The sequence below is a fragment of the Ambystoma mexicanum genome, chromosome 3q (assembly GCF_040938575.1).
Source record: "Ambystoma mexicanum isolate Mex_15411 chromosome 3q, UKY_AmexF1_1, whole genome shotgun sequence".
Taxonomy (NCBI): Eukaryota; Metazoa; Chordata; class Amphibia; order Caudata; family Ambystomatidae; genus Ambystoma; species Ambystoma mexicanum.
The window spans coordinates 8,288,807-8,360,564 of record NC_090926.1 but is presented as its reverse complement, the minus strand read 5'-3'; positions in this window follow the sequence as shown (position 1 = coordinate 8,360,564).

The window sequence follows — 71,758 nt, the reverse complement described above, 5'->3', positions numbered from 1 at the left end:
AAAACCATGGTATTGGAGGCGGGGCTAGCCCAACCCATGGTATTGGAGGAGGGGCCAGCCCAAACCATGGTATTGAAGGTGGGGCCATGGTATTGGAGGCGGGGCCAGCCCAAACCATGGTATTGGAGGCGGGACCAGCCCAAACCATGGTATTGGAGGTGGGGCCAGCCAAAACCATGGTATTGGAGGCGGGGCCAGCCAAAACCATGGTATTGGAGGCGGGGCCAGCGAAAACCATGGTATTGGAGGCGGGGCCAGCCCAAAGCTTGGTATTGGAGGCGGGGCCAGCCCCACCCATGGTATTGGAGGCGGGGCCAGCCCCACCCATGGTATTGGAGGCGGGGCCAGCCCCACCCATGGTATTGGAGGCGGGGCCAGCCCAAACCATGGTATTGGAGGCGGGGCAAGCCAAAACCATGGCATTGGAGGCGGGGCCAGCCCAAACCATGGCATTGGAGGCGGGGCCAGCCCAAACCATGGCATTGTAGGCGGGCCCAGCCCAAACCATGGTATTGGAGGCGGGGCCAGTGAAAACCATGGTATTGGAGGCGGGGCCAGCCCAAACCATGGTATTGGTGGCGGGGCAAGCCCAAACCATGGTATTGGAGGCGTATTGGAGGCGGGGCCAGGCTTAACCATGGTATTGGAGGCGGGGCCAGCCCTAACCATGGCATTGGAGGCGGGGCCAGCCCAAGCCTTGGTATTGGAGGTGGGGCCAGCCCAAGCCATGGTATTGGAGGCGGGGCCAGTGAAAACCATGGTGTTGGAGGCGGGGCCAGTGAAAACCATGGTATTGGAGGTGGGGCCAGCCCAAACCATGGTATTGGAGGAGGGGCCAGCCCTAACCATGGTATTGGAGGCGGTGCCGGTGAAAACCATGGTATTGGAGGCGGGGCCATCGTATTGAAGGTGGGACCATGGTATTGGAGGCGGGGCATGGTATTGAAGGCGGGGCCAGCCCTAACCATGGTATTGGAGGCGGGGCCAGCCCAAACCATGGTATTGGAGGCGGTGCCGTTGAAAACCAACGTATTGGATGCGGGGCCATCGTATTGAAGGCGGGACCATGGTATTGGAGGCGGGGCATGGTATTGGAGGCGGGGCCAGCCCTAACCATGGTATTGGAGGCGGGGCAAGCCCAAACCATGGTATTGGAGGCGGGCCATGGAGGCAGGGCCAGCCCAAACCATGGTATTGGAGGCGGGGCAAGCCCAAACCATGGTATTGGAGGCGGTGCCGGTGAAAACCATGGTATTGGAGGCGGGGCCAGCCCAAACCATGGTATTAGGCGGGGGGCCAGCCCAAACCACGGTATTGGAAGCGGGCCAGCCCAAACCATGGTATTGGAGACGGGGCAAAAAAACCATGGTATTGGAGGCCGGGCCAGCCCAAACCATGGTATTGGAGGCGGGGGGCCAGCCCAAACCACGGTATTGGAGGCGGGGCAAGCCCTAACCATGGTATTGGAGGCGGGCCCAGCCCAAACCATGGTATTGGAGGCGGGCCATCGTATTGAAGGCGGGACCAGCCCAAACCATGGTATTGGAGGTGGGGTCAGCCCAAACCATGTTATTGGAGGCAGGGCTAGTGAAAACAATGGTATTGGAGGAGGAGCCAGCCCAAACCATGGTATTGGAGGCAGGGCCATGGTATTAGAGGCGGGGCCAGCCAAAACCATGGTATTGGAGGCGGGGCTAGCCCAACCCATGGTATTGGAGGAGGGGCCAGCCCAAACCATGGTATTGAAGGTGGGGCCATGGTATTGGAGGCGGGGCCAGCCCAAACCATGGTATTGGAGGCGGGACCAGCCCAAACCATGGTATTGGAGGTGGGGCCAGCCAAAACCATGGTATTGGAGGCGGGGCCAGCCAAAACCATGGTATTGGAGGCGGGGCCAGCCCAAACCATGGTATTGGAGGCGGGGCCAGTGAAAACCATGGTATTGGAGGCGAGGCCAGCCCAAAGCTTGGTATTGGAGGCGGGGCCAGCCCCACCCATGGTATTGGAGGCGGGGCCAGCCCCACCCATGGTATTGGAGGCGGGGCCAGCCCAAACCATGGTATTGGAGGCGGGGCAAGCCAAAACCATGGTATTGGAGGCGGGGCCAGCCCAAACCATGGCATTGGAGGCGGGGCCAGCCCAAACCATGGCATTGTAGGCGGGCCCAGCCCAAACCATGGTATTGGAGTCGGGGCCAGCCCAAACCATGGTATTGGAGTCGGGGCCATGGTATTGGAGGCGGGGCCATGGTATTGGAGGCGGGGCCAGACCAAACCATGGTATTAGAGGCGGGCACGTCAAAACCATGGTATTGGAGGCGGGGCCAGTGAAAACCATGGTATTGGAGGCAGGGCCAGCCCAAACCATGGTATTGGAGAGGCGGGGTCATGGTATTGGAGGCGGGGCCAGCCCAAACCATGGTATTGGAGGCGGGGCCAGCCCTAACCATGGTATTGGAGGCGGGGCCATGGTTTTGGAGGCGGGGCCATGGTTTTGGAGGCGGGGCCATGGTATTGGAGGCGGGCCAGCCAAAACCATGGTATTGGAGGCGGGGCCAGCCAAAACCATGGTATTGGAGGCAGGGCCAGCCAAAACCATGGTATTCGAGGCGTGGCCAGCCCAAACCATGGGATTGGATGCGGGGCCAGCCCAAACCATGGCATTGGAGGTGGGGCAAGCCCAAACCATGGTATTGGAGGAGGGGCCGGTGAAAACCATGGTATTGGCGGCGGGGCCATGGTATTGGAGGCGGGGCCGGCCCAAACCATGGCATTGGAGGCGGGGCCAGCCCAAACCATGGCATTGGAGGCGGGGCCAGCCCAAACCATGGCATTGGAGGTGGGGCCATGGCATTGGAGGCGGGGCCAGCCCAAACCATGGCATTGGAGGCGGGGCCAGCCCAAACCATGGCATTGGAGGTGGGGCAAGCCCAAACCATGGTATTGGCGGCGGGGCCATGGTATTGGCGGTGGGGCCATGGTATTGGAGGCGGGGCCGGCCCAAACCATGGCATTGGAGGCGGGGCCGGCCCAAACCATGGCATTGGAGGCGGGGCCAGCCCAAACCATGGCATTGGAGGTGGGGCCATGGCATTGGAGGCGGGGCCAGCCCAAACCATGGCATTGGAGGCAGGGCAGCCCAAACCATGGCATTGGAGGTGGGGCAAGCCCAAACCATGGTATTGGAGGCGGGGCCGGTGAAAACCATGGTATTGGAGGCGGAACCAGCCCAAACCATGGCATTGGAGGTGGGGCAAGCCCAAACCATGGTATTGGAGGCGGGGCCGGTGAAAACCATGGTATTGGCGGTGGGGCGATGGTATTGGAGGCGGGGCCGGTGAAAACCATGGTATTGGAGGCGGGGCCATGGTATTGGAGGCGGTGCCGGTGAAAACCATGGTATTGGAGGCGGGGCCAGTGAAAAGCATGGTATTGGAGGTGGGGCAAGCCCAAACCATGGTATTGGAGGCGGGGCCAGCCCAAGCCATGGTATTGGAGGTGGGGCCAGCCCAAGCCATGGTATTGGAGGCGGGGCCAGTGAATACCATGGTGTTGGAGGCAGGGCCAGCACAAACCATGGTATTGGAGGCGGGGCCATGGTATTGGAGGCGGGGCCAGTCCAAACCATGGTATTGGAAGCGGGGCCAGCCCAAACTATGGTATTGGAGGCGGGGCCAGCCCAAACCATGGTATTGGAGGCGGTGCTGGTGAAAACCACGGTATTGGAAGCGGGCCAGCCCAATCCATGGTATTGGAGGCGGGGCAAGCCCTAACCATGGTATTGGAGGCGGGCCCAGCCCAAACCATGGTATTGGAGGCGGGCCATCGTATTGAAGGCGGGACCATGGTATTGGAGGCGGGGCCAGCCCAAGCCATGGTATTGGAGGCGGGGCCAGCCCAAACCATGGTATTGGAGGCGGGGCCAGCCCTAACCATGGTATTGGAGGCGGGGCGGCCCAAACCATGGTATTGGAGGCGGGGCCAGCCCAAACCATGGTATGAGGCGGGGCCAGCCCAAACCATGGCATTGGAGGCGGGGCATGGTCATGGTGTTGGAGGCGGGGCCATGGTATTGAAGGCGGGATCATGGTATTGGAGTCGGGGCCAGCCCAAACCATGGTATTGGAGGCGCGGGGCCAGCCCAAACCATGGTATTGGAGGCGGGGACAGCCCTAACCATGGCATTGGAGGCGGGGCCAGCCCAAGCCTTGGTATTGGAGGTGGGGCCAGCCCAAACCATGGTATTGGAGGCGGGGCCAGTGAAAACCATGGTGTTGGAGGCGGGGCCAGCCAAACCATGGTATTGGAGGCGGGCCATGGTATTAGAGGCGGGGCCAGCCCAAACCATGGTATTGGAGGCGGGGCCAGCCCAAACTATGATATTGGAGGCGGGGCCAGCCCAAACCATGGTATTGGAGGCGGGGCCAGCCCAAACCATGGTATTGGAGGCGGGGCCAGCCCAAACCATGGTATTGGAGGCGGGGCAAGCCCAAACCATGGTATTGGAGGCGGGGCAAGCCCAAACCATGGTATTGGAGGTGGGGCAAGCCCAAACCATGGTATTGGAGGCGGGGCCGGTGAAAACCATGGTATTGGAAGCGGGACCAGCCCAAACCATGGCATTGGAGGTGGGGCAAGCCCAAACCATGGTATTGGAGGTGGGGCCGGTGAAAACCATGGTATTGGAGGCGGGGCCAGTGAAAACCATGGTATTGGAGGCGGGGCCAGCCCAAACCATGGTATTGGAGGAGGGGCCAGCCCTAACCATGGTATTGGAGGCGGTGCCGGTGAAAACCATGGTATTGGAGGCGGGGCCATCGTATTGAAGGTGGGACCATGGTATTGGAGGCGGGGCATGGTATTGAAGGCGGGGCCAGCCCTAACCATGGTATTGGAGGCGGGGCCAGCCCAAACCATGGTATTGGAGGCGGTGCCGTTGAAAACCAACGTATTGGATGCGGGTATTGAAGGCGGGACCATGGTATTGGAGGCGGGGACAGCCCTAACCATGGCATTGGAGGCGGGGCCAGCCCAAGCCTTGGTATTGGAGGTGGGGCCAGCCCAAGCCATGGTATTGGAGGCGGGGCCAGTGAAAACCATGGTGTTGGAGGCGGGGCCAGCCAAACCATGGTATTGGAGGCGGGCCATGGTATTAGAGGCGGGGCCAGCCCAAACCATGGTATTGGAGGCGGGGCCAGCCCAAACTATGATATTGGAGGCGGGGCCAGCCCAAACCATGGTATTGGAGGCGGGGCCAGCCCAAACCATGGTATTGGAGGCGGGGCCAGCCCAAACCATGGTATTGGAGGCGGGGCAAGCCCAAACCATGGTATTGGAGGCGGGGCAAGCCCAAACCATGGTATTGGAGGTGGGGCAAGCCCAAACCATGGTATTGGAGGCGGGGCCGGTGAAAACCATGGTATTGGAGGCGGGACCAGCCCAAACCATGGCATTGGAGGTGGGGCAAGCCCAAACCATGGTATTGGAGGTGGGGCCGGTGAAAACCATGGTATTGGAGGCGGGGCCAGTGAAAACCATGGTATTGGAGGCGGGGCCAGCCCAAACCATGGTATTGGAGGAGGGGCCAGCCCTAACCATGGTATTGGAGGCGGTGCCGGTGAAAACCATGGTATTGGAGGCGGGGCCATCGTATTGAAGGTGGGACCATGGTATTGGAGGCGGGGCATGGTATTGAAGGCGGGGCCAGCCCTAACCATGGTATTGGAGGCGGGGCCAGCCCAAACCATGGTATTGGAGGCGGTGCCGTTGAAAACCAACGTATTGGATGCGGGGCCATCGTATTGAAGGCGGGACCATGGTATTGGAGGCGGGGCATGGTATTGGAGGCGGGGCCAGCCCTAACCATGGTATTGGAGGCGGGCCCAGCCCAAACCATGGTATTGGAGGCAGGGCCATGGTATTAGAGGCGGGGCCAGCCAAAACCATGGTATTGGAGGCGGGGCTAGCCCAACCCATGGTATTGGAGGAGGGGCCAGCCCAAACCATGGTATTGGAGGCGGGACCAGCCCAAACCATGGTATTGGAGGTGGGGCCAGCCAAAACCATGGTATTGGAGGCGGGGCCAGCCAAAACCATGGTATTGGAGGCGGGGCCAGCCCAAACCATGGTATTGGAGGCGGGGCCAGTGAAAACCATGGTATTGGAGGCGGGGCCAGCCCAAAGCTTGGTATTGGAGGCGGGGCCAGCCCCACCCATGGTATTGGAGGCGGGGCCAGCCCCACCCATGGTATTGGAGGCGGGGCCAGCCCAAACCATGGTATTGGAGGCGGGGCAAGCCAAAACCATGGTATTGGAGGCGGGGCCAGCCCAAACCATGGCATTGGAGGCGGGGCCAGCCCAAACCATGGCATTGTAGGCGGGCCCAGCCCAAACCATGGTATTGGAGGCGGGGCCAGTGAAAACCATGGTATTGGAGGCGGGGCCAGCCCAAACCATGGTATTGGTGGCGGGGCAATGGTATTGGAGGCGGGGCCAGTGAAAACCATGGTATTGGAGGCGGGGCCAGTGAAAACCATGGTATTGGAGGCGGGGCCAGTGAAAACCATGGTATTGGAGGCGGGGCCAGCCCAAACTATGATATGGGAGGCGGGGCCAGCCCAAACCATGGTATTGGAGGCGGGGCCAGGCTTAACCATGGTATTGGAGGCGGGGCCAGCCCTAACCATGGCATTGGAGGCGGGGCCAGCCCAAGCCTTGGTATTGGAGGTGGGGCCAGCCCAAGCCATGGTATTGGAGGCGGGGCCAGTGAAAACCATGGTGTCGGAGGCGGGGCCAGTGAAAACCATGGTATTGGAGGCGGGGCCATGGTATTAGAGGTGGGGCCAGCCCAAACCATGGTATCGGAGGCGGGGCCAGTCCAAACCATGGTATTGGAGGCGGGGCCAGCCCAAACTATGATATGGGAGGCGGGGCCAGCCCAAACCATGGTATTGGAGGCGGGGCCAGCCCAAACCATGGTATTGGAAGCAGGGCCAGCCCAAACCATGGTATTGGAGGCGGGGCAAGCCCAAACCATGGCATTGTAGGCGGGCCCAGCCCAAACCATGGTATTGGAGGCGGGGCCAGTGAAAACCATGGTATTGGAGGCGGGGCCAGCCCAAACCATGGTATTGGTGGCGGGGCAATGGTATTGGAGGTGGGGCCAGCCCAAGCCATGGTATTGGAGGCGGGGCCAGTGAAAACCATGGTGTTGGAGGCGGGGCCAGTGAAAACCATGGTATTGGAGGCGGGGCCATGGTATTAGAGGCGGGGCCAGCCCAAACCATGGTATCGGAGGCGGGGCCAGTCCAAACCATGGTATTGGAGGCGGGGCCAGCCCAAACTATGATATGGGAGGCGGGGCCAGCCCAAACCATGGTATTGGAGGCGGGGCCAGCCCAAACCATGGTATTGGAAGCAGGGCAAGCCCAAACCATGGCATTGTAGGCGGGCCCAGCCCAAACCATGGTATTGGAGGCGGGGCCAGTGAAAACCATGGTATTGGAGGCGGGGCCAGCCCAAACCATGGTATTGGTGGCGGGGCAATGGTATTGGAGGCGGGGCCAGCCCAAACCATGGTATTGGAGGCGGGTCCAGTGAAAACCATGGTATTGGAGGCGGGGCCAGTGAAAACCATGGTATTGGAGGCGGGGCAAGCCCAAACCATGGTATTGGAGGCGTATTGGAGGCGGGGCCAGCCCAAAGCAGCCGAAAGCATGGTATTGGAGGCGGGGCCAGCCCAAACCATGGTATTGGAGGCAGGGCCAGTGAAAACCATGGTATTGGAGGTGGGGCCAGCCCAAACCATGGTATTGGAGGCGGGGCCAGCACAAACCATGGTATTGGAGGCGGGGCCAGGGTGGGGCCAGCCCAAACCATGGTATTGGAGGCGCGGGGCCAGCCCAAAAGCCCAAACCATGGTTTTGGAGGCGGGGCCAGCCCAAACCATGGTATTGGAGGTGGGGCCAGCCTTAACCATGGTATTGGAGGCGGGGCAGCCCAAACCATGGTATTGGAGGCAGGGCCAGCCCAAGCCATAGTGTTGGAGGCGGGGCCAGCCCAAGCCATGGTCTTGGAGGCGGGGCCAGCCCAAGCCATGGTATTGGAGGCGGGGCCAGCCCAAGCCATGGTATTGGAGGCGGGGCCAGCCCTAACCATGGTATTGGAGGCGGGGCCAGCCCTAACCATGGTATTGGAGGCGGGGCCAGCCCAAACCATGGTATTGGAGGAGGGGCCAGCCCTAACCATGGTATTGGAGGCGGTGCCGGTGAAAACCATGGTATTGGAGGCGGGGCCATCGTATTGAAGGTGGGACCATGGTATTGGAGGCGGGGCATGGTATTGAAGGCGGGGCCAGCCCTAACCATGGTATTGGAGGCGGGGCCAGCCCAAACCATGGTATTGGAGGCGGTGCCGTTGAAAACCAACGTATTGGATGCGGGGCCATCGTATTGAAGGCGGGACCATGGTATTGGAGGCGGGGCATGGTATTGGAGGCGGGGCCAGCCCTAACCATGGTATTGGAGGCGGGGCAAGCCCAAACCATGGTATTGGAGGCGGGCCATGGAGGCAGGGCCAGCCCAAACCATGGTATTGGAGGCGGGGCAAGCCCAAACCATGGTATTGGAGGCGGTGCCGGTGAAAACCATGGTATTGGAGGCGGGGCCAGCCCAAACCACGGTATTGGAAGCGGGCCAGCCCAAACCATGGTATTGGAGGCGGGGCAAAAAAACCATGGTATTGGAGGCCGGGCCAGCCCAAACCATGGTATTGGAGGCGGGGGGCCAGCCCAAACCACGGTATTGGAGGCGGGGCAAGCCCTAACCATGGTATTGGAGGCGGGCCCAGCCCAAACCATGGTATTGGAGGCGGGCCATCGTATTGAAGGCGGGACCAGCCCAAACCATGGTATTGGAGGTGGGGTCAGCCCAAACCATGTTATTGGAGGCAGGGCTAGTGAAAACAATGGTATTGGAGGAGGAGCCAGCCCAAACCATGGTATTGGAGGCAGGGCCATGGTATTAGAGGCGGGGCCAGCCAAAACCATGGTATTGGAGGCGGGGCCAGTGAAAACCATGGTATTGGAGGCGGGGCTAGCCCAACCCATGGTATTGGAGGAGGGGCCAGCCCAAACCATGGTATTGGAGGTGGGGTCAGCCCAAACCATGTTATTGGAGGCGGGGCCAGCCCAAACCATGTTATTGGAGGCAGGGCCATGGTATTGGAGGCGGGGCCAGCCAAAACCATGGTATTGGAGGCGGGGCCAGCCCAAACCATGGTTTTGGAGGCGGGGCCAGTGAAAACCATGGTATTGGAGGCGGGGCAAGCCCAAACCATGGTATTGGAGGCGGGGCCAGCCCAAAGCTTGGTATTGGAGGCGGGGCCAGCCCCACCCATGGTATTGGAGGCGGGGCCAGCCCCACCCATGGTATTGGAGGCGGGGCCAGCCCCACCCATGGTATTGGAGGCGGGGCCAGCCCAAACCATGGTATTGGAGGCGGGGCCAGCCCAAACCATGGCATTGGAGGCGGGGCCAGCCCAAACCATGGCATTGTAGGCGGGCCCAGCCCAAACCATGGTATTGGAGGCGGGGCCAGTGAAAACCATGGTATTGGAGGCGGGGCCAGCCCAAACCATGGTATTGGAGGCGGGGCCAGTGAAAACCATGGTATTGGAGGCGGGGCTAGTGAAAACCATGGTATTGGAGGCGGGGCAAGCCCAAACCATGGTATTGGAGGCGGGGCCAGCCCAAAGCAGCCGAAAGCATGGTATTGGAGGCGGGGCCAGCCCAAACCATGGTATTGGAGGCAGGGCCAGTGAAAACCATGGTATTGGAGGTGGGGCCAGTCCAAACCATGGTATTGGAGGCGGGGCCAGGGTGGGGCCAGCCCAAACCATGGTATTGGAGACGGGGCATGGTCATGGTATTGGAGGCGGGGCCATGGTATTGAAGGCGGGGCCATGGTATTGAAGGCGGGATCATGGTATTGGAGTCGGGGCCAGCCCAAACCATGGTATTGGAGGCGCGGGGCCAGCCCAAACCATGGTTTTGGAGGCGGGGCAAGCCCAAACCATGGTATTGGAGGTGGGGCCAGCCCTAACCATGGTATTGGAGGCGGGGCAGCCCAAACCATGGTATTGGAGGCGGGGCCAGCCCTAACCATGGTATTGGAGGCGGGGCCAGCCCTAACCATGGTATTGGAGGCGGGGCCAGTGAAAACCATGGTATTGGAGGCGGGGCCATGGTATTGGAGGCGGGGCCAGCCCAAACCATGGTATTGGAGGCGGGGCTAGCCCAAACCATGGTATTGGAGGAGGGGCCAACCCAAACCCAGGGCCAGCCCAAACCATGCTATTGGAGGCGGGGCATCCCAAATCATGGTATTGGAGGCGGGGCCAGCCCCAACCATGGTATTGGAGGTGGGGCAAGCCCAAACCATGGTATTGGAGGCAGGGCAAGCCCAAACCATGGTATTGGAGGCAGGGCCATGGTATGGGAGGCGGGGCCAGCCAAAACCATGGTAATGGAGGCGGGCCAGCCAAAACCATGGTATTGGAGGTGGGGCAAGCCAAAACCATGGTATTGGAGGCGGGGCCAGTGAAAACCATGGTATTGGAGGCGGGGCAAGCCCAAAGCATGGTATTGGAGGCGGGCCATGGTATTGGAGGCGGGGCCAGCCCAAACCAAGGTATTGGAGGCGGGGCCAGCCCAAACCATGGTATTGGAGGCAGGGCCAGCGAAAACCATGGTAATGGAGGCAGGGCCAGCCCAAACCATGGTATTGGAGGCGGGGCCATAGCAGGGGCCAACCCAAACCATGTTATTGGAAGCGGGGCCATCGTATTGAAGGCGGGACCATGGTATTGGAGGCGGGGCCAGCCCAAACCATGGTATTGGAGTCAGGGCCAACCCTAAACATGGTATTGGAGGCGGGGCCAGCCCAAACCATGTTATTGGAGGCGGGGCCAGTGAAAACCATAGTATTGGAGGCCGGGCCAGCCCTAACCATGGTATTGGAGGCGGGGCCAGCCCAAACCATGGTATTGGAGGCGGGCCAGTGAAAACCATGGTATTGGGGGCGGGGCAAGCCCAAACCATGGTATTGGAGGCGGGCCATGGTATTGGAGGCGGGGCCAGCCCAAACCATGGTATTGGAGGCGGGGCCAGCCCAAACCATGGTATTGGAGGCAGGCCATGGTATTGGAGGTGGGGCCAGCCAAAACCATGGTATTGGAGGCGGGGCCAGCCCAAACCATGGTATTGGAGGCGGTGCCATGGTATTGGAGGCGGGGCCAGCCCAAAGCATGGTATTGGAGGAGGGGCCAGCCCAAACCATGGTATTGGAGGCGGTGCCGGTGAAAACCATGGTATTGGAGGCGGGGCCATCGTATTGAAGGCGGGACCATGGTATTGGAGGCGGGGCATGGTATTGGAGGCGGGGCCAGCCCTAACCATGGTATTGGAGGCGGGGCAAGCCCAAACCATGGTATTGGAGGCGGGGCCAGCCCTAACCATGGTATTGGAGGCGGGGCCAGCCCTAACCATGGTATTGGAGGCGGGGCCAGCGGTGGGGCCAGCCCAAACCATGGTATTGGAGGCAGGGCCAGTGAAAACCATGGTATTGGTGGTGGGGCCATGGTGTTGGAGGCGGGGCCAGTGAAACTCCATGGCATTGGAGGCGGGGCTAGCCCAAACCATGGTATTGGAGGCAGGGCCAGTGAAAACCATGGTATTGGAGGCGGGCCAGCGAAAACCATGGTATTGGAGGCGGGGCCATGGTATTGGAGGCGGGGCCAGCCCAAACCATGGCATTGGAGGCGGGGCTAGCCCAAACCATGGTATTGGAGGCAGGGCCGGTGGAAACCATGGTATTGGAGGAAGGGCCAGCCGAAACCATGGTATTGGAGGCGGGGCAAGCACAAACCATGGTATTGGAGGCGGGGCCAGTCCAAACCATGGTATTGGAGGCGGGGCCAGCCCAAACCATGGTATTGGAGGCCGGGCCAGCCCAAACCATGGTATTGGAGGCGGGGCCAGCCCAAACCATGGTATTGGAGGCGGGACATGGTATTGGAGGCCGGGCCAGCCCTAACCATGGTATTGGAGGCAGGGCCAGCCCAAACCATGGTATTGGAGGCGGTGCCGGTGAAAACCATGGTATTGGAGGCGGGGCCAGCCCAAACCATGGTATTGGAGGCGGGGCCAGCCCAAACCATGGTATTGGAGGCGGGGCCAGCCCAAACCATGGTATTGGAGGCGGGGCCAGCCCAAACCATGGTATTGGAGGCCCCAAACCATGGTATTGGAGGCGGGGCCAGCCCAAACCATGGTATTGGAGGCGGGGCCCTGGTATTGGAGGCGGGGCTAGCCCAAACCATGGTATTGGAGGAGGGGCCAGTGAAAACCATGGTATTGGAGGCGGGGCCAGCCCAAACCATAGAGGCGGGGCCAGCCCAAACCATGGTATTGGAGGCGGGGCCATGGTATTGGAGGCGGGGCCAGCCCAAACCATGGTAATGGAGTCGGGGACAGCCCAAACCATGGTATTGGAGGAGGGGCCAACCCAAACCATGGTATTGGAGGCGGGGCCATCGTATTGAAGGCGGGACCATGGTATTGGAGTCGGGGCCAGCCCAAACCATGGTATTGGAGTCGGGGCCAGCCCCAAACATGGTATTGGAGGGGGGCAGCCCAAACCATGTTATTGGAGGCGGGGCCAGTGAAAACCATAGTATTGGAGGCGGGGCAAGCCCTAACCATGGTATTGGAGGCGGGGCCAGCCCAAACCATGGTATTGGAGGCGGGGCCAGCCCAAACCATGGTATTGGAGGCGGGCCCAGCCCAAACCATGGTATTGGAGGCGGGCCATCGTATTGAAGGCGGGACCATGGTATTGGAGGCAGGGCCAGCCCAAACCATGGTATTGGAGGTGGGGTCAGCCCAAACCATGTTATTGGAGGCAGGGCTAGTGAAAACCATGGTATTGGAGGAGGGGCCAGCCCAAACCATGATATTGGAGGCAGGGCCATGGTATTAGAGGCGGGGCCAGCTAAAACCATGGCATTGGAGGCGGGGCCAGTGAAAACCATGGTATTGGAGGCGGGGCTAGCCCAACCCATGGTATTGGAGGAGGGGCCAGCCCAAACCATGGTATTGAAGGTGGGGCCAGGGTATTGGAGGCGGGGCCAGCCCAAACCATGGTATTGGAGGCGGGACCAGCCCAAACCATGGTATTGGAGGTGGGGTCAGCCCAAACCATGTTATTGGAGGCGGGGCCAGCCCAAACCATGGTATTGGAGGCAGGGCCATGGTATTAGAGGCGGGGCCAGCCAAAACCATGGTATTGGAGGCGGGGCCAGCCAAAACCATGATATTGGAGGCGGGGCCAGCCCAAACCATGGTATTGGAGGCGGGGCCAGTGAAAACCATGGTATTGGAGGCGGGTCAAGCCCAAACCATGGTATTGGAGGCGGGGCCAGCCCAAAGCTTGGTATTGGAGGCGGGGCCAGCCCCACCCATGGTATTGGAGGCGGGGCCAGCCCCACCCATGGTATTGGAGGCGGGGCCAGCCCAAACCATGGTATTGGAGGCGGGGCAAGCCAAAACCATGGTATTGGAGGCGGGGCCATCCCAAACCATGGTATTGGAGGAGGGGCCAGTGAAAACCATGGTATTGGAGGCGGGGCCATGGTATTGGAGACGGGGACAGCCCAAACCATAGAGGCGGGGCCAGCCCAAACCATGGTATTGGAGGCGGGGCCAGCCCAAACCATGGTATTGGAGGCGGGGCCATGGTATTGGAGGCGGGGACAGCCCAAACCATGGTATTGGAGGCGGGGCCATCATATTGAAGGCGGGACCATGGTATTGGAGGCGGGGCCAGCCCAAACCATGGTATTGGAGTCGGGGCCAGCCCTAAACATGGTATTGGAGGGGGGCAGCCCAAATGATGTTATTGGAGGCGGGGCCAGTGAAAACCATAGTATTGGAGGCGGGGCAAGCCCTAACCATGGTATTGGAGGCGGGGCCAGCCCAAACCATGGTATTGGAGGCGGGGCCAGTGAAAACCATGGTATTGGAGGCGGGGCTAGCCCAACCCATGGTATTGGAGGAGGGGCCAGCCCAAACCATGGTATTGAAGGTGGGGCCAGGGTATTGGAGGCGGGACCAGCCCAAACCATGTTATTGGAGGCGGGGCCAGCCCAAACCATGGTATTGGAGGCAGGGCCATGGTATTAGAGGCGGGGCCAGCCAAAACCATGGTATTGGAGGCGGGGCCAGCCCAAACCATGGTATTGGAGGCGGGGCCAGCCCAAACCATGGTATTGGAGGCGGGGCCAGTGAAAACCATGGTATTGGAGGCGGGGCAAGCCCAAAGCTTGGTATTGGAGGCGGGGCCAGCCCCACCCATGGTATTGGAGGCGGGGCCAGCCCCACCCATGGTATTGGAGGCGGGGCCAGCCCAAACCATGGTATTGGAGGCGGGGCAAGCCAAAACCATGGTATTGGAGGCGGGGCCAGCCCAAACCATGGCATTGGAGGCAGGGCCAGCCCAAACCATGGCATTGTAGGCGGGCCCAGCCCAAACCATGGTATTGGAGGCGGGGCCAGTGAAAACCATGGTATTGGAGGCGGGGCCAGCCCAAACCATGGTATTGGTGGCGGGGCAATGGTATTGGAGGCGGGGCCAGCCCAAACCATGGTATTGGAGGCGGGGCCAGTGAAAACCATGGTATTGGAGGCAGGGCCAGTGAAAACCATGGTATTGGAGGCGGGGCAAGCCCAAACCATGGTATTGGAGGCGTATTGGAGGCGGGGCCAGCCCAAAGCAGCCGAAAGCATGGTATTGGAGGCGGGGCCAGTGAAAACCATGGTATTGGAGGCGGGGCAAGCCCAAACCATGGTATTGGAGGCGTATTGGAGGCGGGGCCAGCCCAAAGCAGCCGAAAGCATGGTATTGGAGGCAGGGCCAGTGAAAACCATGGTATTGGAGGTGGGGCCAGCCCAAACCATGGTATTGGAGGCGGGGCCAGCACAAACCATGGTATTGGAGGCGGGGCCAGCACAAACCATGGTATTGGAGGCGGGGCCAGGGTGGGGCCAGCCCAAACCATGGTATTGGAGGCGGGGCATGGTCATGGTATTGGAGGCGGGGCCATGGTATTGAAGGCGGGATCATGGTATTGGAGTCGCGGGGCCAGCCCAAACCATGGTATTGGAGGCGCGGGGCCAGCCCAAACCATGGTATTGGAGGTGGGGCCAGCCCTAACCATGGTATTGGCGGGGCAGCCCAAACCATGGTATTGGAGGCGGGGCCAGCCCAAGCCATGGTGTTGGAGGCGGGGCCAGCCCACACCATGGTTTTGGAGGCGGGGCCAGCCCAAACCATGGTATTGGAGGCGGGGCCAGCCCAAACCATGGTATTGGAGGAGGGGCCAGCCCTTACCATGGTATTGGAGGCGGTGCCGGTGAAAACCATGGTATTGGAGGCGGGGCCATCGTATTGAAGGTGGGACCATGGTATTGGAGGCGGGGCATGGTATTGAAGGCGGGGCCAGCCCTAACCATGGTATTGGAGGCGGGGCCAGCCCAAACCATGGTATTGGAGGCGGTGCCGTTGACAACCAACGTATTGGATGCGGGGCCATCGTATTGAAGGCGGGACCATGGTATTGGAGGCGGGGCATGGTATTGGAGGCGGGGCCAGCCCTAACCATGGTATTGGAGGCGGGGCAAGCCCAAACCATGGTATTGGAGGCGGGCCATGGAGGCAGGGCCAGCGAAACCATGGTAGTGGGGCTAGTGAAAACCATGGTATTGGAGGCGGAGACAGCCCAAACCATGGTATTGGAGGCGGTGCCGGTGAAAACATGGTATTGGAGGCGGGGCCATCTTATTGAAGGCGGGACCATGGTATTGGAGGCGGGGCCAGCCCAAACCATGGTATTGGAGTCGGGGCCAGCCCCAACCATGGTATTGGAGGCGGGCCATGGTATTGGAGGAGGGGCCAGCCCAAACCATGGTATTGGAGGCGGGCCAGCCCAAGCCATGGTATTGGCGGCGGGCCATGGTATTGGAGGTGGGGCCAGCCAAAACCATGGTATTGGAGGCGGGGCCAGCCAAAACCATGGTATTGGAGGCGGGGCCAGCCCAAACCATGGCATTGTAGGCGGGGCCATGGTATTGGAGGCGGGGCGAGCCCAAACCATGGCATTGGAGGCGGGGCTAGCCCAAACCATGGTATTGGGGGCAGGGCCAGTGAAAACCATGGTATTGGAGTCGGGGCCAGCCGAAACCATGGTATTGGAGGCGGGGCAAGCACAAACCATGGTATTGGAGGCGGGGCCAGCCCAAACCATGGTATTGGAGACGGGGCCAGCCCAAACCATGGTATTGGAGTCGGGGCCAGCCCAAACCATGGTATTGGAGGCGGGCCAGTGAAAACCATGGTATTGGAGGCGGGGCCAGCCCAAACCATGGTATTAGAGGCGTTGCCGGTGAAATCCATGGTATTGGAGGCAGGGCCAGCCCAAACCATGGTATGGGAGGCGGGGCCAGCCAAAACCATGGTAATGGAGGCGGGCCAGCCAAAACCATGGTATTGGAGGTGGGGCAAGCCAAAACCATGGTATTGGAGGCGGGGCCAGTGAAAACCATGGTATTGGAGGCGGGGCAAGCCCAAAGCATGGTATTGGAGGCGGGCCATGGTATTGGAGGCGGGGCCAGCCCAAACCATGGTATTGGAGGCGGGGCCAGCCCAAACCATGGTATTGGAGGCAGGGCCAGCCCAAACCATGGTATTGGAGGCGGGGCCATAGCAGGGGCCAACCCAAACCATGTTATTGGAAGCGGGGCCATCGTATTGAAGGCGGGACCATGGTATTGGAGGCGGGGCCAGCCCAAACCATGGTATTGGAGTCAGGGCCAACCCTAAACATGGTATTGGAGGCGGGGCCAGCCCAAACCATGTTATTGGAGGCGGGGCCAGTGAAAACCATAGTATTGGAGGCCGGGCCAGCCCTAACCATGGTATTGGAGGCGGGGCCAGCCCAAACCATGGTATTGGAGGCGGGCCAGTGAAAACCATGGTATTGGGGGCGGGGCAAGCCCAAACCATGGTATTGGAGGCGGGCCATGGTATTGGAGGCGGGGCCAGCCCAAACCATGGTATTGGAGGCGGGGCCAGCCCAAACCATGGTATTGGAGGCAGGCCATGGTATTGGAGGTGGGGCCAGCCAAAACCATGGTATTGGAGGCGGGGCCAGCCCAAACCATGGTATTGGAGGCGGTGCCATGGTATTGGAGGCGGGGCCAGCCCAAAGCATGGTATTGGAGGAGGGGCCAGCCCAAACCATGGTATTGGAGGCGGTGCCGGTGAAAACCATGGTATTGGAGGCGGGGCCATCGTATTGAAGGCGGGACCATGGTATTGGAGGCGGGGCATGGTATTGGAGGCGGGGCAAGCCCAAACCATGGTATTGGAGGCGGGGCAAGCCCAAACCATGGCATTGGAGGCGGGGCCAGCCCTAACTATGGTATTGGAGGCGGGGCCAGCCCTAACCATGGTATTGGAGGCGGGGCCAGCCCTAACCATGGTATTGGAGGCGGGGCCAGCGGTGGGGCCAGCCCAAACCATGGTATTGGAGGCAGGGCCAGTGAAAACCATGGTATTGGTGGTGGGGCCATGGTGTTGGAGGCGGGGCCAGTGAAACTCCATGGCATTGGAGGCGGGGCTAGCCCAAACCATGGTATTGGAGGCAGGGCCAGTGAAAACCATGGTATTGGAGGCGGGCCAGCGAAAACCATGGTATTGGAGGCGGGGCCATGGTATTGGAGGCGGGGCCAGCCCAAACCATGGCATTGGAGGCGGGGCTAGCCCAAACCATGGTATTGGAGGCAGGGCCGGTGGAAACCATGGTATTGGAGGAAGGGCCAGCCGAAACCATGGTATTGGAGGCGGGGCAAGCACAAACCATGGTATTGGAGGCGGGGCCAGTCCAAACCATGGTATTGGAGGCGGGGCCAGCCCAAACCATGGTATTGGAGGCCGGGCCAGCCCAAACCATGGTATTGGAGGCGGGGCCAGCCCAAACCATGGTATTGGAGGCGGGACATGGTATTGGAGGCCGGGCCAGCCCTAACCATGGTATTGAAGGCGGGGCCAGCCCAAACCATGGTATTGGAGGCGGTGCCGGTGAAAACCATGGTATTGGAGGCGGGGCCAGCCCAAACCATGGTATTGGAGGCGGGGCCAGCCCAAACCATGGTATTGGAGGTGGGGCCAGCCCAAACCATGGTATTGGAGGCGGGGCCAGCCCAAACCATGGTATTGGAGGCGGGGCCAGCCCAAACCATGGTATTGGAGGCCCCAAACCATGGTATTGGAGGCGGGGCCAGCCCAAACCATGGTATTGGAGGCGGGGCCCTGGTATTGGAGGCGGGGCTAGCCCAAACTATGGTATTGGAGGAGGGGCCAGTGAAAACCATGGTATTGGAGGCAGGGCCAGCCCAAACCATAGAGGCGGGGCCAGCCCAAACCATGGTATTGGAGGCGGGGCCAGCCCAAACCATGGTATTGGAGGCGGGGCCATGGTATTGGAGGCGGGGCCAGCCAAAACCATGGTAATGGAGTCGGGGACAGCCCAAATCATGGTATTGGAGGAGGGGCCAACTCAAACCATGGTATTGGAGGCGGGGCCATCGTATTGAAGGCGGGACCATGGTATTGGAGGCGGGGCCAGCCCAAACCATGGTATTGGAGTCGGGGCCAGCCCTAAACATGGTATTGGAGGGGGACAGCCCAAACCATGTTATTGGAGGCGGGGCCAGTGAAAACCATAGTATTGGAGGCGGGGCAAGCCCTAACCATGGTATTGGAGGCGGGGCCAGCCCAGACCATGGTATTGGAGGCGGGCCCAGCCCAAACCATGGTATTGGAGGCGGGCCCAGCCCAAACAATGGTATTGGAGGCGGGCCATCGTATTGAAGGCGGGACCATGGTATTGGAGGCGGGGCCAGCCCAAACCATGGTATTGGAGGTGGGGTCAGCCCAAACCATGTTATTGGAGGCAGGGCTAGTGAAAACCATGGTATTGGAGGAGGGGCCAGCCCAAACCATGATATTGGAGGCAGGGCCATGGTATTAGAGGCGGGGCCAGCCAAAACCATGGTATTGGAGGCGGGGCCAGTGAAAACCATGGTATTGGAGGCGGGGCTAGCCCAACCCATGGTATTGGAGGAGGGGCCAGCCCAAACCATGGTATTGAAGGTGGGGCCATGGTATTGGAGGCGGGGCCAGCCCAAACCATGGTATTGGAGGCGGGACCAGCCCAAACCATGGTATTGGAGGTGGGGTCAGCCCAAACCATGTTATTGGAGGCGGGGCCAGCCCAAACCATGGTATTGGAGGCAGGGCCATGGTATTAGAGGCGGGGCCAGCCAAAACCATGGTATTGGAGGCGGGGCCAGCCAAAACCATGGTATTGGAGGCGGGGCCAGCCCAAACCATGGTATTGGAGGCGGGGCCAGTGAAAACCATGGTATTGGAGGCGGGTCAAGCCCAAACCATGGTATTGGAGGCGGGGCCAGCCCAAAGCTTGGTATTGGAGGCGGGGCCAGCCCCACCCATGGTATTGGAGGCGGGGCCAGCCCCACCCATGGTATTGGAGGCGGGGCCAGCCCAAACCATGGTATTGGAGGCGGGGCAAGCCAAAACCATGGTATTGGAGGCGGGGCCAGCCCAAACCATGGTATTGGAGGCAGGGCCATGGTATTAGAGGCGGGGCCAGCCAAAACCATGGTATTGGAGGCGGGGCCAGCCCAAACCATGGTATTGGAGGCGGGGCCAGTGAAAACCATGGTATTGGAGGCGGGGCCAGTGAAAACCATGGTATTGGAGGCGGGTCAAGCCCAAACCATGGTATTGGAGGCGGGGCCAGCCCAAAGCTTGGTATTGGAGGCGGGGCCAGCCCCACCCATGGTATTGGAGGCGGGGCCAGCCCCACCCATGGTATTGGAGGCGGGGCCAGCCCAAACCATGGTATTGGAGGCGGGGCAAGCCAAAACCATGGTATTGGAGGCGGGGCCAGCCCAAACCATGGTATTGGAGGAGGGGCCAGTGAAAACCATGGTATTGGAGGCGGGGCCATGGTATTGGAGGCGGGGACAGCCCAAACCATAGAGGCGGGGCCAGCCCAAACCATGGTATTGGAGGCGGGGCCAGCCCAAACCATGGTATTGGAGGCGGGGCCATGGTATTGGAGGCGGGGACAGCCCAAACCATGGTATTGGAGGCGGGGCCATCGTATTGAAGGCGGGACCATGGTATTGGAGGCGGGGCCAGCCCAAACCATGGTATTGGAGTCGGGGCCAGCCCTAAACATGGTATTGGAGGGGGGCAGCCCAAATGATGTTATTGGAGGCGGGGCCAGTGAAAACCATAGTATTGGAGGCGGGGCAAGCCCTAACCATGGTATTGGAGGCGGGGCCAGCCCAAACCATGGTATTGGAGGCGGGGCCAGTGAAAACCATGGTATTGGAGGCGGGGCTAGCCCAACCCATGGTATTGGAGGAGGGGCCAGCCCAAACCATGGTATTGAAGGTGGGGCCATGGTATTGGAGGCGGGGCCAGCCCAAACCATGGTATTGGAGGCGGGGCCAGCCCAAACCATGGTATTGGAGGAGGGGCCAGTGAAAACCATGGTATTGGAGGCGGGGCCATGGTATTGGAGGCGGGGACAGCCCAAACCATAGAGGCGGGGCCAGCCCAAACCATGGTATTGGAGGCGGGGCCAGCCCAAACCATGGTATTGGAGGCGGGGCCATGGTATTGGAGGCGGGGACAGCCCAAACCATGGTATTGGAGGCGGGGCCATCGTATTGAAGGCGGGACCATGGTATTGGAGGCGGGGCCAGCCCAAACCATGGTATTGGAGTCGGGGCCAGCCCTAAACATGGTATTGGAGGGGGGCAGCCCAAATGATGTTATTGGAGGCGGGGCCAGTGAAAACCATAGTATTGGAGGCGGGGCAAGCCCTAACCATGGTATTGGAGGCGGGGCCAGCCCAAACCATGGTATTGGAGGCGGGGCCAGTGAAAACCATGGTATTGGAGGCGGGGCTAGCCCAACCCATGGTATTGGAGGAGGGGCCAGCCCAAACCATGGTATTGAAGGTGGGGCCATGGTATTGGAGGCGGGGCCAGCCCAAACCATGGTATTGGAGGCGGGACCAGCCCAAACCATGTTATTGGAGGCGGGGCCAGCCCAAACCATGGTATTGGAGGCAGGGCCATGGTATTAGAGGCGGGGCCAGCCAAAACCATGGTATTGGAGGCGGGGCCAGCCCAAACCATGGTATTGGAGGCGGGGCCAGCCCAAACCATGGTATTGGAGGCGGGGCCAGTGAAAACCATGGTATTGGAGGCGGGGCAAGCCCAAACCATGGTATTGGAGGCGGGGCCAGCCCAAAGCTTGGTATTGGAGGCGGGGCCAGCCCCACCCATGGTATTGGAGGCGGGGCCAGCCCCACCCATGGTATTGGAGGCGGGGCCAGCCCAAACCATGGTATTGGAGGCGGGGCAAGCCAAAACCATGGTATTGGAGGCGGGGCAAGCCAAAACCATGGTATTGGAGGCGGGGCCAACCCAAACCATGGCATTGGAGGCAGGGCCAGCCCAAACCATGGCATTGTAGGCGGGCCCAGCCCAAACCATGGTATTGGAGGCGGGGCCAGTGAAAACCATGGTATTGGAGGCGGGGCCAGCCCAAACCATGGTATTGGTGGCGGGGCAATGGTATTGGAGGCGGGGCCAGCCCAAACCATGGTATTGGAGGCGGGGCCAGCCCTAAACATGGTATTGGAGGGGGGCAGCCCAAATGATGTTATTGGAGGCGGGGCCAGTAAAAACCATAGTATTGGAGGCGGGGCAAGCCCTAACCATGGTATTGGAGGCGGGGCCAGCCCAAACCATGGTATTGGAGGCGGGGCCAGTGAAAACCATGGTATTGGAGGCGGGGCTAGCCCAACCCATGGTATTGGAGGAGGGGCCAGCCCAAACCATGGTATTGAAGGTGGGGCCATGGTATTGGAGGCGGGGCCAGCCCAAACCATGGTATTGGAGGCGGGACCAGCCCAAACCATGTTATTGGAGGCGGGGCCAGCCCAAACCATGGTATTGGAGGCAGGGCCATGGTATTAGAGGCGGGGCCAGCCAAAACCATGGTATTGGATTGGAGGCGGGGCCAGCCCAAACCATGGTATTGGAGGCGGGGCCAGTGAAAACCATGGTATTGGAGGCGGGGCAAGCCCAAACCATGGTATTGGAGGCGGGGCAAGCCAAAACCATGGTATTGGAGGCGGGGCCAACCCAAACCATGGCATTGGAGGCGGGGCCAGCCCCACCCATGGTATTGGAGGCGGGGCCAGCCCAAACCATGGTATTGGAGGCGGGGCAAGCCAAAACCATGGTATTGGAGGCGGGGCCAACCCAAACCATGGCATTGGAGGCAGGGCCAGCCCAAACCATGGCATTGTAGGCGGGCCCAGCCCAAACCATGGTATTGGAGGCGGGGCCAGTGAAAACCATGGTATTGGAGGCGGGGCCAGCCCAACCATGGTATTGGTGGCGGGGCAATGGTATTGGAGGCGGGGCCAGCCCAAACCATGGTATTGGAGGCGGGGCCATCGTATTGAAGGCGGGACCATGGTATTGGAGGCGGGGCCAGCCCAAACCATGGTATTGGAGGCGGGGCCAGTGAAAACCATGGTATTGGAGGCGGGTCAAGCCCAAACCATGGTATTGGAGGCGGGGCCAGCCCAAAGCTTGGTATTGGAGGCGGGGCCAGCCCCACCCATGGTATTGGAGGCGGGGCCAGCCCCACCCATGGTATTGGAGGCGGGGCCAGCCCAAACCATGGTATTGGAGGCGGGGCAAGCCAAAACCATGGTATTGGAGGCGGGGCCAGCCCAAACCATGGTATTGGAGGAGGGGCCAGTGAAAACCATGGTATTGGAGGCGGGGCCATGGTATTGGAGGCGGGGACAGCCCAGACCATAGAGGCGGGGCCAGCCCAAACCATGGTATTGGAGGCGGGGCCAGCCCAAACCATGGTATTGGAGGCGGGGCCATGGTATTGGAGGCGGGGACAGCCCAAACCATGGTATTGGAGGCGGGGCCATCGTATTGAAGGCGGGACCATGGTATTGGAGGCGGGGCCAGCCCAAACCATGGTATTGGAGTCGGGGCCAGCCCAAACCATGGTATTGGAGGCGGGGCCAGTGAAAACCATAGTATTGGAGGCGGGGCAAGCCCTAACCATGGTATTGGAGGCGGGGCCAGCCCAAACCATGGTATTGGAGGCGGGGCCAGTGAAAACCATGGTATTGGAGGCGGGGCTAGCCCAACCCATGGTATTGGAGGAGGGGCCAGCCCAAACCATGGTATTGAAGGTGGGGCCATGGTATTGGAGGCGGGGCCAGCCCAAACCATGGTATTGGAGGCGGGACCAGCCCAAACCATGTTATTGGAGGCGGGGCCAGCCCAAACCATGGTATTGGAGGCAGGGCCATGGTATTAGAGGCGGGGCCAGCCAAAACCATGGTATTGGAGGCGGGGCCAGCCCAAACCATGGTATTGGAGGCGGGGCCAGCCCAAACCATGGTATTGGAGGCGGGGCCAGTGAAAACCATGGTATTGGAGGCGGGGCAAGCCCAAACCATGGTATTGGAGGCGGGGCCAGCCCAAAGCTTGGTATTGGAGGCGGGGCCAGCCCCACCCATGGTATTGGAGGCGGGGCCAGCCCAAACCATGGTATTGGAGGCGGGGCAAGCCAAAACCATGGTATTGGAGGCGGGGCCAACCCAAACCATGGCATTGGAGGCAGGGCCAGCCCAAACCATGGCATTGTAGGCGGGCCCAGCCCAAACCATGGTATTGGAGGCGGGGCCAGCCCAAACCATGGTATTGGTGGCGGGGCAATGGTATTGGAGGCGGGGCCAGCCCAAACCATGGTATTGGAGGCGGGGCCAGTGAAAACCATGGTATTGGAGGCAGGGCCAGTGAAAACCATGGTATTGGAGGCGGGGCAAGCCCAAACCATGGTATTGGAGGCGTATTGGAGGCGGGGCCAGCCCAAAGCAGCCGAAAGCATGGTATTGGAGGCGGGGCCAGTGAAAACCATGGTATTGGAGGCGGGGCAAGCCCAAACCATGGTATTGGAGGCGTATTGGAGGCGGGGCCAGCCCAAAGCAGCCGAAAGCATGGTATGCGGGGCCAGTGAAAACCATGGTATTGGAGGTGGGGCCAGCCCAAACCATGGTATTGGAGGCGGGGCCAGCACAAACCATGGTATTGGAGGCGGGGCCAGCACAAACCATGGTATTGGAGGCGGGGCCAGGGTGGGGCCAGCCCAAACCATGGTATTGGAGGCGGGGCATGGTCATGGTATTGGAGGCGGGGCCATGGTATTGAAGGCGGGATCATGGTATTGGAGTCGCGGGGCCAGCCCAAACCATGGTATTGGAGGCGCGGGGCCAGCCCAAACCATGGTATTGGAGGTGGGGCCAGCCCTAACCATGGTATTGGCGGGGCAGCCCAAACCATGGTATTGGAGGCGGGGCCAGCCCAAGCCATGGTATTGGAGGCGGGGCCAGCCCCACCCATGGTATTGGAGGCGGGGCCAGCCCAAACCATGGTATTGGAGGCGGGGCAAGCCAAAACCATGGTATTGGAGGCGGGGCCAGCCCAAACCATGGTATTGGAGGAGGGGCCAGTGAAAACCATGGTATTGGAGGCGGGGCCATGGTATTGGAGGCGGGGACAGCCCAAACCATAGAGGCGGGGCCAGCCCAAACCATGGTATTGGAGGCGGGGCCAGCCCAAACCATGGTATTGGAGGCGGGGCCATGGTATTGGAGGCGGGGACAGCCCAAACCATGGTATTGGAGGCGGGGCCATCGTATTGAAGGCGGGACCATGGTATTGGAGGCGGGGCCAGCCCAAACCATGGTATTGGAGTCGGGGCCAGCCCTAAACATGGTATTGGAGGGGGGCAGCCCAAATGATGTTATTGGAGGCGGGGCCAGTGAAAACCATAGTATTGGAGGCGGGGCAAGCCCTAACCATGGTATTGGAGGCGGGGCCAGCCCAAACCATGGTATTGGAGGCGGGGCCAGTGAAAACCATGGTATTGGAGGCGGGGCTAGCCCAACCCATGGTATTGGAGGAGGGGCCAGCCCAAACCATGGTATTGAAGGTGGGGCCATGGTATTGGAGGCGGGGCCAGCCCAAACCATGGTATTGGAGGCGGGACCAGCCCAAACCATGTTATTGGAGGCGGGGCCAGCCCAAACCATGGTATTGGAGGCAGGGCCATGGTATTAGAGGCGGGGCCAGCCAAAACCATGGTATTGGAGGCGGGGCCAGCCCAAACCATGGTATTGGAGGCGGGGCCAGTGAAAACCATGGTATTGGAGGCGGGGCAAGCCCAAACCATGGTATTGGAGGCGGGGCCAGCCCAAAGCTTGGTATTGGAGGCGGGGCCAGCCCCACCCATGGTATTGGAGGCGGGGCCAACCCAAACCATGGCATTGGAGGCAGGGCCAGCCCAAACCATGGCATTGTAGGCGGGCCCAGCCCAAACCATGGTATTGGAGGCGGGGCCAGTGAAAACCATGGTATTGGAGGCGGGGCCAGCCCAAACCATGGTATTGGTGGCGGGGCAATGGTATTGGAGGCGGGGCCAGCCCAAACCATGGTATTGGAGGCGGGGCCAGCCCTAAACATGGTATTGGAGGGGGGCAGCCCAAATGATGTTATTGGAGGCGGGGCCAGTGAAAACCATAGTATTGGAGGCGGGGCAAGCCCTAACCATGGTATTGGAGGCGGGGCCAGCCCAAACCATGGTATTGGAGGCGGGGCCAGTGAAAACCATGGTATTGGAGGCGGGGCTAGCCCAACCCATGGTATTGGAGGAGGGGCCAGCCCAAACCATGGTATTGAAGGTGGGGCCATGGTATTGGAGGCGGGGCCAGCCCAAACCATGGTATTGGAGGCGGGACCAGCCCAAACCATGGTATTGGAGGCAGGGCCATGGTATTAGAGGCGGGGCCAGCCAAAACCATGGTATTGGATTGGAGGCGGGGCCAGCCCAAACCATGGTATTGGAGGCGGGGCCAGTGAAAACCATGGTATTGGAGGCGGGGCAAGCCCAAACCATGGTATTGGAAGCGGGGCCAGCCCAAAGCTTGGTATTGGAGGCGGGGCCAGCCCCACCCATGGTATTGGAGGCGGGGCCAGCCCCACCCATGGTATTGGAGGCGGGGCCAGCCCAAACCATGGTATTGGAGGCGGGGCAAGCCAAAACCATGGTATTGGAGGCGGGGCCAACCCAAACCATGGCATTGGAGGCAGGGCCAGCCCAAACGATGGCATTGTAGGCGGGCCCAGCCCAAACCATGGTATTGGAGGCGGGGCCAGTGAAAACCATGGTATTGGAGGCGGGGCCAGCCCAAACCATTGTATTGGTGGCGGGGCAATGGTATTGGAGGCGGGGCCAGCCCAAACCATGGTATTGGAGGCAGGGCCATCGTATTGAAGGCGGGACCATGGTATTGGAGGCGGGGCCAGCCCAAACCATGGTATTGGAGTCGGGGCCAGCCCTAAACATGGTATTGGAGGGGGGCAGCCCAAATGATGTTATTGGAGGCGGGGCCAGTGAAAACCATAGTATTGGAGGCGGGGCAAGCCCTAACCATGGTATTGGAGGCGGGGCCAGCCCTAACCATGGTATTGGAGGCGGGGCCAGTGAAAACCATGGTATTGGAGGCGGGGCTAGCCCAACCCATGGTATTGGAGGAGGGGCCAGCCCAAACCATGGTATTGAAGGTGGGGCCATGGTATTGGAGGCGGGGCCAGCCCAAACCATGGTATTGGAGGCAGGGCCATGGTATCAGAGGCGGGGCCAGCCAAAACCATGGTATTGGAGGCGGGGCCAGCCCAAACCATGGTATTGGAGGCGGGGCCAGCCCAAACCATGGTATTGGAGGCGGGGCCAGTGAAAACCATGGTATTGGAGGCGGGGCAAGCCCAAACCATGGTATTGGAGGCGGGGCCAGCCCAAAGCTTGGTATTGGAGGCGGGGCCAGCCCCACCCATGGTATTGGAGGCGGGGCCAGCCCCACCCATGGTATTGGAGGCGGGGCCAGCCCAAACCATGGTATTGGAGGCGGGGCAAGCCCAAACCATGGCATTGGAGGCAGGGCCAGCCCAAACCATGGCATTGTAGGCGGGCCCAGCCCAAACCATGGCATTGGAGGCAGGGCCAGCCCAAACCATGGCATTGTAGGCGGGCCCAGCCCAAACCATGGTATTGGAGGCGGGGCCAGCCCAAACCATGGTATTGGTGGCGGGGCAATGGTATTGGAGGCGGGGCCAGCCCAAACCATGGTATTGGAGGCGGGGCCAGTGAAAACCATGGTATTGGAGGCGGGGCAAGCCCAAACCATGGTATTGGAGGCGTATTGGAGGCGGGGCCAGCCCAAAGCAGCCGAAAGCATGGTATTGGAGGCGGGGCCAGTGAAAACCATGGTATTGGAGGCGGGGCAAGCCCAAACCATGGTATTGGAGGCGTATTGGAGGCGGGGCCAGCCCAAAGCAGCCGAAAGCATGGTATTGGAGGCGGGGCCAGTGAAAACCATGGTATTGGAGGTGGGGCCAGCCCAAACCATGGTATTGGAGGCGGGGCCAGCACAAACCATGGTATTGGAGGCGGGGCCAGCACAAACCATGGTATTGGAGGCGGGGCCAGGGTGGGGCCAGCCCAAACCATGGTATTGGAGGCGGGGCATGGTCATGGTATTGGAGGCGGGGCCATGGTATTGAAGGCGGGATCATGGTATTGGAGTCGCGGGGCCAGCCCAAACCATGGTATTGGAGGCGCGGGGCCAGCCCAAACCATGGTATTGGAGGTGGGGCCAGCCCTAACCATGGTATTGGCGGGGCAGCCCAAACCATGGTATTGGAGGCGGGGCCAGCCCAAGCCATGGTGTTGGAGGCGGGGCCAGCCCACACCATGGTTTTGGAGGCGGGGCCAGCCCAAACCATGGTATTGGAGGCGGGGCCAGCCCAAACCATGGTATTGGAGGCGGGGCCAGCCCAAGCCATGGTATTGGAGGCGGGGCCAGCCCTAACCAAGGTATTGGAGGCGGGGCCAGTGAAAACCATGGTATTGGAGGCGGGGCCAGCCCAAACCATGGTATTGGAGGAGGGGCCAGCCCTAACCATGGTATTGGAGGCGGTGCCGGTGAAAACCATGGTATTGGAGGCGGGGCCATCGTATTGAAGGTGGGACCATGGTATTGGAGGCGGGGCATGGTATTGAAGGCGGGGCCAGCCCTAACCATGGTATTGGAGGCGGGGCCAGCCCTAACCATGGTATTGGAGGCGGGGCAAAAAAACCATGGTATTGGAGGCGGGGCCAGCCCAAACCATGGTATTGGAGGCAGGGCCATGGTATTAGCGGCGGGGCCAGCCAAAACCATGGTATTGGGGGCGGGGCCAGCCAAAACCATGGTATTGGAGGCGGGGCCAGCCCAAACCATGGTATTGGAGGCGGGGCCAGCCCAAACCATGGTATTGGAGGCGGGGCAAGCCAAAACCATGGTATTGGAGGCGGGGCCAGCCCAAACCATGGCATTGTAGGCGGGCCCAGCCCAAACCATGGTATTGGAGGCGGGGCCAGTGAAAACCATGGTATTGGAGGCGGGGCCAGCCCAAACCATGGTATTGGTGGCGGGGCAATGGTATTGGAGGCGGGGCCAGCCCAAACCATGGTATTGGAGGCGGGGCCAGTGAAAACCATGGTATTGGAGGCGGGGCAAGCCCAAACCATGGTATTGGAGGCGTATTGGAGGCGGGGCCAGCCCAAAGCAGCCGAAAGCATGGTATTGGAGGCGGGGCCAGCCCAAACCATGGTATTGGAGGCAGGGCCAGTGAAAACCATGGTATTGGAGGTGGGGCCAGCCCAAACCATGGTATTGGAGGCGGGGCCAGCACAAACCATGGTATTGGAGGCGGGGCCAGGGTGGGGCCAGCCCAAACCATGGTATTGGAGGCGGGGCCATGGTATTGAAGGCGGGGCCATGGTATTGAAGGCGGGGCCATGGTATTGGAGTCGGGGCCAGCCCAAACCATGGTATTGGAGGTGCGGGGCCAGCCCAAACCATGGTTTTGGAGGTGGGGCCAGCCCTAACCATGGTATTGGAGGCGGGGCAGCCCAAACCATGGTATTGGAGGCGGGGCCAGCCCAAGCCATGGTATTGGAGGAGGGGCCAGCCCTAACCATGGTATTGGAGGCGGTGCCGGTGAAAACCATGGTATTGGAGGCGGGGCCATCGTATTGAAGGTGGGACCATGGTATTGGAGGCGGGGCATGGTATTGAAGGCGGGGCCAGCCCAAACCATGGTATTGGAGGCGGTGCCGTTGAAAACCAACGTATTGGATGCAGGGCCATCGTATTGAAGGCGGGACCATGGTATTGGAGGCGGGGCATGGTATTGGAGGCGGGGCCAGCCCTAACCATGGTATTGGAGGCGGGGCAAGCCCAAACCATGGTATTGGAGGCGGGCCATGGAGGCAGGGCCAGCCCAAACCATGGTATTGGAGGCGGGCCACGTGAAAACCATAGTATTGGAGGCCCGGCAAGCCCTAACCATGGTATTGGAGGCGGGGCCAGCCCAAACCATGGTATTGGAGGCGGGGCCAGCCCAAACCATGGTATTGGAGGCGGGGACAGCCCAAACCATGGTATTGGAGGCGGTGCCGGTGAAAACATGGTATTGGAGGCGGGGCCATCTTATTGAAGGCAGGACCATGGTATTGGAGGCGGGGCCAGCCCAAACCATGGTATTGGAGTCGGGGCCAGCCCAAACCATGGTATTGGAGGCGGGCCATGGTATTGGAGGAGGGGCCATGGTATTGGAGGAGGGGCCAGCCCAAACCATGGTATTGGAGGCGGGCCATGAGGCGGGGCCAGCCCAAGCCATGGTATTGGCGGCGGGCCATGGTATTGGAGGTGGGGCCAGCGAAAACCATGGTATTGGAGGCGGGGCCAGCCCAAACCATGGCATTGTAGGCGGGGCCATGGTATTGGAGGCGGGGCCAGCCCAAACCATGGCATTGGAGGCGGGGCTAGCCCAAACCATGGTATTGGGGGCAGGGCCAGCGAAAACCATGGTATTGGAGGCGGGGCCAGCCGAAACCATGGTATTGGAGGCGGGGCAAGCACAAACCATGGTATTGGAGGCGGGGCCAGCCCAAACCATGGTATTGGAGGCGGGACCAGTGAAAACCATGGTATTGGAGGCGGGGCCAGTGAAAACCATGGTATTGGAGGCAGGGCCAGCCCAAACCATGGTATTGGAGGCGGGGCCAGCCCAAACCATGGTATTGGAGGCGGGGCCAGTAAAAACCATGGTATTGGAGGCAGGGCCAGCCCAAACCATGGTATTGGAGGCGGGGCCATGGTATTGGAGGCGGGGCCAGCCCAAAGCATGGTATTGGAGGCGGGGCCAGCCCAAACCATGGTATTGGAGGAGGGGCCAGTGAAAACCATGGTATTGGAGGCGGGGCCAGTGAAAACCATGGTATTGGAGGCAGGGCCAGCCCAAACCATGGTATTGGAGGCGGGGCCAGCCCAAACCATGGTATTGGAGGCGGGGCCAGTAAAAACCATGGTATTGGAGGCAGGGCCAGCCCAAACCATGGTAGTATTGGAGGCGGGGCCAGCCCAAAGCATGGTATTGGAGGCGGGGCCAGCCCAAACCATGGTATTGGAGGAGGGGCCAGTGAAAACCATGGTATTGGAGGCAGGGCCAGCCCAAACCATAGAGGCGGGGCCAGCCCAAACCATGGTATTGGAGGCGGGGCCTGCCAAAACCATGGTATTGGAGGCGGGGCCATGGTATTGGAGGCGGGGCCAGCCCAAACCATGGTGATGGAGTCGGGGACAGCCCAAACCATGGTATTGGAGGCGGGGCCATGGTATTGGAGGAGGGGCCAACCCAAACCATGGTATTGGAGGCGGGCCATCGTATTGAAGGCGGGACCATGGTATTGGAGGCGGGGCCAGCCCAAACCATGGTATTGGAGTCGGGGCCAGCCCTAAACATGGTATTGGAGGCGGGCCAGCCCAAACCATGTTATTGGAGGCGGGGCCAGTGAAAACCATAGTATTGGAGGCGGGGCAAGCCCTAACCATGGTATTGGAGGCGGGGCCAGCCCAAACAATGGTATTGGAGGCGGGGCCAGCCCAAACCATGGCATTGGAGGCGGGCCAGTGAAAACCATGGTATTGGAGGTCAGGCAAGCCCAAACCATGGTATTGGAGTCGGGCCATGGTATTGGAGTCGGGGCCAGCCCAAACCATGGTATTGGAGGCGGGGGCCAGTGAAAACCATGGTATTGGAGGCAGGGCAAGCCCAAACCATGGTATTGGAGGAGGGGCCAGCCCAAACCATGGTATTGGAGGCAGGGCCAGCCAAAACCATGGTATTGGAGGCGGGGCCAGTGAAAACCATGGTATTGGAGGCGGGGCCAGCCCAAACTATGGTATTGGAGGCGGGGCTAGCCCAAACCATGGTATTGGAGGAGGGGCCAACCCAAACCCGGGGCCAGCCCAAACCATGGTATTGGAGGTGGGGCAAGCCCAAACCATGGTATTGGAGGCGGGGCAAGCCCAAACCATGGTATTGGAGGCGGGGCAAGCCCAAACCATGGTATTGGAGGCAGGGCCATGGTATGGGAGGCGGGGCCAGCCAAAACCATGGTAATGGAGGTGGGCCAGCCAAAACCATGGTATTGGAGGTGGGGCAAGCCAAAACCATGGTATTGGAGGCGGGGCCAGTGAAAACCATGGTATTGGAGGCGGGGCAAGCCCAAAGCATGGTATTGGAGGCGGGCCATGGTATTGGAGGCGGGGCTAGCCCAAACCATGGTATTGGAGGCGGGGCCAGTGAAAACCATGGTATTGGAGGCAGGGCCAGCCCAAACCATGGTATTGGAGGAGGGGCCAGTGAAAACCATGGTATTGGAGGCGGGGCCAGTGAAAACCATGGTATTGGAGGCAGGGCCAGCCCAAACCATGGTATTGGAGGCGGGGCCAGCCCAAACCATGGTATTGGAGGCGGGGCCAGTAAAAACCATGGTATTGGAGGCAGGGCCAGCCCAAACCATGGTAGTATTGGAGGCGGGGCAAGCCCAAAGCATGGTATTGGAGGCGGGGCCAGCCCAAACCATGGTATTGGAGGAGGGGCCAGTGAAAACCATGGTATTGGAGGCAGGGCCAGCCCAAACCATAGAGGCGGGGCCAGCCCAAACCATGGTATTGGAGGCGGGGCCTGCCAAAACCATGGTATTGGAGGCGGGGCCATGGTATTGGAGGCGGGGCCAGCCCAAACCATGGTGATGGAGTCGGGGACAGCCCAAACCATGGTATTGGAGGCGGGGCCATGGTATTGGAGGAGGGGCCAACCCAAACCATGGTATTGGAGGCGGGCCATCGTATTGAAGGCGGGACCATGGTATTGGAGGCGGGGCCAGCCCAAACCATGGTATTGGAGTCGGGGCCAGCCCTAAACATGGTATTGGAGGCGGGCCAGCCCAAACCATGTTATTGGAGGCGGGGCCAGTGAAAACCATAGTATTGGAGGCGGGGCAAGCCCTAACCATGGTATTGGAGGCGGGGCCAGCCCAAACAATGGTATTGGAGGCGGGGCCAGCCCAAACCATGGCATTGGAGGCGGGCCAGTGAAAACCATGGTATTGGAGGTCAGGCAAGCCCAAACCATGGTATTGGAGTCGGGCCATGGTATTGGAGTCGGGGCCAGCCCAAACCATGGTATTGGAGGCGGGGGCCAGTGAAAACCATGGTATTGGAGGCAGGGCAAGCCCAAACCATGGTATTGGAGGAGGGGCCAGCCCAAACCATGGTATTGGAGGCAGGGCCAGCCAAAACCATGGTATTGGAGGCGGGGCCAGTGAAAACCATGGTATTGGAGGCGGGGCCAGCCCAAACTATGGTATTGGAGGCGGGGCTAGCCCAAACCATGGTATTGGAGGAGGGGCCAACCCAAACCCGGGGCCAGCCCAAACCATGGTATTGGAGGTGGGGCAAGCCCAAACCATGGTATTGGAGGCGGGGCAAGCCCAAACCATGGTATTGGAGGCGGGGCAAGCCCAAACCATGGTATTGGAGGCAGGGCCATGGTATGGGAGGCGGGGCCAGCCAAAACCATGGTAATGGAGGTGGGCCAGCCAAAACCATGGTATTGGAGGTGGGGCAAGCCAAAACCATGGTATTGGAGGCGGGGCCAGTGAAAACCATGGTATTGGAGGCGGGGCAAGCCCAAAGCATGGTATTGGAGGCGGGCCATGGTATTGGAGGCGGGGCTAGCCCAAACCATGATATTGGAGGCGGGGCCAGCCCAAACCATGGTATTGGAGGCAGGGCCAGCAAAAACCATGGTAATGGAGGCAGGGCCAGCCCAAACCATGGTATTGGAGGCGGGGCCATGGTATTGGAGCAGGGGCCAACCCAAACCATGGTATTGGAAGCGGGGCCATCGTATTGAAGGCGGGACCATGGTATTGGAGGCGGGGCCAGCCCAAACCATGGTATTGGAGTCAGGGCCAACCCTAAACATGGTATTGGAGGCGGGGCCAGCCCAAACCATGTTATTGGAGGGGGGGGCCAGTGAAAACCATAGTATTGGAGGCGGGGCAAGCCCTAACCATGGTATTGGAGGCGGGGCCAGCCCAAACCATGGTATTGGAGGCGGGCCAGTGAAAACCATGGTATTGGGGGCGGGGCAAGCCCAAACCATGGTATTGGAGGCGGGCCATGGTATTGGAGGCGGGGCCAGCCCAAACCATGGTATTGGAGGCGGGGCCAGCCCAAACCATGGTATTGGAGGCAGGCCAGGTGGGGCCAGCCAAAACCATGGTATTGGAGGCGGGGCCAGCCCAAACCATGGTATTGGAGGCGGTGCCATGGTATTGGAGGCGGGGCCAGCCCAAAGCATGGTATTGCAGGAGGGGCCAGCCCAAACCATGGTATTGGAGGCGGTGCCGGTGAAAACCATGGTATTGGAGGCGGGGCCATCGTATTGAAGGCGGGACCATGGTATTGGAGGCGGGGCATGGTATTGGAGGCGGGGCCAGCCCTAACCATGGTATTGGAGGCGGGGCAAGCCCAAACCATGGCATTGGAGGCGGGGCAAGCCCTAACTATGGTATTGGAGGCGGGGCCAGCCCTAACCATGGTATTGGAGGCGGGGCCAGCCCTAACCATGGTATTGGAGGCGGGGCCAGCCCTAACCATGGTATTGGAGGCGGGGCCAGCCCTAACCATGGTATTGGAGGCGGGGCCAGCCCTAACCATGGTATTGGAGGCGGGGCCAGCCCAAACCATGGTATTGGAGGCGGGGCCAGCGGTGGGGCCAGCCCAAACCATGGTATTGGAGGCAGGGCCAGTGAAAACCATGGTATTGGAGGTGGGGCCATGGTGTTGGAGGCGGGGCCAGTGAACTCCATGGCATTGGAGGCGGGGCTAGCCCAAACCATGGTATTGGAGGCAGGGCCAGTGAAAACCATGGTATTGGAGGCGGGGCCAGCCAAAACCATGGTATTGGAGGCGGGGCCAGCCCAAACCATGGCATTGGAGGCGGGGCTAGCCCAAACCATGGTATTGGAGGCAGGGCCGGTGGAAACCATGGTATTGGAGGAAGGGCCAGCCGAAACCATGGTATTGGAGGCGGGGCAAGCACAAACCATGGTATTGGAGGCGGGGCCAGTCCAAACCATGGTATTGGAGGCGGGGCCAGTCCAAACCATGGTATTGGAGGCGGGGCCAGCCCAAACCATGGTATTGGAGGCCGGGCCAGCCCAAACCATGGTATTGGAGGCGGGGCCAGCCCAAACCATGGTATTGGAGGCGGGACATGGTATTGGAGGCGGGGCCAGCCCAAACCATGGTATTGGAGGCGGGGCCAGCCCAAACCATGGTATTGGAGGCGGGGCCAGCCCAAACCATGGTATTGGAGGCGGGGCCAGCCCAAACCATGGTATTGGAGGCGGGGCCAGCCCAAACCATGGTATTGGAGGCGGGGCCAGCCCAAACCATGGTATTGGAGGCGGGGCCAGCCCAAACCATGGTATTGGAGGCAGGGCCAGCCCAAACCATGGTATTGGAGGCGGGGCCAGCGAGGCAGGGCCAGTGAAAACCATGGTATTGGAGGTGGGGCCATGGTGTTGGAGGCGGGGCCAGTGAACTCCATGGCATTGGAGGCGGGGCTAGCCCAAACCATGTTATTGGAGGCAGGGCCAGTGAAAACCATGGTATTGGAGGCGGGGCCAGCCAAAGGCGGGGCCAGCCCAAACCATGGCATTGGAGGCGGGGCTAGCCCAAACCATGGTATTGGAGGCAGGGCCGGTGGAAACCATGGTATTGGAGGAAGGGCCAGCCGAAACCATGGTATTGGAGGCGGGGCAAGCACAAACATGGTATTGGAGGCGGGGCCAGTCCAAACCATGGTATTGGAGGCGGGGCCAGTCCAAACCATGGTATTGGAGGCGGGGCCAGCCCAAACCATGGTATTGGAGGCCGGGCCAGCCCAAACCATGGTATTGGAGGCGGGACATGGTATTGGAGGCCGGGCCAGCCCTAACCATGGTATTGGAGGCGGGGCCAGCCCAAACCATGGTATTGGAGGCGGTGCCGGTGAAAACCATGGTATTGGAGGCGGGGCCAGCCCAAACCATGGTATTGGAGGCGGGGCCAGCCCAAACAATGGTATTGGAGGCGGGGCCAGCCCAAACAATGGTATTGGAGGCGGGGCCAGCCCAAACCATGGTATTGGAGGCGGGGCCCTGGTATTGGAGGCGGGGCTAGCCCAAACCATGGTATTGGAGGAGGGGCCAGCCCAAACCATGGTATTGGAGGCGGGGCCAGCCCAAACCATAGAGGCGGGGCCAGCCCAAACCATGGTATTGGAGGCGGGGCCAGCCCAAACCATGGTATTGGAGGCGGGGCAAGCCCAAACCATGGTATTGGAGGCGGGGCCAGCCCAAACCATAGAGGCGGGGCCAGCCAAAACCATGGTATTGAGGCGGGGCCAGTGAAAACCATGGTATTGGAGGAGGGGGCCAGCCCAAACCATGTTATTGGAGTCGGGCCATGAGGCGGGGCCAGCCCACCATGGTATTGGAGGCGGGGCCAGCCCAAACCATGTATTGGAGGTGGGGCCAGCCAAAACCATGGTATTGGAGGCAGGGCCAGCCCAAACCATGGTATTGGAGGCGGGGCCAGCCCAAACCATGGTATTGGAGGCGGGGCCAGCCCAAACCATGGTATTGGAGGCGGGGCCAGCCCAAACCATGGTATTGGAGGCGGGGCCAGCCCAAACCATGGTATTGGAGGCGGGGCCAGCCCAAACCATGGTATTGGAGGCGGGGCCAGCCCAAACCATGGTATGGGAGGCAGGGCCATGGTATGGGAGGCGGGGCCAGCCAAAACCATGGTATTGGAGGCAGGGCCAGCCAAAACCATGGTATTGGAGGCGGGGCCAGCCAAAACCATGGTATTGGAGGCGGGGCCAGCCAAAACCATGGTATTGGAGGCGGGGCCATGGTATTGGAGGCGGGGCCAGCCCAAACCATGGCATTGGAGGCGGGGCTAGCCCAAACCATGGTATTGGAGGCAGGGCCGGTGGAAACCATGGTATTGGAGGAAGGGCTAGCCCAAACCATGGTATTGGAGGCAGGGCCGGTGGAAACCATGGTATTGGAGGCGGGGCCAGCCAAAACCATGGTATTGGAGGCGGGGCCATGGTATTGGAGGCGGGGCCAGCCCAAACCATGGTATTGGAGGCGGGGCCAGCCCAAACCATGGTATGGGAGGCAGGGCCATGGTATGGGAGGCGGGGCCAGCCAAAACCATGGTATTGGAGGCAGGGCCAGTCCAAACCATGGTATTGGAGGCGGGGCCAGCCCAAACCATGGTATTGGAGGTGCGGGGCCAGCCCAAACCATGGTTTTGGAGGTGGGGCCAGCCCTAACCATGGTATTGGAGGCGGGGCAGCCCAAACCATGGTATTGGAGGCGGGGCCAGCCCAAGCCATGGTATTGGAGGAGGGGCCAGCCCTAACCATGGTATTGGAGGCGGTGCCGGTGAAAACCATGGTATTGGAGGCGGGGCCATCGTATTGAAGGTGGGACCATGGTATTGGAGGCGGGGCATGGTATTGAAGGCGGGGCCAGCCCAAACCATGGTATTGGAGGCGGTGCCGTTGAAAACCAACGTATTGGATGCAGGGCCATCGTATTGAAGGCGGGACCATGGTATTGGAGGCGGGGCATGGTATTGGAGGCGGGGCCAGCCCTAACCATGGTATTGGAGGCGGGGCAAGCCCAAACCATGGTATTGGAGGCGGGCCATGGAGGCAGGGCCAGCCCAAACCATGGTATTGGAGGCGGGCCACGTGAAAACCATAGTATTGGAGGCCCGGCAAGCCCTAACCATGGTATTGGAGGCGGGGCCAGCCCAAACCATGGTATTGGAGGCGGGGCCAGCCCAAACCATGGTATTGGAGGCGGGGACAGCCCAAACCATGGTATTGGAGGCGGTGCCGGTGAAAACATGGTATTGGAGGCGGGGCCATCTTATTGAAGGCAGGACCATGGTATTGGAGGCGGGGCCAGCCCAAACCATGGTATTGGAGTCGGGGCCAGCCCAAACCATGGTATTGGAGGCGGGCCATGGTATTGGAGGAGGGGCCATGGTATTGGAGGAGGGGCCAGCCCAAACCATGGTATTGGAGGCGGGCCATGAGGCGGGGCCAGCCCAAGCCATGGTATTGGCGGCGGGCCATGGTATTGGAGGTGGGGCCAGCGAAAACCATGGTATTGGAGGCGGGGCCAGCCCAAACCATGGCATTGTAGGCGGGGCCATGGTATTGGAGGCGGGGCCAGCCCAAACCATGGCATTGGAGGCGGGGCTAGCCCAAACCATGGTATTGGGGGCAGGGCCAGCGAAAACCATGGTATTGGAGGCGGGGCCAGCCGAAACCATGGTATTGGAGGCGGGGCAAGCACAAACCATGGTATTGGAGGCGGGGCCAGCCCAAACCATGGTATTGGAGGCGGGACCAGTGAAAACCATGGTATTGGAGGCGGGGCCAGTGAAAACCATGGTATTGGAGGCAGGGCCAGCCCAAACCATGGTATTGGAGGCGGGGCCAGCCCAAACCATGGTATTGGAGGCGGGGCCAGTAAAAACCATGGTATTGGAGGCAGGGCCAGCCCAAACCATGGTATTGGAGGCGGGGCCATGGTATTGGAGGCGGGGCCAGCCCAAAGCATGGTATTGGAGGCGGGGCCAGCCCAAACCATGGTATTGGAGGAGGGGCCAGTGAAAACCATGGTATTGGAGGCGGGGCCAGTGAAAACCATGGTATTGGAGGCAGGGCCAGCCCAAACCATGGTATTGGAGGCGGGGCCAGCCCAAACCATGGTATTGGAGGCGGGGCCAGTAAAAACCATGGTATTGGAGGCAGGGCCAGCCCAAACCATGGTAGTATTGGAGGCGGGGCCAGCCCAAAGCATGGTATTGGAGGCGGGGCCAGCCCAAACCATGGTATTGGAGGAGGGGCCAGTGAAAACCATGGTATTGGAGGCAGGGCCAGCCCAAACCATAGAGGCGGGGCCAGCCCAAACCATGGTATTGGAGGCGGGGCCTGCCAAAACCATGGTATTGGAGGCGGGGCCATGGTATTGGAGGCGGGGCCAGCCCAAACCATGGTGATGGAGTCGGGGACAGCCCAAACCATGGTATTGGAGGCGGGGCCATGGTATTGGAGGAGGGGCCAACCCAAACCATGGTATTGGAGGCGGGCCATCGTATTGAAGGCGGGACCATGGTATTGGAGGCGGGGCCAGCCCAAACCATGGTATTGGAGTCGGGGCCAGCCCTAAACATGGTATTGGAGGCGGGCCAGCCCAAACCATGTTATTGGAGGCGGGGCCAGTGAAAACCATAGTATTGGAGGCGGGGCAAGCCCTAACCATGGTATTGGAGGCGGGGCCAGCCCAAACAATGGTATTGGAGGCGGGGCCAGCCCAAACCATGGCATTGGAGGCGGGCCAGTGAAAACCATGGTATTGGAGGTCAGGCAAGCCCAAACCATGGTATTGGAGTCGGGCCATGGTATTGGAGTCGGGGCCAGCCCAAACCATGGTATTGGAGGCGGGGGCCAGTGAAAACCATGGTATTGGAGGCAGGGCAAGCCCAAACCATGGTATTGGAGGAGGGGCCAGCCCAAACCATGGTATTGGAGGCAGGGCCAGCCAAAACCATGGTATTGGAGGCGGGGCCAGTGAAAACCATGGTATTGGAGGCGGGGCCAGCCCAAACTATGGTATTGGAGGCGGGGCTAGCCCAAACCATGGTATTGGAGGAGGGGCCAACCCAAACCCGGGGCCAGCCCAAACCATGGTATTGGAGGTGGGGCAAGCCCAAACCATGGTATTGGAGGCGGGGCAAGCCCAAACCATGGTATTGGAGGCGGGGCAAGCCCAAACCATGGTATTGGAGGCAGGGCCATGGTATGGGAGGCGGGGCCAGCCAAAACCATGGTAATGGAGGTGGGCCAGCCAAAACCATGGTATTGGAGGTGGGGCAAGCCAAAACCATGGTATTGGAGGCGGGGCCAGTGAAAACCATGGTATTGGAGGCGGGGCAAGCCCAAAGCATGGTATTGGAGGCGGGCCATGGTATTGGAGGCGGGGCTAGCCCAAACCATGGTATTGGAGGCGGGGCCAGTGAAAACCATGGTATTGGAGGCAGGGCCAGCCCAAACCATGGTATTGGAGGAGGGGCCAGTGAAAACCATGGTATTGGAGGCGGGGCCAGTGAAAACCATGGTATTGGAGGCAGGGCCAGCCCAAACCATGGTATTGGAGGCGGGGCCAGCCCAAACCATGGTATTGGAGGCGGGGCCAGTAAAAACCATGGTATTGGAGGCAGGGCCAGCCCAAACCATGGTAGTATTGGAGGCGGGGCAAGCCCAAAGCATGGTATTGGAGGCGGGGCCAGCCCAAACCATGGTATTGGAGGAGGGGCCAGTGAAAACCATGGTATTGGAGGCAGGGCCAGCCCAAACCATAGAGGCGGGGCCAGCCCAAACCATGGTATTGGAGGCGGGGCCTGCCAAAACCATGGTATTGGAGGCGGGGCCATGGTATTGGAGGCGGGGCCAGCCCAAACCATGGTGATGGAGTCGGGGACAGCCCAAACCATGGTATTGGAGGCGGGGCCATGGTATTGGAGGAGGGGCCAACCCAAACCATGGTATTGGAGGCGGGCCATCGTATTGAAGGCGGGACCATGGTATTGGAGGCGGGGCCAGCCCAAACCATGGTATTGGAGTCGGGGCCAGCCCTAAACATGGTATTGGAGGCGGGCCAGCCCAAACCATGTTATTGGAGGCGGGGCCAGTGAAAACCATAGTATTGGAGGCGGGGCAAGCCCTAACCATGGTATTGGAGGCGGGGCCAGCCCAAACAATGGTATTGGAGGCGGGGCCAGCCCAAACCATGGCATTGGAGGCGGGCCAGTGAAAACCATGGTATTGGAGGTCAGGCAAGCCCAAACCATGGTATTGGAGTCGGGCCATGGTATTGGAGTCGGGGCCAGCCCAAACCATGGTATTGGAGGCGGGGGCCAGTGAAAACCATGGTATTGGAGGCAGGGCAAGCCCAAACCATGGTATTGGAGGAGGGGCCAGCCCAAACCATGGTATTGGAGGCAGGGCCAGCCAAAACCATGGTATTGGAGGCGGGGCCAGTGAAAACCATGGTATTGGAGGCGGGGCCAGCCCAAACTATGGTATTGGAGGCGGGGCTAGCCCAAACCATGGTATTGGAGGAGGGGCCAACCCAAACCCGGGGCCAGCCCAAACCATGGTATTGGAGGTGGGGCAAGCCCAAACCATGGTATTGGAGGCGGGGCAAGCCCAAACCATGGTATTGGAGGCGGGGCAAGCCCAAACCATGGTATTGGAGGCAGGGCCATGGTATGGGAGGCGGGGCCAGCCAAAACCATGGTAATGGAGGTGGGCCAGCCAAAACCATGGTATTGGAGGTGGGGCAAGCCAAAACCATGGTATTGGAGGCGGGGCCAGTGAAAACCATGGTATTGGAGGCGGGGCAAGCCCAAAGCATGGTATTGGAGGCGGGCCATGGTATTGGAGGCGGGGCTAGCCCAAACCATGATATTGGAGGCGGGGCCAGCCCAAACCATGGTATTGGAGGCAGGGCCAGCAAAAACCATGGTAATGGAGGCAGGGCCAGCCCAAACCATGGTATTGGAGGCGGGGCCATGGTATTGGAGCAGGGGCCAACCCAAACCATGGTATTGGAAGCGGGGCCATCGTATTGAAGGCGGGACCATGGTATTGGAGGCGGGGCCAGCCCAAACCATGGTATTGGAGTCAGGGCCAACCCTAAACATGGTATTGGAGGCGGGGCCAGCCCAAACCATGTTATTGGAGGGGGGGGCCAGTGAAAACCATAGTATTGGAGGCGGGGCAAGCCCTAACCATGGTATTGGAGGCGGGGCCAGCCCAAACCATGGTATTGGAGGCGGGCCAGTGAAAACCATGGTATTGGGGGCGGGGCAAGCCCAAACCATGGTATTGGAGGCGGGCCATGGTATTGGAGGCGGGGCCAGCCCAAACCATGGTATTGGAGGCGGGGCCAGCCCAAACCATGGTATTGGAGGCAGGCCAGGTGGGGCCAGCCAAAACCATGGTATTGGAGGCGGGGCCAGCCCAAACCATGGTATTGGAGGCGGTGCCATGGTATTGGAGGCGGGGCCAGCCCAAAGCATGGTATTGCAGGAGGGGCCAGCCCAAACCATGGTATTGGAGGCGGTGCCGGTGAAAACCATGGTATTGGAGGCGGGGCCATCGTATTGAAGGCGGGACCATGGTATTGGAGGCGGGGCATGGTATTGGAGGCGGGGCCAGCCCTAACCATGGTATTGGAGGCGGGGCAAGCCCAAACCATGGCATTGGAGGCGGGGCAAGCCCTAACTATGGTATTGGAGGCGGGGCCAGCCCTAACCATGGTATTGGAGGCGGGGCCAGCCCTAACCATGGTATTGGAGGCGGGGCCAGCCCTAACCATGGTATTGGAGGCGGGGCCAGCCCTAACCATGGTATTGGAGGCGGGGCCAGCCCAAACCATGGTATTGGAGGCGGGGCCAGCGGTGGGGCCAGCCCAAACCATGGTATTGGAGGCAGGGCCAGTGAAAACCATGGTATTGGAGGTGGGGCCATGGTGTTGGAGGCGGGGCCAGTGAACTCCATGGCATTGGAGGCGGGGCTAGCCCAAACCATGGTATTGGAGGCAGGGCCAGTGAAAACCATGGTATTGGAGGCGGGGCCAGCCAAAACCATGGTATTGGAGGCGGGGCCAGCCCAAACCATGGCATTGGAGGCGGGGCTAGCCCAAACCATGGTATTGGAGGCAGGGCCGGTGGAAACCATGGTATTGGAGGAAGGGCCAGCCGAAACCATGGTATTGGAGGCGGGGCAAGCACAAACCATGGTATTGGAGGCGGGGCCAGTCCAAACCATGGTATTGGAGGCGGGGCCAGTCCAAACCATGGTATTGGAGGCGGGGCCAGCCCAAACCATGGTATTGGAGGCCGGGCCAGCCCAAACCATGGTATTGGAGGCGGGGCCAGCCCAAACCATGGTATTGGAGGCGGGACATGGTATTGGAGGCGGGGCCAGCCCAAACCATGGTATTGGAGGCGGGGCCAGCCCAAACCATGGTATTGGAGGCGGGGCCAGCCCAAACCATGGTATTGGAGGCGGGGCCAGCCCAAACCATGGTATTGGAGGCGGGGCCAGCCCAAACCATGGTATTGGAGGCGGGGCCAGCCCAAACCATGGTATTGGAGGCGGGGCCAGCCCAAACCATGGTATTGGAGGCAGGGCCAGCCCAAACCATGGTATTGGAGGCGGGGCCAGCGAGGCAGGGCCAGTGAAAACCATGGTATTGGAGGTGGGGCCATGGTGTTGGAGGCGGGGCCAGTGAACTCCATGGCATTGGAGGCGGGGCTAGCCCAAACCATGTTATTGGAGGCAGGGCCAGTGAAAACCATGGTATTGGAGGCGGGGCCAGCCAAAGGCGGGGCCAGCCCAAACCATGGCATTGGAGGCGGGGCTAGCCCAAACCATGGTATTGGAGGCAGGGCCGGTGGAAACCATGGTATTGGAGGAAGGGCCAGCCGAAACCATGGTATTGGAGGCGGGGCAAGCACAAACATGGTATTGGAGGCGGGGCCAGTCCAAACCATGGTATTGGAGGCGGGGCCAGTCCAAACCATGGTATTGGAGGCGGGGCCAGCCCAAACCATGGTATTGGAGGCCGGGCCAGCCCAAACCATGGTATTGGAGGCGGGACATGGTATTGGAGGCCGGGCCAGCCCTAACCATGGTATTGGAGGCGGGGCCAGCCCAAACCATGGTATTGGAGGCGGTGCCGGTGAAAACCATGGTATTGGAGGCGGGGCCAGCCCAAACCATGGTATTGGAGGCGGGGCCAGCCCAAACAATGGTATTGGAGGCGGGGCCAGCCCAAACAATGGTATTGGAGGCGGGGCCAGCCCAAACCATGGTATTGGAGGCGGGGCCCTGGTATTGGAGGCGGGGCTAGCCCAAACCATGGTATTGGAGGAGGGGCCAGCCCAAACCATGGTATTGGAGGCGGGGCCAGCCCAAACCATAGAGGCGGGGCCAGCCCAAACCATGGTATTGGAGGCGGGGCCAGCCCAAACCATGGTATTGGAGGCGGGGCAAGCCCAAACCATGGTATTGGAGGCGGGGCCAGCCCAAACCATAGAGGCGGGGCCAGCCAAAACCATGGTATTGAGGCGGGGCCAGTGAAAACCATGGTATTGGAGGAGGGGGCCAGCCCAAACCATGTTATTGGAGTCGGGCCATGAGGCGGGGCCAGCCCACCATGGTATTGGAGGCGGGGCCAGCCCAAACCATGTATTGGAGGTGGGGCCAGCCAAAACCATGGTATTGGAGGCAGGGCCAGCCCAAACCATGGTATTGGAGGCGGGGCCAGCCCAAACCATGGTATTGGAGGCGGGGCCAGCCCAAACCATGGTATTGGAGGCGGGGCCAGCCCAAACCATGGTATTGGAGGCGGGGCCAGCCCAAACCATGGTATTGGAGGCGGGGCCAGCCCAAACCATGGTATTGGAGGCGGGGCCAGCCCAAACCATGGTATGGGAGGCAGGGCCATGGTATGGGAGGCGGGGCCAGCCAAAACCATGGTATTGGAGGCAGGGCCAGCCAAAACCATGGTATTGGAGGCGGGGCCAGCCAAAACCATGGTATTGGAGGCGGGGCCAGCCAAAACCATGGTATTGGAGGCGGGGCCATGGTATTGGAGGCGGGGCCAGCCCAAACCATGGCATTGGAGGCGGGGCTAGCCCAAACCATGGTATTGGAGGCAGGGCCGGTGGAAACCATGGTATTGGAGGAAGGGCTAGCCCAAACCATGGTATTGGAGGCAGGGCCGGTGGAAACCATGGTATTGGAGGCGGGGCCAGCCAAAACCATGGTATTGGAGGCGGGGCCATGGTATTGGAGGCGGGGCCAGCCCAAACCATGGTATTGGAGGCGGGGCCAGCCCAAACCATGGTATGGGAGGCAGGGCCATGGTATGGGAGGCGGGGCCAGCCAAAACCATGGTATTGGAGGCAGGGCCAGTCCAAACCATGGTATTGGAGGCGGGGCCAGCCCAAACCATGGTATTGGAGGCCGGGCCAGCCCAAACCATGGTATTGGAGGCCGGGCCAGCCCAAACCATGGTATTGGAGGCGGGACATGGTATTGGAGGCGGGGCCAGCCCAAACCATGGTATTGGAGGCGGGGCCAGCCCAAACCATGGTATTGGAGGCGGGGCCAGCCCAAACCATGGTATTGGAGGCGGGGCCAGCCCAAACCATGGTATTGGAGGCGGGGCCAGCCCAAACCATGGTATTGGAGGCAGGGCCAGCCCAAACCATGGTATTGGAGGCGGGGCCCTGGTATTGGAGGCGGGGCTAGCCCAAACCATGGTATTGGAGGAGGGGCCAGCCCAAACCATGGTATTGGAGGAGGGGCCAGTGAAAACCATGGTATTGGAGGCGGGGCCAGCCCAAACCATAGAGGCGGGGCCAGCCCAAACCATGGTATTGGAGGCGGGGCCAGCCCAAACCATGGTATTGGAGGCGGGGCCAGCCCAAACCATGGTATTGGAGGCGGGGCCATGGTATTGGAGGCGGGGCCAGCCCAAACCATGGTATTGGAGGCAGGGCCAGCCCAAACCATGGTATTGGAGGCGGGGCCAGCCCAAACCATGGTATTGGAGGCGGGGCCAGCCCAAACCATGGTATTGGAGGCAGGGCCATGGTATGGGAGGCGGGGCCAGCCAAAACCATGGTATTGGAGGCGGGGCCAGCCATGGAGGCGGGTCAAGCCCAAACCATGGTATTGGAGGCAGGGCAAGCCCAAACCATGGTATTGGAGGCGGGGCCATTGAAAACCATGATATTGGAGACGGGGCAAGCCCAAAGCATGGTATTGGAGGCGGGCCATGGTATTGGAGGCGGGGCCAGCCCAAACCATGGTATTGGAGGCGGGGCCGGTGAAAACCATGGTATTGGAGGCGGTGCCGGTGAAAACCATGGTATTGGAGGCGGGGCCAGCCCAAACCATGGTATTGGAGGCGGGGCCAGACCAAACCATGGTATTGGAGGCGGGGCCAGCCCAAACCATGGTATTGGAGGCGGGGCCAGCGAAAACCATGGTATTGGAGGCGGGGCCAGCGAAAACCATGGTATTGGAGGCGGGGCCAGCCCAAACCATGGTATTGGAGGCGGGGCCATGGTATTGGAGGCGGGGCCAGCCCAAACCATGGTATTGGAGGCGGGCCAGCCAAAACCATGGGAGGCAGGGCCAGCCAAAACCATTGTATTGGAGGCGGGGCTAGCCAAAACTATGGTATTGGAGGCGGGGCCATGGTATTGGAGGCGGGGCCAGCCCAAACCATGGTATTGGAGACGGTGCCAGCCAAAACCATGGTATTGGAGGCGGGGCCAGCCAAAACCATGGTATTGGAGGCGGGGCCAGCCAAAACCATGGTATTGGAGGCGGGCCAGCCCAAACCATGGTATTGGAGGCAGGGCCAGCCCAAACCATGGTATTGGAGGCAGGGCCAGCCCAAACCATGGTATTGGAGGCAGGGCCAGCCCAAACCATGGTATTGGAGGCGGGGCCATGGTATTGGAGGCGGGGCCAGCCCAAACCATGGTATTGGAGGAGGGGCCAGTGAAAACCATGGTATTGGAGGCGGGGCCAGCCCAAACCATAGAGGCGGGGCCAGCCCAAACCATGGTATTGGAGGCGGGGCCAGCCCAAACCATGGTATTGGAGGAGGGGCCAGTGAAAACCATGGTATTGGAGGCGGGGCCAGCCCAAACCATAGAGGCGGGGCCAGCCCAAACCATGGTATTGGAGGCGGGGCCAGCCCAAACCATGGTATTGAGGCGGGGCCAGTGAAAACCATGGTATTGGAGGAGGGGGCCAGCCCAAACCATGGTATTGGAGGCGGGCCATGAGGCGGGGCCAGCCCACCATGGTATTGGAGGCGGGGCCAGCCCAAACCATGGTATTGGAGGCGGGGCCATGGTATTGGGGGCGGGGCCAGCCCAAACCATGGTATTGGAGGCAGGGCCAGCCCAAACCATGGTATTGGAGGCGGGGCCAGCCCAAACCATGGTATTGGAGGCAGGGCCATGGTATGGGAGGCGGGGCCAGCCCAAACCATGGTATTGGAGGTGGGGCCAGCCAAAACCATGGTATTGGAGGCAGGGCCAGCGAAAACCATGGTATTGGAGGCAGGGCCAGCCCAAACCATGGTATTGGAGGCGGGGCCATGGTATTGGAGGCGGGGCCAGCCCAAACCATGGTATTGGAGGCGGGGCCAGCCCAAACCATGGTATTGGAGGCGGGGCCAGCCCAAACCATGGTATTGGAGGCAGGGCCATGGTATGGGAGGCGGGGCCAGCCAAAACCATGGTATTGGAGGCGGGGCCAGCCATGGAGGCGGGTCAAGCCCAAACCATGGTATTGGAGGCAGGGCAAGCCCAAACCATGGTATTGGAGGCGGGGCCATTGAAAACCATGATATTGGAGACGGGGCAAGCCCAAAGCATGGTATTGGAGGCGGGGCAAGGTATTGGAGGCGGGGCCAGCCCAAACCATGGTATTGGAGGCGGGGCTGGTGAAAACCATGGTATTGGAGGCGGTGTCGGTGAAAACCATGGTATTGGAGGCGGGGCCAGCCCAAACCATGGTATTGGAGGCGGGGCCAGACCAAACCATGGTATTGGAGGCGGGGCCAGCGAAAACCATGGTATTGGAGGCGGGGCCAGCGAAAACCATGGTATTGGAGGCGGGGCCATGGTATTGGAGGCGGGGCCAGCCCAAACCATGGTATTGGAGGCGGGGCCATGGTATTGGAGGCGGGCCAGCCAAAACCATGGGAGGCAGGGCCAGCCAAAACCATTGTATTGGAGGCGGGGCTAGCCAAAACTATGGTATTGGAGGCGGGACCATGGTATTGGAGGCGGGGCCAGCCCAAACCATGGTATTGGAGACGGTGCCAGCCAAAACCATGGTATTGGAGGCGGGGCCAGCCAAAACCATGGTATTGGAGGCGGGGCCATGGTATTGAGGCGGGCCAGCCAAAACCATGGTATTGGAGGCAGGGCCAGCCCAAACCATGGTATTGGAGGCGGGCCAGCCCAAACCATGGTATTGGAGGCAGGGCCAGCCCAAACCATGGTATTGGAGGCAGGGCCAGCCCAAACCATGGTATTGGAGGCGGGGCCATGGTATTGGAGGCGGGGCCAGACCAAACCATGGTATTGGAGGCGGGGCATGGTCATGGTATTGAAGGCGGGGCCATGGTATTGAAGGCGGGGCCATGGTATTGAAGGCGGGGCCATGGTATTGAAGGCGGGGCCAGCCCAAACCATGGTATTGGAGGCAGGGCCAGCCCAAACCATGGTATTGGAGGCAGGGCCAGCCCAAACCATGGTATTGGAGGCGGGGCCATGGTATTGGAGGCGGGGCCAGCCCAAAGCATGGTATTGGAGGCGGGGCCAGCCCAAACCATGGTATTGGAGGAGGGGCCAGTGAAAACCATGGTATTGGAGGCGGGGCCAGTGAAAACCATGGTATTGGAGGCAGGGCCAGCCCAAACCATGGTATTGGAGGCGGGGCCAGCCCAAACCATGGTATTGGAGGCGGGGCCAGTAAAAACCATGGTATTGGAGGCAGGGCCAGCCCAAACCATGGTATTGGAGGCGGGCCATGGTATTGGAGGCGGGGCCAGCCCAAAGCATGGTATTGGAGGCGGGGCCAGTGAAAACCATGGTATTGGAGGCAGGGCCAGCCCAAACCATAGAGGCGGGGCCAGCCCAAACCATGGTATTGGAGGCGGGGCCTGCCAAAACCATGGTATTGGAGGCAGGGCCATGGTATTGGAGGCGGGGCCAGCCCAAACCATGGTATTGGAGGCGGGGTCATGGTATTGGAGGAGGGGCCAACCCAAACCATGGTATTGGAGGCGGGCCATCGTATTGAAGGCGGGACCATGGTATTGGAGGCGGGGCCAGCCCAAACCATGGTATTGGAGTCGGGGCCAGCCCTAAACATGGTATTGGAGGCGGGCCAGCCCAAACCATGTTATTGGAGGCGGGGCCAGTGAAAACCATAGTATTGGAGGCGGGGCAAGCCCTAACCATGGTATTGGAGGCGGGGCCAGCCCAAACAATGGTATTGGAGGCGGGGCCAGCCCAAACCATGGCATTGGAGGCGGGCCAGTGAAAACCATGGTATTGGAGGTCGGGCAAGTCCAAACCATGGTATTGGAGTCGGGCCATGGTATTGGAGTCGGGGCCAGCCCAAATCATGGTATTGGAGGCGGGGGCCAGTGAAAACCATGGTATTGGAGGCAGGGCAAGCCCAAACCATGGTATTGGAGGAGGGGCCAGCCCAAACCATGGTATTGGAGGCAGGGCCAGCCAAAACCATGGTATTGGAGGCGGGGCCAGTGAAAACCATGGTATTGGAGGCGGGGCCATGGTATTGGAGGCGGGGCCAGCCCAAACTATGGTATTGGAGGCGGGGCTAGCCCAAACCATGGTATTGGAGGAGGGGCCAACCCAAACCCGGGGCCAGCCCAAACCATGGTATTGGAGGTGGGGCAAGCCCAAACCATGGTATTGGAGGCGGGGCAAGCCCAAACCATGGTATTGGAGGCGGGGCAAGCCCAAACCATGGTATTGGAGGCAGGGCCATGGTATGGGAGGCGGGGCCAGCCAAAACCATGGTAATGGAGGTGGGCCAGCCAAAACCATGGTATTGGAGGTGGGGCAAGCCAAAACCATGGTATTGGAGGCGGGGCCAGTGAAAACCATGGTATTGGAGGCGGGGCAAGCCCAAAGCATGGTATTGGAGGCGGGCCATGGTATTGGAGGCGGGGCCAGCCCAAACCATGGTATTGGAGGCGGGGCCAGCCCAAACCATGGTATTGGAGGCAGGGCCAGCGAAAACCATGGTAATGGAGGCAGGGCCAGCCCAAACCATGGTATTGGAGGCGGGGCCATGGTATTGGAGCAGGGGCCAACCCAAACCATGGTATTGGAAGCGGGGCCATCGTATTGAAGGCGGGACCATGGTATTGGAGGCGGGGCCAGCCCAAACCATGGTATTGGAGTCAGGGCCAACCCCTAAACATGGTATTGGAGGCGGGGCCAGCCCAAACCATGGTATTGGAGGCGGGGCCAGCCCAAACCATGGTATTGGAGGCAGGGCCAGCGAAAACCATGGTAATGGAGGCAGGGCCAGCCCAAACCATGGTATTGGAGGCGGGGCCATGGTATTGGAGCAGGGGCCAACCCAAACCATGGTATTGGAAGCGGGGCCATCGTATTGAAGGCGGGACCATGGTATTGGAGGCGGGGCCAGCCCAAACCATGATATTGGAGTCAGGGCCAACCCCTAAACATGGTATTGGAGGCGGGGCCAGCCCAAACCATGTTATTGGAGGGGGGGCCAGTGAAAACCATAGTATTGGAGGCGGGGCAAGCCCTAACCATGGTATTGGAGGCGGGGCCAGCCCAAACCATGGTATTGGAGGCGGGCCAGTGAAAACCATGGTATTGGGGGCGGGGCAAGCCCAAACCATGGTATTGGAGGCGGGCCATGGTATTGGAGGCGGGGCCAGCCCAAACCATGGTATTGGAGGCGGGGCCAGCCCAAACCATGGTATTGGAGGCAGGCCAGGTGGGGCCAGCCAAAACCATGGTATTGGAGGCGGGGCCAGCCCAAACCATGGTATTGGAGGCGGTGCCATGGTATTGGAGGCGGGGCCAGCCCAAAGCATGGTATTGCAGGAGGGGCCAGCCCAAACCATGGTATTGGAGGCGGTGCCGGTGAAAACCATGGTATTGGAGGCGGGGCCATCGTATTGAAGGCGGGACCATGGTATTGGAGGCGGGGCATGGTATTGGAGGCGGGGCCAGCCCTAACCATGGTATTGGAGGCGGGGCTAGCCAAAACTATGGTATTGGAGGCGGGGCCATGGTATTGGAGGCGGGGCCAGCCCAAACCATGGTATTGGAGACGGTGCCAGCCAAAACCATGGTATTGGAGGCGGGGCCAGCCAAAACCATGGTATTGGAGGCGGGGCCATGGTATTGAGGCGGGCCAGCCAAAACCATGGTATTGGAGGCAGGGCCAGCCCAAACCATGGTATTGGAGGCGGGCCAGCCCAAACCATGGTATTGGAGGCAGGGCCAGCCCAAACCATGGTATTGGAGGCAGGGCCAGCCCAAACCATGGTATTGGAGGCGGGGCCATGGTATTGGAGGCGGGGCCAGACCAAACCATGGTATTGGAGGCGGGGCCAGACCAAACCATGGTATTGGAGGCGGGGCCAGACCAAACCATGGTATTGGAGGCGGGGCCAGTAAAAACCATGGTATTGGAGGCAGGGCCAGCCCAAACCATGGTATTGGAGGCGGGGCCATGGTATTGGAGGCGGGGCCAGCCCAAAGCATGGTATTGGAGGCGGGGCCAGCCCAAACCATGGTATTGGAGGAGGGGCCAGTGAAAACCATGGTATTGGAGGCGGGGCCAGTGAAAACCATGGTATTGGAGGCAGGGCCAGCCCAAACCATGGTATTGGAGGCGGGGCCAGCCCAAACCATGGTATTGGAGGCGGGGCCAGTAAAAACCATGGTATTGGAGGCAGGGCCAGCCCAAACCATGGTATTGGAGGCGGGCCATGGTATTGGAGGCGGGGCCAGCCCAAAGCATGGTATTGGAGGCGGGGCCAGCCCAAACCATGGTATTGGAGGAGGGGCCAGTGAAAACCATGGTATTGGAGGCAGGGCCAGCCCAAACCATAGAGGCGGGGCCAGCCCAAACCATGGTATTGGAGGCGGGGCCTGCCAAAACCATGGTATTGGAGGCGGGGCCATGGTATTGGAGGCGGGACCAGCCCAAACCATGGTATTGGAGGCGGGGCCATGGTATTGGAGGAGGGGCCAACCCAAACCATGGTATTGGAGGCGGGCCATCGTATTGAAGGCGGGACCAGCCCAAACCATGGTATTGGAGGCGGGGCCATGGTATTGGAGGAGGGGCCAGCCCAAACCATGGTATTGGAGGCGGGGCCAGCCCAAACCATGGTATTGGAGTCGGGGCCAGCCCTAAACATGGTATTGGAGGCGGGCCAGCCCAAACCATGTTATTGGAGGCGGGGCCAGTGAAAACCATAGTATTGGAGGCGGGGCAAGCCCTAACCATGGTATTGGAGGCGGGGCCAGCCCAAACAATGGTATTGGAGGCGGGGCCAGCCCAAACCATGGCATTGGAGGCGGGCCAGTGAAAACCATGGTATTGGAGGTCGGGCAAGCCCAAACCATGGTATTGGAGTCGGGCCATGGTATTGGAGTCGGGGCCAGCCCAAATCATGGTATTGGAGGCGGGGGCCAGTGAAAACCATGGTATTGGAGGCAGGGCAAGCCCAAACCATGGTATTGGAGGCAGGGCAAGCCCAAACCATGGTATTGGAGGCAGGGCCAGCCAAAACCATGGTATTGGAGGCGGGGCCAGTGAAAACCATGGTATTGGAGGCGGGGCCATGGTATTGGAGGCGGGGCCAGCCCAAACTATGGTATTGGAGGCGGGGCTAGCCCAAACCATGGTATTGGAGGAGGGGCCAACCCAAACCCGGGGCCAGCCCAAACCATGGTATTGGAGGTGGGGCAAGCCCAAACCATGGTATTGGAGGCGGGGCAAGCCCAAACCATGGTATTGGAGGCGGGGCAAGCCCAAACCATGGTATTGGAGGCAGGGCCATGGTATGGGAGGCGGGGCCAGCCAAAACCATGGTAATGGAGGTGGGCCAGCCAAAACCATGGTATTGGAGGTGGGGCAAGCCAAAACCATGGTATTGGAGGCGGGGCCAGTGAAAACCATGGTATTGGAGGCGGGGCAAGCCCAAAGCATGGTATTGGAGGCGGGCCATGGTATTGGAGGCGGGGCCAGCCCAAACCATGGTATTGGAGGCGGGGCCAGCCCAAACCATGGTATTGGAGGCAGGGCCAGCGAAAACCATGGTAATGGAGGCAGGGCCAGCCCAAACCATGGTATTGGAGGCGGGGCCATGGTATTGGAGCAGGGGCCAACCCAAACCATGGTATTGGAAGCGGGGCCATCGTATTGAAGGCGGGACCATGGTATTGGAGGCGGGGCCAGCCCAAACCATGATATTGGAGTCAGGGCCAACCCCTAAACATGGTATTGGAGGCGGGGCCAGCCCAAACCATGTTATTGGAGGGGGGCCAGTGAAAACCATAGTATTGGAGGCGGGGCAAGCCCTAACCATGGTATTGGAGGCGGGGCCAGCCCAAACCATGGTATTGGAGGCGGGCCAGTGAAAACCATGGTATTGGGGGCGGGGCAAGCCCAAACCATGGTATTGGAGGCGGGCCATGGTATTGGAGGCGGGGCCAGCCCAAACCATGGTATTGGAGGCGGGGCCAGCCCAAACCATGGTATTGGAGGCAGGCCAGGTGGGGCCAGCCAAAACCATGGTATTGGAGGCGGGGCCAGCCCAAACCATGGTATTGGAGGCGGTGCCATGGTATTGGAGGCGGGGCCAGCCCAAAGCATGGTATTGCAGGAGGGGCCAGCCCAAACCATGGTATTGGAGGCGGTGCCGGTGAAAACCATGGTATTGGAGGCGGGGCCATCGTATTGAAGGCGGGACCATGGTATTGGAGGCGGGGCATGGTATTGGAGGCGGGGCCAGCCCTAACCATGGTATTGGAGGCGGGGCAAGCCCAAACCATGGCATTGGAGGCGGGGCAAGCCCTAACTATGGTATTGGAGGCGGGGCCAGCCCTAACCATGGTATTGGAGGCGGGGCCAGCCCTAACCATGGTATTGGAGGCGGGGCCAGCCCTAACCATGGTATTGGAGGCGGGGCCAGCCCTAACCATGGTATTGGAGGCGGGGCCAGCCCAAACCATGGTATTGGAGGCGGGGCCAGCGGTGGGGCCAGCCCAAACCATGGTATTGGAGGCAGGGCCAGTGAAAACCATGTTATTGGAGGCGGGGCCAGCCAAAACCATGGTATTGGAGGCGGGGCCAGCCCAAACCATGGCATTGGAGGCGGGGCTAGCCCAAACCATGGTATTGGAGGCAGGGCCGGTGGAAACCATGGTATTGGAGGAAGGGCCAGCCGAAACCATGGTATTGGAGGCGGGGCAAGCACAAACCATGGTATTGGAAGCGGGGCCAGTCCAAACCATGGTATTGGAGGCGGGGCCAGTCCAAACCATGGTATTGGAGGCGGGGCCAGTCCAAACCATGGTATTGGAGGCGGGGCCAGTCCAAACCATGGTATTGGAGGCGGGGCCAGCCCAAACCATGGTATTGGAGGCCGGGCCAGCCCAAACCATGGTATTGGAGGCGGGGCCAGCCCAAACCATGGTATTGGAGGCGGGACATGGTATTGGAGGCGGGGCCAGCCCAAACCATGGTATTGGAGGCCGGGCCAGCCCAAACCATGGTATTGGAGGCGGGGCCAGCCCAAACCATGGTATTGGAGGCGGGACATGGTATTGGAGGCGGGGCCAGCCCTAACCATGGTATTGGAGGCGGGGCCAGCCCAAACCATGGTATTGGAGGCGGGGCCAGCCCAAACCATGGTATTGGAGGCGGGGCCAGCCCAAACCATGGTATTGGAGGCGGGGCCAGCCCAAACCATGGTATTGGAGGCGGGGCCAGCCCAAACCATGGTATTGGAGGCGGGGCCAGCCCAAACCATGGTATTGGAGGCGGGGCCAGCCCAAACCATGGTATTGGAGGCGGGGCCAGCCCAAACCATGGTATTGGAGGCGGGGCCAGCGAGGCAGGGCCAGTGAAAACCATGGTATTGGAGGTGGGGCCATGGTGTTGGAGGCGGGGCCAGTGAACTCCATGGCATTGGAGGCGGGGCTAGCCCAAACCATGGTATTGGAGGCAGGGCCAGTGAAAACCATGGTATTGGAGGCGGGGCCAGCCAAAGGCGGGGCCAGCCCAAACCATGGCATTGGAGGCGGGGCTAGCCCAAACCATGGTATTGGAGGCAGGGCCGGTGGAAACCATGGTATTGGAGGAAGGGCCAGCCGAAACCATGGTATTGGAGGCGGGGCAAGCACAAACCATGGTATTGGAGGCGGGGCCAGTCCAAACCATGGTATTGGAGGCGGGGCCAGTCCAAACCATGGTATTGGAGGCGGGGCCAGCCCAAACCATGGTATTGGAGGCCGGGCCAGCCCAAACCATGGTATTGGAGGCGGGACATGGTATTGGAGGCCGGGCCAGCCCTAACCATGGTATTGGAGGCGGGGCCAGCCCAAACCATGGTATTGGAGGCGGTGCCGGTGAAAACCATGGTATTGGAGGCGGGGCCAGCCCAAACCACGGTATTGGAGGCGGGGCCAGCCCAAACAATGGTATTGGAGGCGGGGCCAGCCCAAACCATGGTATTGGAGGCGGGGCCAGCCCAAACCATGGTATTGGAGGCGGGGCCCTGGTATTGGAGGCGGGGCTAGCCCAAACCATGGTATTGGAGGAGGGGCCAGCCCAAACCATGGTATTGGAGGCGGGGCCAGCCCAAACCATAGAGGCGGGGCCAGCCCAAACCATGGTATTGGAGGCGGGGCCAGCCCAAACCATGGTATTGGAGGCGGGGCCAGCCAAAACCATGGTATTGAGGCGGGGCCAGTGAAAACCATGGTATTGGAGGAGGGGGCCAGCCCAAACCATGTTATTGGAGTCGGGCCATGAGGCGGGGCCAGCCCACCATGGTATTGGAGGCGGGGCCAGCCCAAACCATGTATTGGAGGTGGGGCCAGCCAAAACCATGGTATTGGAGGCAGGGCCTGCCCAAACCATGGTATTGGAGGCGGGGCCAGCCCAAACCATGGTATTGGAGGCGGGGCCAGCCCAAACCATGGTATTGGAGGCGGGGCCAGCCCAAACCATGGTATGGGAGGCAGGGCCATGGTATGGGAGGCGGGGCCAGCCAAAACCATGGTATTGGAGGCAGGGCCAGCCAAAACCATGGTATTGGAGGCGGGGCCAGCCAAAACCATGGTATTGGAGGCGGGGCCATGGTATTGGAGGCGGGGCCAGCCCAAACCATGGCATTGGAGGCGGGGCTAGCCCAAACCATGGTATTGGAGGCAGGGCCGGTGGAAACCATGGTATTGGAGGAAGGGCTAGCCCAAACCATGGTATTGGAGGCAGGGCCGGTGGAAACCATGGTATTGGAGGCGGGGCCAGCCAAAACCATGGTATTTGAGGCGGGGCCATGGTATTGGAGGCGGGGCCAGCCCAAACCATGGTATTGGAGGCGGGGCCAGCCCAAACCATGGTATGGGAGGCAGGGCCATGGTATGGGAGGCGGGGCCAGCCAAAACCATGGTATTGGAGGCAGGGCCAGTCCAAACCATGGTATTGGAGGCGGGGCCAGCCCAAACCATGGTATTGGAGGCCGGGCCAGCCCAAACCATGGTATTGGAGGCCGGGCCAGCCCAAACCATGGTATTGGAGGCGGGACATGGTATTGGAGGCGGGGCCAGCCCTAACCATGGTATTGGAGGCGGGGCCAGCCCAAACCATGGTATTGGAGGCGGGGCCAGCCCAAACCATGGTATTGGAGGCGGGGCCAGCCCAAACCATGGTATTGGAGGCGGGGCCAGCCCAAACAATGGTATTGGAGGCGGGGCCAGCCCAAACCATGGTATTGGAGGCAGGGCCAGCCCAAACCATGGTATTGGAGGCGGGGCCCTGGTATTGGAGGCGGGGCTAGCCCAAACCATGGTATTGGAGGAGGGGCCAGCCCAAACCATGGTATTGGAGGAGGGGCCAGTGAAAACCATGGTATTGGAGGCGGGGCCAGCCCAAACCATAGAGGCGGGGCCAGCCCAAACCATGGTATTGGAGGCGGGGCCAGCCCAAACCATGGTATTGGAGGCGGGGCCATGGTATTGGAGGCGGGGCCAGCCCAAACCATGGTATTGGAGGCGGGGCCAGCCCAAACCATGGTATTGGAGGCGGGGCCAGCCCAAACCATGGTATTGGAGGCGGGGCCAGCCCAAACCATGGTATTGGAGGCAGGGCCATGGTATGGGAGGCGGGGCCAGCCAAAACCATGGTATTGGAGGCGGGGCCAGCCATGGAGGCGGGTCAAGCCCAAACCATGGTATTGGAGGCAGGGCAAGCCCAAACCATGGTATTGGAGGCGGGGCCATTGAAAACCATGATATTGGAGACGGGGCAAGCCCAAAGCATGGTATTGGAGGCGGGCCATGGTATTGGAGTCGGGGCCAGCCCAAACCATGGTATTGGAGGCGGGGCCGGTGAAAACCATGGTATTGGAGGCGGTGCCGGTGAAAACCATGGTATTGGAGGCGGGGCCAGCCCAAACCATGGTATTGGAGGCGGGCCAGACCAAACCATGTTATTGGAGGCGGGGCCAGCCCAAACCATGGTATTGGAGGCGGGGCCAGCGAAAACCATGGTATTGGAGGCGGGGCCAGCGAAAACCATGGTATTGGAGGCGGGGCCAGCCCAAACCATGGTATTGGAGGCGGGGCCATGGTATTGGAGGCGGGGCCAGCCCAAACCATGGTGTTGGAGGCGGGGCCATGGTATTGGAGGCGGGCCAGCCAAAACCATGGGAGGCAGGGCCAGCCAAAACCATTGTATTGGAGGCGGGGCTAGCCAAAACTATGGTATTGGAGGCGGGGCCATGGTATTGGAGGCGGGGCCAGCCCAAACCATGGTATTGGAGACGGTGCCAGCCAAAACCATGGTATTGGAGGCGGGGCCAGCCAAAACCATGGTATTGGAGGCGGGGCCAGCCAAAACCATGGTATTGGAGGCGGGCCAGCCAAAACCATGGTATTGGAGGCAGGGCCAGCCCAAACCATGGTATTGGAGGCAGGGCCAGCCCAAACCATGGTATTGGAGGCGGGGCCATGGTATTGGAGGCGGGGCCAGCCCAAACCATGGTATTGGAGGAGGGGCCAGTGAAAACCATGGTATTGGAGGCGGGGCCAGCCCAAACCATAGAGGCGGGGCCAGCCCAAACCATGGTATTGGAGGCGGGGCCAGCCCAAACCATGGTATTGGAGGCGGGGCAAGCCCAAACCATGGTATTGGAGGTGGGGCCAGCCCAAACCATGGTATTGGAGGCGGGGCCAGCCCAAACCATAGAGGCGGGGCCAGCCAAAACCATGGTATTGAGGCGGGGCCAGTGAAAACCATGGTATTGGAGGAGGGGGCCAGCCCAAACCATGGTATTGGAGGCGGGCCATGAGGCGGGGCCAGCCCACCATGGTATTGGAGGCGGGGCCAGCCCAAACCATGGTATTGGAGGTGGGGCCAGCCAAAACCATGGTATTGGAGGCAGGGCCAGCGAAAACCATGGTATTGGAGGCAGGGCCAGCCCAAACCATGGTATTGGAGGCGGGGCCATGGTATTGGAGGCGGGGCCAGCCCAAACCATGGTATTGGAGGCGGGGCCAGCCCAAACCATGGTATTGGAGGCGGGGCCAGCCCAAACCATGGTATTGGAGGCAGGGCCATGGTATGGGAGGCGGGGCCAGCCAAAACCATGGTATTGGAGGCGGGGCCAGTGTTAGGCAGAAACCTGTGCAGTTCCCTTGGGGAACACTGCAAAAGATTTAAGACTACAGGTAGAGCAGTAAACCCCTTTGGTAGCAGTCTGTACCACCCAGATTTACCTGGTAGCTGTGGCTGAGCAGTCAGACTTCTCTCAAGAAGAGTTAGGCAGTATGCAAAGTATACACAATATGTACCAAAACACAATAGCACAAGCAAACACTGACCAGAGCTTGGTTTCAAAAGAATATAGTTATTTATTTAAAAACACACATAAGTAAAAACACTCTAGCAACGAATATGGTAAAAACACTTCAACACAGTTATAATGAAAGTAAATTCAATCCTTTCTCCTATCTAGACAACTCTAGGTTAACACCACTTAATTAAAACAGAGGTGAGTGCTTAACGTTAGATGACACTCTAGTAGTTTCCAAGAAAGGGAGAGAAAAAGCAGAAATAGGTTAGACACACCACTCTAAGGTCCAGAACACTTGCAATAGGCTTTAAAGAAGACTAAAGTCACAGGTGAGCAAAAGTCACTAGGCAGGGCCCACTCTTAGAGTAGCCGGAGCGAAAATGTGCCCAAGATCACACTGTTAGTTAGAGATTCGAAGTCTTGCAAAGAGTCAAAAAGAGTTTAGAGTGGCTCAGAAAGTTTAGCCAAAGTGTCCCAGGCACTCCCAGGTTCGAAAGCCGGGGGCTAAATCTACCCCGTACAGTCGGTAGCAAGGGAAGCCAGGCGGAACACAGTACCTTAAGCGGAAAGGATCCTCCAGCGGGGGCAGTTGTTCCAGGCAGTGACAGCAAGGCTCGACGTCGGTCAGGGGAGAAGAATATCTCGCTGAAGAGCAGAAGAGAAAGGTCGTAGCACTGCCTGGGAAGAAACCAGCCGCGGAGTCCTCCGGTTAAAGGGTTGGTACCGACTTTCGCGGTATGGGGGTAAAGTGTGGTATTCCGGATGCCGGGGTGCTCGGCACAGGCAAGGCGGCCACGAGATACCTCAAAGAACGGAAAGAAGGCGAAAACTGGTTGTCCCCACCAGTCAAGGGAAGGAGCCACTCCGTTAAGAGTTCTCCTCGGTCGTCGGGAAAAAAGTGGTGAGACGGTTCAGCAGGGCTCCACCGGGTGGTGTCGTCGAAGCAGGTCGGCTCAGCTCTTCCCTCGTCGGATTCTTGGTCCTGTGGCGACTTCTGAAGTCCCAGTCCCCAAAGCCCTGCTTTTATGCAGCAAACCCCCATTCACCCAGCCTAGCTGTCACTCAAACATGCTAAGTGGTGAGCCGGGCGGTTCACCACTTGGGCCAATCAGGACGGAGTGCGACTTGAGTTACCAAGGTAACTCAGTCCAGGGTGCCTAAATCCCCCTCCACCCCTCCTAAGTACCCCAGACAGAGTGGCACCACTTTGGAGGGCTTCTGTGGAGAAGCCCGCCAAAAGTGGAACAAAGGGCTCCACTTTGGGTCAGAGTTACAGAGGCGAACACCAACGCCATTTTAGAATCAAGTTTTGGCAAAAAGTCCCAACCGGAGTTATAAAAATAAATATATAAACCGGCGGTATGTTTAAGGCTACCGTAAATAAATAATTAAATGTGTTAGCCTAAAACAATGGGAAATCCCATAGGAAAATATTCGCGGTCGAATATAAAAAGTAGTTTCCACTGCCACCAGCCAAAACTCGATCAGGGGGGACGGAGACGTGCCCCCTCGACTAACAGACCCTGGGGCAATCGAATTGCCCCAGCCAGTACGTCCACAATATGATGGTTTGTACTGGTTCTGTTCAGGATTCAAGACTAGCAAAGTCTTTGGTGACTTTACATGCCCTGGGAGACAGTAGTCAGTCCCAGGGTATGGAGTCTATGTTGGGGAGTCCCTAGGACACCCCTGGGTCACGGCACAGAGGGTGCTGTGTGACCCACATCACAAAAATACATGAGGCCCTATGGAGTAAAAGACCCCATAGCCCATTCAACACAAGGTTTAACCAAGAAAACACACTTCAACATGTCCAAGAGTGAGGGTAAAAGAGTCTCACTCTTGGCAGGAGAAAAAAATTAAACCCCAGAAATCCAGCAAAGCTGCTGGGGGACTCACTAGGTAGGGAAATTCAGCCTAAACAGAGAATTCTCCCTAACACTCGCCCCCCCCAGACTAAGGGACAGGAGGATTTAATCCACTCCTGGATGAACCTCATACCTCTAGTCGATGATATACATCCTAGAGAGTCCATCAGCATTTTGATGGTGACACCCTGACCTGTGCTCAATGGTGAAATCAAACCCTTGCAGGCAGATTGACCATCTCAATAGTTTTGGATTTTCCCCTTTCATTTGCATTAACCATCTCAAGGGTTGGTGGTCAGTCTGAATAACAAAAGTAGAACCATACAAGTATGGCCTAAACTTCTTCAGTGCCCACACAATAGCAAAGCATTCTCTTTCGATAGTTGCCCACCTTGTCTCAGGATCCTTCAGTTTCCTACTGATGAAGCAAATGGGGTGCTCCCTACCCTTCTCATCCAGTTGGCTTAGAACTGCACCTATACCTACATTGGAAGCATCAGTTTGTACAATGAAAGGTTGGTGGTAGTCAGGAGCTCTCAATACTGGAGCCTGGCAAAGAGCTCTCTTCAGTTTTTCAAAGGCCTGATTGCACTCCTCATTCCATTTTACCTTCTTAGGGAATTTGGGGGAGGAGATTACATTCAGTGGAGAAGCTATGGTCCCATAGTTCTCAATGAAATTCCTGTAATACCCAGTGAGGCCTAGAAAAGCTCTCACTTGGGTTTGAGTAGTTGGTGTTGTCCAATTTTGCACAGCTTCAATCTTGCTGGGCAAAGGCCTTATTTCTCCACCTCCTACCTCATGTCCAAGGTAGACCACTTTACTTTGACCAATCTGGCACTTACTGGCTTTGATTGTCAAATGGGCCTGTTTCAGAGCCTGCAACACATGTCCTAGGTGGTTCACATGTTCTTCCCAGGAGTGGCTGAAGACTGCAATGTCATCCAAGTATGCCATGCAGAAATCTTCCATCCCAGCCAGAACCTGGTTCACCATCCTTTGGAATGTGGCAGGTGCATTTTTCAGTCCAAAAGGCATGACCTTAAACTGGTACAAGCCAACTGGGGTTGAAAATGCAGTTTTCTCCTTGGCATGGTCTGTCAGGGCTATTTGCCAATAGCCTGACGTCAGGTCAAATGTGCTGAGGTACTTGGCTGCACCAAGTTTATCCACCAACTCATCTGTCCTGGGCAAAGGGTGGGCATCAGTCTTGGTGACTGCATTTAGAGCTCTATAGTCCACACAGAATCTCAAGTCTTTGGATCCTGCCTTTGGTACTAACACAACTGGGCTAGACCATGGACTAGTAGAGGGCTCTATCACCCCGAGATCAAGCATCTTCTTGACCTCTCCTTTGATGTGGGCTCTGATATGTTCTGACATTCTGTATCCTCTGCTTTTGACTGGCAGACAGTCACCAGTGAGTATCTCATGCTGGCCCCAAGGGGTCAAGCCTGGTGACAGTGAGAACAGGGAGGCAAACTGATTTAACATAGATTTGCACTCCTCTTGTTGCTCAGGTGTCAGGTCTGAAGAGAGATTGACTCCTTCAACTTTTTCATCTAAAGGTACACCTCTGAGGAGATCAGGGAGAGATTCACTCTCTTCCTCCTCTGCAGCTGAAGCTAGAAGCAAGGCTCCTACATCAGGTCTGGAGATGTATGCTTTTAGTCGGTTGGTGTGGAAGACTCTAGGAGCTTCCCTGGGTCTCCCCAGATCCACCAGATAGTTGACCTCTCCAAGTTTTCCCACAACCTTGAAGGGTCCCATCCATTTGTCTTGCAAGGCCCTCTGCCTTGTTGGGAGCATAACTAGAACTAGCTGGTCTTGAGTAAACTCAACCATGTTAGCCTTCTGGTCGTGCCAATGTTTGACCAGGGCTTGACCAGCTTTCAAGTTGTCACTTGCTTCTGCCATCATGTGTGACATTCTCCTCCGGAGACCTATCACATAGTCAGTCACTCTGACTGGCTTGAGGGGAGGAGCACCTTCCAACCCCTCCTTAATCAGGGCCAATGGACCTCTGACTGGATGGCCATAGAGAAGCTCAAAGGGAGAATAACCTACTCCCTCCTGAGGGACTTCTCTATAAGCAAAGAGAAGGCATGGCAGTAGAAGGTCCCACTTTTTCTTAAGGGGTTCTTCTAAAGCACCTATCATGCTCTTCATGGTTCTGTTAAACCTTTCAACCAACCCGTTTGTCTGAGGGTGGTAGGCGGTTGAGAACTTGTAGGTAACTCCACAGGTTTTCCACATGGCCTTCATGTAGTGGGACATAAAGTTTGACCCCCTGTCAGAGATTACCTCCTTAGGAAACCCAACCCTGGTAAAAATACCAAGGAGGGCCTTAGCCACAGCCGGAGCTGTAACAGTCCTCATAGGAATGGCCTCAGGGTATCTAGTAGCATGGTCTACTACAACAAGGATAAACCTGTTGCCTGAGGAGGTTGGAGGATCAAGGGGACCAACAATGTCAATCCCTACCCTCTCAAATGGGACTCCCACAACTGGGAGAGGCACTAAAGGTGCCACATTCTTGGAACCAACCTTACCAGAAGTCTGGCAGGTATGGCAGCTCTTACAATATCTATCTACTTCAGCCCCCATCTTTGGCCAATAAAAGTAGAGTGAGAGCCTTTCCTTGGTCTTCTTGAAACTCAAGTGGCCAGCCAAAGGTATCTCATGGGCTAGTTGTAAGAACTGTTGTCTGTTTTCTTGTGGGACTACAAGGCGTTTGTAGTCTCCAGGTTCAGACTCAGTGGGTTCACTGTAGAAGAGGCCATCTTCCCAGTGCAACCTATACTTCCCAGGCTCTTGCCCATCAGCTTGAGAAGCTGCCTGGTGGCGGAGACCCTCCAGAGTTGGACATTCTCTTTGCCCCTTACGAAAAGCTGCCCTGCTAGGCCCACCTTCTGCCAGTAAAGACTGCAGCTCAGGATGGTCCTCAGGGTCCAAATCTCCAATAAGGTTGGGGCCTCCTTCTAGCTCTTCCTCAGAGTCTAGCTCAACCACACAGGGTTGTACCTCCCTCTCAGCCTCAGCTGGAGGGGGAGTTACAGGTGTAACTTTGGACAACCTCGGGGAAGTCCTTGTTGGAAGCACTGGAGTGCTTGCTGCTGGCTTTTTCCTAGGAGTCTTGGGTTGCCCCTTTGCTCCTGATCTGGTAGTTACTGCAGTAAGTTGCTCCAGTGGTAGAGGAGTGATTTCTGTCATCATCTCCTGAGATAACCCTCTCAGGGTTTTCTCCCTTGCAGGTTTTGTGAGTTCCTGAAACCTTTTGCTAGGAGGTCTGGGGGTATGAGATACAACTCCAAGAGCTTTGAGGTCATTACCCAACAGAACCCTACCTGGCACTTCACATTGTACACTGACAGGTATTTTTACAGCCATATCATTACATTGGATGAGAACTGGTAACTGGGGACACATCTGCACAGGCCCACCAGCTAACTTGGTGAGGCATTTGGGTGCCTTAGCAACATCCTCTGCCTTGAAAAATGATTCATCCACCACAGTTATGCTGGCTCCAGTGTCCCTAATGGCAGGAGTCTCCTGACCATTCACCTGGACACTGTCCTTATAATACTCTTTAGTATTATCTGGGATAGAGTTATAGACATCTAAATTCTGTTGCTCCCACAACCCCAGAGAGACTAAAGAAACACTAGCTGAGACTCCAGTGGGTTCATCAGCTAGTAATAGAAAGTTTCCACTTGCCATATGTACTTCCTCTTCTGGAGCGAAGGCTAAGGAGGCAAGCTGGACCCCTGAAGGTTTACCCTTACATCTGGGATCTCCTTTCACATGGTCAGTAGCCTTACAAACAAAGCATGAGCCAAAGGCTCGCTGGAATGGAGGCTTGTTCTGACCTCCTTCTGGTCTGGGACCAGAAGGTACACTAGCCTGATTTGGTTTCCCTTGTGGCTTACCCTTATAGTTTTGTTTGGGGCCCTCTTTGGAATTTGTAGTATTAGAATTCTCTTTGGAGTCCTTCTTAGACTGTTTTTCCCCATCCTTCTTCTGAGTTACCCCAGAATCCTTGTGAGTGGCCCTGTTGGCAACCCACAAGTCAGCAGCCTTAGCTAGTTTCCGGGAATCTAATTCCCTGGAATCAGCCAAGTGTTGTCTGAGCTCAGGAGAGCAGGCATCATAAATAGTCTCCAACATAAACAAATTCTTCATACCTTCATAAGTGTTCACCTTGTAACCCTTAATCCATCCCTCTAAGTTTTTCAAACATTCATTCACCCAGGTAGCCCAAGGGGTACCATCATGCTTTTTGAGGCTCCTAAACCTCTTAAGATACTGGGAAGGGGTCTTCCCAAACCTAGCTATTAAAGCTAGTTTCACACATTCATAGTCCTTCCTATCCTCCTCCCCCATCTCCATTACCACATCAGTTGCAACAGGGGGAAGCCTAGAGAACAACCAGGTGAGTAAGTCATTTCCTGTGATGTTCTGGAGCCCATGATTATATTCAAACAGAGACAACCAATCCAACACATCCAACTTAGGCTCATACATACCAACCAATTCTTTAGGCATCCGGGGTCTTTTAGGACTGGAACTTCTAGAGGAGCCAGAGAGAGAAACATTCTCAACAGATAATTTCTTCATTTCTAAGTCATACTTGAGCTCCATTTCCCTTAGCCTGAGTTCTTTGTCAGTTTGAGCATTAAGTTTCTTATACTCCAATTCTAGCTTCATTTTCTCCAGTTCAAAGTACTGAGGACTAAATGTGGGACCTGGTAAAGGTCCAGTAGGCACAGCAGGTAGAGCAGGCAGAGGCCTAGGGGGGACAGTTACAACAGCCTCACCCTCCTCTTCTGACTCTTCCTCAGAAACATCAACATTTTGCTCCATGTTAACTTCAACACTGTCATCTACAGTTGCTGGAGTGGTAGGTTCCTCTGAACCATCACCCAGACTTTGGTTAGCTAACAATCTTTCAATCAGCTCCATTTTCTTGCCCTTAGTCAGGAGATCCTTATGTTTACAGAGCACTCTTAAACAATCAGCAGTTTTGGCTGCAAGGGACTCTTGACTATAGCTTTCTATAACTGACATGTTAGAGGTTTTACTTTTTCAGTGCTAAGCTTTGTGGTTAGTTGCACTAAGGTATCTAAAGCACAATAAAATGTATACTCAATACAAATCCCACCGCTGTACACCAGTGTTAGGCAGAAACCTGTGCAGTTCCCTTGGGGAACACTGCAAAAGATTTAAGACTACAGGTAGAGCAGTAAACCCCTTTGGTAGCAGTCTGTACCACCCAGATTTACCTGGTAGCTGTGGCTGAGCAGTCAGACTTCTCTCAAGAAGAGTTAGGCAGTATGCAAAGTATACACAATATGTACCAAAACACAATAGCACAAGCAAACACTGACCAGAGCTTGGTTTCAAAAGAATATAGTTATTTATTTAAAAACACACATAAGTAAAAACACTCTAGCAACGAATATGGTAAAAACACTTCAACACAGTTATAATGAAAGTAAATTCAATCCTTTCTCCTATCTAGACAACTCTAGGTTAACACCACTTAATTAAAACAGAGGTGAGTGCTTAACGTTAGATGACACTCTAGTAGTTTCCAAGAAAGGGAGAGAAAAAGCAGAAATAGGTTAGACACACCACTCTAAGGTCCAGAACACTTGCAATAGGCTTTAAAGAAGACTAAAGTCACAGGTGAGCAAAAGTCACTAGGCAGGGCCCACTCTTAGAGTAGCCGGAGCGAAAATGTGCCCAAGATCACACTGTTAGTTAGAGATTCGAAGTCTTGCAAAGAGTCAAAAAGAGTTTAGAGTGGCTCAGAAAGTTTAGCCAAAGTGTCCCAGGCACTCCCAGGTTCGAAAGCCGGGGGCTAAATCTACCCCGTACAGTCGGTAGCAAGGGAAGCCAGGCGGAACACAGTACCTTAAGCGGAAAGGATCCTCCAGCGGGGGCAGTTGTTCCAGGCAGTGACAGCAAGGCTCGACGTCGGTCAGGGGAGAAGAATATCTCGCTGAAGAGCAGAAGAGAAAGGTCGTAGCACTGCCCGGGAAGAAACCAGCCGCGGAGTCCTCCGGTTAAAGGGTTGGTACCGACTTTCGCGGTATGGGGGTAAAGTGTGGTATTCCGGATGCCGGGGTGCTCGGCACAGGCAAGGCGGCCACGAGATACCTCAAAGAACGGAAAGAAGGCGAAAACTGGTTGTCCCCACCAGTCAAGGGAAGGAGCCACTCCGTTAAGAGTTCTCCTCGGTCGTCGGGAAAAAAGTGGTGAGACGGTTCAGCAGGGCTCCACCGGGTGGTGTCGTCGAAGCAGGTCGGCTCAGCTCTTCCCTCGTCGGATTCTTGGTCCTGTGGCGACTTCTGAAGTCCCAGTCCCCAAAGCCCTGCTTTTATGCAGCAAACCCCCATTCACCCAGCCTAGCTGTCACTCAAACATGCTAAGTGGTGAGCCGGGCGGTTCACCACTTGGGCCAATCAGGACGGAGTGCGACTTGAGTTACCAAGGTAACTCAGTCCAGGGTGCCTAAATCCCCCTCCACCCCTCCTAAGTACCCCAGACAGAGTGGCACCACTTTGGAGGGCTTCTGTGGAGAAGCCCGCCAAAAGTGGAACAAAGGGCTCCACTTTGGGTCAGAGTTACAGAGGCGAACACCAACGCCATTTTAGAATCAAGTTTTGGCAAAAAGTCCCAACCGGAGTTATAAAAATAAATATATAAACCGGCGGTATGTTTAAGGCTACCGTAAATAAATAATTAAATGTGTTAGCCTAAAACAATGGGAAATCCCATAGGAAAATATTCGCGGTCGAATATAAAAAGTAGTTTCCACTGCCACCAGCCAAAACTCGATCAGGGGGGACGGAGACGTGCCCCCTCGACTAACAGACCCTGGGGCAATCGAATTGCCCCAGCCAGTACGTCCACAATATGATGGTTTGTACTGGTTCTGTTCAGGATTCAAGACTAGCAAAGTCTTTGGTGACTTTACATGCCCTGGGAGACAGTAGTCAGTCCCAGGGTATGGAGTCTATGTTGGGGAGTCCCTAGGACACCCCTGGGTCACGGCACAGAGGGTGCTGTGTGACCCACATCACAAAAATACATGAGGCCCTATGGAGTAAAAGACCCCATAGCCCATTCAACACAAGGTTTAACCAAGAAAACACACTTCAACATGTCCAAGAGTGAGGGTAAAAGAGTCTCACTCTTGGCAGGAGAAAAAAATTAAACCCCAGAAATCCAGCAAAGCTGCTGGGGGACTCACTAGGTAGGGAAATTCAGCCTAAACAGAGAATTCTCCCTAACAGCCAGCCATGGAGGCGGGTCAAGCCCAAACCATGGTATTGGAGGCAGGGCAAGCCCAAACCATGGTATTGGAGGCGGGGCCATTGAAAACCATGATATTGGAGACGGGGCAAGCCCAAAGCATGGTATTGGAGGCGGGGCAAGGTATTGGAGGCGGGGCCAGCCCAAACCATGGTATTGGAGGCGGGGCCGGTGAAAACCATGGTATTGGAGGCGGTGTCGGTGAAAACCATGGTATTGGAGGCGGGGCCAGCCCAAACCATGGTATTGGAGGCGGGGCCAGACCAAACCATGGTATTGGAGGCGGGGCCAGACCAAACCATGGTATTGGAGGCGGGGCCAGCGAAAACCATGGTATTGGAGGCGGGGCCAGCGAAAACCATGGTATTGGAGGCGGGGCCATGGTATTGGAGGCGGGGCCAGCCCAAACCATGGTATTGGAGGCGGGGCCATGGTATTGGAGGCGGGCCAGCCAAAACCATGGGAGGCAGGGCCAGCCAAAACCATTGTATGGGAGGCAGGGCCAGCCAAAACTATGGTATTGGAGGCGGGGCCATGGTATTGGAGGCGGGGCCAGCCCAAACCATGGTATTGGAGACGGTGCCAGCCAAAACCATGGTATTGGAGGCGGGGCCAGCCAAAACCATGGTATTGGAGGCGGGGCCATGGTATTGAGGCGGGCCAGCCAAAACCATGGTATTGGAGGCAGGGCCAGCCCAAACCATGGTATTGGAGGCGGGCCAGCCCAAACCATGGTATTGGAGGCAGGGCCAGCCCAAACCATGGTATTGGAGGCAGGGCCAGCCCAAACCATGGTATTGGAGGCAGGGCCAGCCCAAACCATGGTATTGGAGGTGGGGCCATGGTATTGGAGGCGGGGCCAGACCAAACCATGGTATTGGAGGCGGGGCCAGACCAAACCATGGTATTGGAGGCGGGGCATGGTCATGGTATTGAAGGCGGGGCCATGGTATTGAAGGCAGGGCCATGGTATTGAAGGCAGGGCCATGGTATTGAAGGCGGGGCCAGCCCAAACCATGGTATTGGAGGCGCGGGGCCAGCCCAAACCATGGTATTGGAGGCAGAGCCAGCCCAAACCATGGTATTGGAGGCGGGCCAGCCAAAACCATGGGAGGCAGGGCCAGCCAAAACCATTGTATTGGAGGCGGGGCTAGCCAAAACTATGGTATTGGAGGCGGGGCCATGGTATTGGAGGCGGGGCCAGCCCAAACCATGGTATTGGAGACGGGGCCAGCCAAAACCATGGTATTGGAGGCGGGGCCATGGTATTGAGGCGGGCCAGCCAAAACCATGGTATTGGAGGCGGGGCCATGGTATTGGAGGCAGGGCCAGCCCAAACCATGGTATTGGAGACGGGCCAGCCCAAACCATGGTATTGGAGGCGGGCCAGCCCAAACCATGGTATTGGAGGCAGGGCCAGCCCAAACCATGGTATTGGAGGCAGGGCCAGCCCAAACCATGGTATTGGAGGCGGGGCCAGCCCAAACCATGGTATTGGAGGCGGGGCCAGCCCAAACCATGGTATTGGAGGCGGGGCCAGACCAAACCATGGTATCGGAGGCGGGGCCAGACCAAACCATGGTATCGGAGGCGGGGCCAGACCAAACCATGGTATCGGAGGCAGGGCCAGACCAAACCATGGTATCGGAGGCAGGGCCAGACCAAACCATGGTATCGGAGGCGGGGCCAGACCAAACCATGGTATCGGAGGCGGGGCCAGACCAAACCATGGTATCAGAGGTGGGGCCAGCCAAAACCACAGTATTGGAGGCGGGGCCAGCCAAAACCACAGTATTGGAGGCGGGGCCAGCCAAAACCACAGTATTGGAGGCGGGCCATTGTATTGGAGGCGGGGCCAGCCAAAACCACGGTATTGGGGGCGGGGCCAGCCAAAACCACGGTATTGGGGGCGGGGCCAGCCAAAACCACGGTATTGGGGGCGGGGCCAGCCAAAACCACGGTATTGGGGGCGGGGCCAGCCAAAACCACGGTATTGGGGGCGGGGCCATGGTATTGGAGGCAGGGCCAGCCAAAACCATGGTATTGGAGGTGGGGCCATGGTATTGGAGGCAGGGCCAGCCAAAACCATGGTATTGGAGGCGGGTGTTAGGCAGAAAACTGTGCAGTTCCCTCTGGGAACCACTGCAAAAGATTTAAGACTACAAGTGTTTGGCAGTAAACCCACTTGGTAGCAGTCCGTACCACACAGATTCACTTGGTAGCTGTGGCTGAGCAGTCGGACTTCCCTCAAGAAGAGTTAGGCAGTATACAGAGTATTCACAATAGGTCAAAAGAACAGAGTAGAACAAGCAAACACTGACCATAGCTTGGTGTAAAAGAGATATTATTTATTTAAAATCACATCTAGTAAAACACACAGGCACTAATTGTAAGCAGTTAAAAAAACACGGTTAATTACACTCCCTTAAAAGAATATTAGACAAGTCTTAAGTAAAGGCCCACTTATTTTCAGACAGCGGTGAGTGCTTAACGCAGATGGCACTCTAATAATTCAGGTAAAAAGGGAGAGAAAGGCAGAGCATAAATTGAAACAGATCCCAACACTTCAAGAGAACACAGCAAGAGAGGAAGGCAGAGTCAAACCGTGAAGTTAGAGTTCAGAAAGTCGGATCCAGAACAAAATGTGTCCAAGGTCACACGGTTGAAGTGCACAAGAGTCTTGCAAAGGTTCAAAAAGAGTTGGACCAGTTAGAGGGTCAAGGCGGCCAGCCCAGTCCAAAAGGTTAAGGGATTATTATTACCTTATAGCAATCTTTAGAAAGTGAGGCCTGGCGGACACGGTACCTTAAAGTGGTGAGAATACTCCAGCGGGGGCAGTTGTTCCTGGCAGCGGATGCAAGTCGGTGGTCCGTCCGGGGGAAGAGAGGATCTCGTTAGGGAGGAAAACAGGAGTCTGTTGCACTGCCAGGGAAGAAACCAGCCGCGGAGTTCTCAGGTAAAAGGAGCAGTCCTTTTATTCGTGGTCCAGTGGTAAGTGGCTATCTGTTTGCCGGGGTGCTTGGCACGGGCAATTCGACCACAAGACGGTCTCGGGTGCGAAGAGAAGGTAAACTGGTTGTGCCCACCAGTCAGGGGAAGAAGCCTCTCCAGCCGGGAGATCTTCTCTGTCGTCGGGAAGTGGTGAGTCGGTTCCGCAGGGCTCCACCGGTGGTGTCGTCGTGGTAGGTCGGCTCAGCTTCTCCCTCGTCGGATTCTCAGGTCCTGTGGCGACTTCTGAAGTTCCAGTCCCCAAAGCCCTGCTTTTATGCAGCACACCCCCATTCACTCAGCCTAGCTGTCAATCAAACCTGCTAAGTGGTGAGCCGGCCGGCTCACCACTTGGACCAATCACACAAGAGTGCGACTTGAGTTACCAAGGTAACTCAGTCCAGGGTGCCTAAACCCCCTCCCACACCTCCTGTGGTACCCAGACAGAGTGGCACCACTTTTGGAGGCTTATGTGGAGAAGCCCGCCAAAAAGTGGAATAAAGGGCTCGACTTGGGTTGGAGTCACAGAAGAGAACACAAACGCCATTTTAGAATCGAGTCCTGGCAAAAAAATACCAACCGGCGAATTAATATTAAATAAATAAACCAGCGGTATGTTCGAGGCTATGAGAATTAAATAATTAAAGTTGGTAGCCTCGAACAATGGGAAAATCCCATAGGGATATATTCGCGGTCGAATATAAAAAGTAGTATCCACTGCCACCTGCCAAAACTCGATCGGGGGGACGGAGACGTGCCCCCTCGACTAACAGACCCCGGGGCAATCAAATTGCCCCGACCAGTACTTCCACAATATGATGGTTTGTACCGGTTTCTGTTAATAATTTGGGACTAGTAAAGCCAATGGTGACTTGACATGCCCTGGGAGACAGTAGTCAGTCCCAGGGTATGGAGTCTATGGTGGGGTGTCACTATGACACCCCTGTGTTACTGCACGGAGGGTGCTGTGTAACACACATAGTAAAAACACACGAGACCCTATGGA